This window comes from Physella acuta, unplaced genomic scaffold (assembly GCF_028476545.2).
Source record: "Physella acuta isolate Inbredline_101_S28 unplaced genomic scaffold, ASM2847654v3 ptg000193l, whole genome shotgun sequence".
In the NCBI taxonomy this organism is placed as follows: Eukaryota; Metazoa; Mollusca; class Gastropoda; family Physidae; genus Physella; species Physella acuta.
This window is the reverse complement of record NW_026731712.1, coordinates 6,783-67,730: the sequence shown is the minus strand read 5'-3', so window position 1 is coordinate 67,730 and position 60,948 is coordinate 6,783. Positions and strand designations below refer to the sequence as shown.

Sequence of the window (60,948 nt, the reverse complement as noted above, 5' to 3'; positions counted from 1 at the left end):
GATTAACCGTTTAGATCCTACACGACACGGAAACTCAGTAAACAGAGAAATTACCCTTTGAAGATGGCCACAAAAAAGATTGTAAACCACAGCTAAGTGGGACAAAATCTACTTAGACAACTAACTTGCAACTATCCTTACCTCAGAAAGAAAAAAAAAGAATAAATTTTAAACAAGTTAAAACTGACTGATTTTACATTAATTAAACAAAAAAAAAAATCTCGCTATGACTAGAAATACAAAACCTGAGTCCATCAATGTTTATTAGTCTGTTGGGGTATAAGAATGGTAAGTCAGGCACTCAAGGGTTGTGAAATTATTCTGATCAATCATTCAACACCTACTTACAAGGAACTCTAGCAGAGGATGCATAGGTTCTTGATATTATATAGGCCTATTTATTTGAACAGAAAAATAATTTACTGATGTTGCTATGGTAGAAAGCATCAGAAATCAGTGAGGTTAATTTCAAATAAGACAAAGAATTTGCTGCATTAAACATGAAATGTACTGCTTTGTTTCATAAATTTTTATTCCTTTTAAAATTGACAAAATTTCACTTGGATTGTCACACATTTCCACACAAAACATTGATTTCTTTCATTTCCATCATCTTCCCTATCAATTCATCAAAACTAAATTATTATTTTTTACAATTCATCAAAAATATTTCTTTGAACAGAAATGTGTACGCATCAGACCCACTGAGATCTCACAATAGACGAAAGCACATCTACAATCTCATGTAAACATAATCTAACGTTGTGCATACAATCATATACAGAATCTAAACACCGAGTTGGAAAAACAGATTTTTTAAAATTCTTTCAATTATGCTGTAACTTTTTTTTACTTGCAATATTCAATTTTGTACAGTATGTGTCAAAACAATAACAGAAAGGTGCAGAGAATGAAACATTGAAATTACTGACAAGGACATTAACCCTTTTCTGTTTTACAGGTAGGAAATTAAGATATGAACAATTGCAATGAAGCAATTATTGTAAAAATTAACTGGTCCAAATATTAAAAAAATAAATTGCATAGTAGTTTTTAAATTTACATGGTACTTAAATATTTTCAAGAATTCTGCTATGTTTTCAATAAATAAAAACATACAGTGTTGATAAATTGGTAAAATAGTTAGGGTGAGACTTGGCATCAAATGCATAAAAATGAAGCATAATCTAGTTGTTAGTATATTGTACAGCCTTACATCTTAGTGCTGTAAGACAAAAGATCAATGTTTTAATAAATAAAAAAACTACTTTGTTATTAAACTTCTTAAAAGAGTGCATCGGTACCTATAGGTATTTGTATTTAAATTGATTTGCATTTGCTTATATATGCATCTATTTTGCCAATCTTTTCTCTAAATGTTCAAATCAATACTTAGAACACAATGGTATTTTAGGGAGTGAAGACAGCTTTTTGTAGGGGTAAAAAACAATGGCATGTATAATTTTAGACCAGAGTTAGTGCAGTCCTTGTCGCTTGACAAAGTTTCATTAAAAAAAAATAATTTTAAAATTGCCAACTTTAAAATGGTTGTCTTGATTATCGGTAACATCATCAAAAAAAGTATCATTGGTATGTACACAAACAATAAGGCAAATTGTATTTCCACAGCAGAAAAATTTCAAGCAGTTTGGTCATGTATTCATCAGTCAGTCGTCTCCCACAGACAAGCCATCCTAATACTGACATTACCTTTTATTAACATTCATTTTATCTTCTGCTTAAGTAAATGTGAAATTACAAAATTTCCTCAAATTTTATTATATCATTAGTGAATAGGTGATTTTAATTTTTGAGTACCTGTATTTATTATACATTTTTTTATATACAAATATACATATCAGTATAATTGTTTACATTTAATAATCAACTTGACGCATTGGTTAAATTACATTTCCTGCATAATTTTCTTTTATTCCATTATAAGCAAATTAAATTTCATCCTTTCTAAAAAGAAAATATTAAAAAAAAAATATATTAAAAGAGAAAATTGATTGACCCAATCAAGTTAAAATGTATGATTAAAGAATCCATTCATCACTGCCTACACTGCTATCATTCAACCCAGGCATACAGGGTTAACACAGCTTTTTGGTTTCAAATAATTAAAAACAGCAAAACTAATGACAATCACCGCACCACAAATAAATACGCCAGCTCTCTATGCTACAGTAGTTATCTATACAAAGATTGGAAGACAAACCTGCAGAACAAAGAAGATTTTGATGGAGAGAACCTCAGCTAAAATTTGATGAGCACATAGCTATTAGTGAAAGAAATATCTTCAGTGATGAAAATGGCGGAGTGGCATAATAAAACAATGAATCATTTAGTGACAAAAAATTCTACCTCTAACCAACATATATATTGTAAAATTCTAAACCTACAATTAAACATTAAAATGCAATGGAAGATCTTGAATGGTTTAGACTAGCCAATATCATAAGCTTTGTAAGCAATGAAAAAAAAATGTTGAGAAAAGAAAAAGAACTGTAAAAAAAGATTTAAAGAAAAAAAGGCAATGCAAGACCTGTGATAAAATACCCCCAGGGATATTTACACAAAAACAACTAAAATAAATTTCAATAGCTAGATGATGCATAGCATCTCTGTAATGACTATGTTACAACTAGTAACAATATTCAAGCTACTGTATCTTTCAAGATAAATGAAATCATTTTCTGAAAAGATGTTGATTCTGAGTTTAAAATTTTTTTTTCCTCCAAAAACAATAACTGATATTGTGTTCTTAAATAATTTTACAATGTCTGCATGAAGAAAGGTTGAGTGATTATGGCTTACAGGAATTTTTGTTTTCAAAACTGGACAGAAGAGCTTCATGTTTTGTTATCTCTCCATAGGAAGGAATGTGGGATAAAACAAACGGACATTTTGAAGACAATAACTAAAAGCAAGGGGACATGTCTGACCAATAAAGGATTTTTTTTCTCTTGTAATTTAAAAAAAAAGGTGGAAGAAAAAAAAAAATGTATCATCGTTGTTATTTAATTTTGAGCAGTGTAAAAAATTAAGGTGAAAAGACAATTTTTGTTTTACATGATGATGTAAGAAGTAAAACAAGTAGGTGTAGTTAGAACTAATCCATCTGAGGTTACATATGTTGCCCTTGGTTTTAAATTTCAGTAATCATTTAATTATCTTTCTGGGAGAAACCAACAAAGTCTTCACATGTATGAATCATTAAAACAGAAAACATATTCTTAGAAACTTTGATGATAAAAATTAGTCATGTTTGGGTAACCCCAGTGAACGAGAAAAGAAAACATGGTATATTGGAATAAACAACAGAATATATCTGTACACAAAAACATCAGTATAGTTAACAGCATCTCAGCATGTTTTTAAAGAATACATGATAAATCTTTTGGGAAAAAGAAACCTTTAAGAAACCACAATTCATTACTAAATACCCAAAGTAAACCACAACAATAAAAGAAGTCTCACAACAAGGAACACTCAAATCTAAATGAAGAAAATAAAATTCAGAAACCCCAAATGGTAATTGGGATAGAACAGGGACAGATGTTTTAAGAAAACGTAAGCTAAACTGTAAAATAAAGGGGTTTTAAATATGGATACAAAAATAAGCATAAGCTTTGTGTATAAGGGATGATATGAAACAAATTAAATAGCCTTTCTTATTCAAGATAGCTATAAGTGAGATGACTGGTACTTGGATATGGTACGACTGACTCTGGATTAGTGTATAGCTCAGACAACATGTGTACACAATCAGGCTGCATCACCTGCACAAGGAGGAGGATACATGTCCTTGCCTGACATAAACAAGCAGCAGTGACCTCAAAAACCAGACAAAATGGAATGACCAAGCAGTCTATGAGGTCACACTTGTTAATTAATTTTGACTGTTAACCCTTTACAGTCCTATGCACAGCAAATGCCTGTTCTGTCTAGGCCATTATTTTTCACTATTAAGTTTGATGCTGCTTTTTAAATTAAAATATGTATTGCATGGTAATTAAAAGTGATGCTCAATAATCTACATTCATTTTCCTCTGTGAACTGTATGTTTTAATTTTTAAATAATTTTTTCTGAGAAAACAATTTTAAAAGGGAGTTATTCCCCTTTGCTTAGCATATTGCAAAGAAAATCATTTACTACAAGGACTGTAAAGGGTTAAAATAATGCTATATACATTTTATGTATCACATCTGGTGCTCTAGCTCAAATTAGAATGAAGAAATAAAACTAAAAATAAACGAGTACACGAGTAATCAAAAGCTGGTAGTAAATACACATTCCAGTGGGTATAATTTAAATCTAATATTAATTATTGGCGTTTTGTAAACTGCTAATCCACTTGAGATCCAGAGATCTGATAAGATTAAAAACTAAATAAATACAAATTTTAGATGGTTATGTAACAGGCAGCAGCATATTTTTTTTTAAAAACTGATCAATGTAAAATGAACATTACATTTCCAAATATCACTCAATAGATAATTTTAGTCCGACACTTCCTGATTACTAGCAGATGGAGTGAGATTCTTTAGTAACCATGACATGCAGAGGATAAAGAAAATACAATTACCTAATCCCAATGAGATTCTAAAAGCAGCCAATGCAATATAATCATGGACAGCTTAAAATCAGCTCTAGAGTATAAATAAATCTCAGGAAATTTTATACTTTCAACATGCTGCAAAACTGCTAGAGAAAGATAATACCTTAAGCATCAACAACTTCACCATAACTGTTATTTAAAAAAAAAACTGTAATGATAATTTTGGTTTTGAAAACTGAAGCCAAGCTTTGTAAGATAAACGTTACCAAAAAAAAATTTAAAAAAAGAATCACATACCACAAAATTGCATTGCATTGTTAAACTACAAGTCAATTTGACTCAATTGAAGACAGTGTATTGGACACCATCAACTTTAAATGGTGTTGCGATCAAACACCTGATCAAAACAGTATAATACACTATCAATTCAACAATTATTTCTTTTAGCTCGAAGCTGCTAAATAAAGTATAATAATAAAAATGTATTTTTACTTTAGCCTAAAAAAATTCTTGAGATAATATTTTACTTACAAGATTTTAAACAATTTTTGACCTTTTTTAAATACATACATAAAAAAAGATTCAAAGAAGTAAATAAGGAAAATAGAACCCTGAGCTATCTGAATGACAAAGGAATCTTAAAAAAAAAAAAATATTTTACTCTTCCAGCTAATGCTGACTTTGGCAATGGCAAATAAAAGGAAAAAAAAAAACCTACCAATAAAAGAGCCAAACAGAAACAGCGTAGTTGCTCTGATTAAATAATCGATGAATAAACACACGAACATTTGCTTTGGTTAAAAACAACTGTTTGGTTCTAAAACTTAAAACAAATGCTAAAATTAAAATCCACTAAACTACACATAGTGGTCACTTCCAGGTTTTAAGAATTTCTTTTATGCTAGTGTAATTGTTTCACACTCCTACATGTAAAAAAAAACCAACGGTAAGTGAATTAAATCCGTGTTTCATTGCCTGAAGATGTAGAAAATCCTGGATTTGTAACTATTTTTGGATGTTCAGGAATTATATCATTTTTTGGAATATTTCCAGCAGGCCCCCACTTTGGAGTGGGATGAATCATACGTCTTAATTTCTGAAACAGAATAAATTTGTAGGATAGAGAAATTAAATCATATTGAAAGCACACAATATTTTTTACTATAAACAAGACAACCCCGGAAAGCTGGGCACTGAAATGACATGCTTGTACTAAGTTAAAAACTAAAAACTATAATCAATTTAATCAGCATGTCAAATCTAAAAGAGGTCTTTTATTATAACATAAGAAGAAAAAAAAACTGTACCTCTCGGAAAGAAGTTTCCTTGCGTGATCTGTAAAATCTCCATGCTCCCATAGCAACAATGATGATCATAGGAATGCAGGCCATGAACCATCCAATTAGTTCAGCCCACATAGGATAGATCTTGCCATCATATTCCATACGGTTGTAATCAACCCAGTTGAAAAGAAGAAGGAACTGGAATAAAAAAAATGAACATTCATTAGTATGTTGTAGTAAACCATGCTATTCAAGCCTTGAGTAAGAAACTTGTTTTTATTAATATAGTCATCTTATTTAACATTATGCAGGTCAATAAAAAATTTTTATAATTTAAAAAATAAATTAACTTTGAGAACATCTAATATATATTTATATTTTTACAAATTTTCTTCGTAATAGGGTAGTTTTAATTTCTATATTTAAGTATACCAAATTATGAAAAGTATTTAAATGAGTCTAAGTTTTAAAAACATTCTTCAGCACACCATACATGAATTCCAAGCTAACAATTAGCTAAGAGTATGATATAAGTGATTTTATATAGGCTTATAAACTTAAAAAAACCTTATCAAGCCTAGATCCATGAACAACTATAAGTGTTATGATGCATGTTCCAATTATAAATCGCACAAGTGAATGTTGGTGCAAAAGGTATGTTGAACGCCAGTGGCGTAGCCAAGAATTGGTCATGGGAGGGGTTAAAAAATGTTTCCATACGTATATAATCCTCTATGTGTGTATATATATATATATATGGGTCAGGGTCCATGGGAGGGGTTATAACCCCCCCTTGCCTACGCCACTGTTGACTGTTGAACGCATGGAATGATGAAGGGTATATTGCGACAGTGACGTTCTAGTGTAAAGACTGGTTGCTGGGTATTGTGTGTGAGTGTGTATGATTTTCTTCACCTTGGTGAAAGGGAGTACGTGAGTAGAGTATGAGAATAAAGATAAGAACAAGAAGTCTGCTTTCATCTTATTTATCAGTTGTCGCCTATGTTGTCTTGATGAACAATTGCATGAAATTATATTGTAGTGGAAATTAAAATGGTATTGAATCAAACAAACCCAAACCACACACTCAGCTTAACAATAAGTATAACTCCTCTACTTTAAAAAATACATGGTGTGGAAATTTCAACACCAATAAAAATGTGCCTAATTGGTAAGCTGTAATATTTTTAATCACTTGAATAGTGAGAAAGAAATTGGTCTGGTAGAAAAGGGTGCAAAATCTATTGCATGCTTTTGACCAGATATAGGAATTAAGAATTAATAATAGGTCTATTTCTAGTCGTTAATTAAGCATTAGAGCAAAGCGAACTTACTATAAGTGTTGCTGGAGTCAGAAATTTCCAGAAAAAGGTGAAAAATAAATGAAAAGGTCGGCTGCGACGACCAATCATTAATTCTATATTTTCCAGGAACCTGTCAGCGCCTATTAGAAATAAAAGTAAAATAAGTCACTGCTCCAGAACTGAATAATAAAGTAAAAAAATTCATAAAATGGTTAAAATAGTAAAAGTAAAGTTTCCCTTTCAAACCTGACGGCCTATGGGGCAAGTGAAGTAGAGTTCACTTGTGTCTGTGACCTCGGCATATGAAGAGATAGTGTGGTCAGCACTATGCCCAGCCGCCTTTACTTTCCCTAACGTGAGTTAGGTACCCATTAGAGTTGGGTGGACCCAGGGACGGTCTACTGACTTGAACCGGGATTCGAACTCGAGATTTACGGATTAGCAATCCAGCTCTCTACCGCTAGACCACTCCATCCCCCTTATCTAAATAGGACCTACCATAAATCCAAGCAAGAATAAAGCACTCGAGTATAGCCATGATGAAAACAGCCCAACTGGCAGAGTATGTGTCCATTAACTGCAGTACATACATTCCTCCCTAGAGATTAAAAGCAAAGTCTGAATTATCTATTGAAATTACAAATATTAAAGTAGAATTGATTTATGGTTCTGAGACCTGGAGGGCTACTAAAACAAATACAGACAGGCTGCATTCATTCACTAACAGATCCTCATGATAGATGGTCAGACAAAATATCCAATGAACACTTGCGGCTAAACACCAAAACAACAGCCAATAAATTAATCAATATTGGGCCACAAAATTTTTTTAAGTGTTTACCTCAGTACATACAACAAGACCTCCCAGAAAGCCAAGGATGCTGACACCGAGCACAACAAAGACCTTCTTCTGTCTCAGAGGGGGGTAGGTATCCTGGACAGCAGTCATAACTGTTTCCAACAAAGCAAACTGGAAGAACAAATTTAATGTGTTTACTTCAATAATACATTTTAAAATCTCCATCAACCATATTCCATGGTTATAAAACACATTTAAATGTATTGCTTTGAAAATACATTTTAAAATTTCTGTCTACTATACAATATATCTAAATGTAACACTAGATAATACATCTAAAAAAAACTCTTATCAATTGTCTGTCAAGGTAATACATCAAAGTATTACTTCAACAACACAATTTAAAATCTCTATCAGCAATATTCCATTGTTATACAATACATTTAAACATTTTACTTTGATAATACATTTTAAATATCTATTAATTATGTTCCTTGGTCATACATCTAAATGTATTACTTTAATAATTATAAATCTATCTCAACTATCTTTCATGGTAATACAATACATAAGACATTTATTTAGACCATTTTAGTGCCAAAACATATAATTTATTTGTAAGACTTACCTCACTCCCCATTCCCAGAGTAATCAACATGAAGAAAAACAAAAAGGACCAAAGTGGTGGAATTGGTAGACGGGTAACCACATCAGGAAACACAATAAAAGCAAGTCCAGGACCTTAAAAACAAAATAGTAACATTCATAATAAAACAGCTAATTAAATAAAGGTAAAAGGTAATAAAGACTTAAATACACTTTCATTATCAAACACCTAATTAAATAAATGTAAAAGAAAACAAAGATTTAAATACACTTTTATTATTACAATAATTCCAATAATGGAGACATTTGTGTTCTGAAAAATGCAAATATAAAAACATTTGTAACAGTCCTAAGGGCAGGTGAAATAGTTAACCTGTATCGAAGAGCTCTTTACAAGAAGGGATTGTGCTATTATAATGCATTGAAGTAAAGCCTTTACTTTTCTCAACTCATTTATGAATGTATTACAGAAGACAAGTTTTGCTACCTCTTTAATTTATATAAATGGAAGATTATAATTTATGACTATTCCAACTGATGGGAAGAAGTCTGAAGTAAACATACCTTGTGCAACCACTTTATCAACAGGCATATCCAACTCTTTAGCTAAATATCCCACAATGCTGAATATAACAAATCCAGCATATATACTTGTGCAGATATTGCCAACTCCAACAATGAGAGAGTCCCTAGATAAAAAAAAATAACTTCCAATAAAAAGTTGAAAAAAATTTAATTAGATAACATTAGTACATGCTAATAAGTCTGGCAAAATTTATTTTTAAAATATTTTTAAATACAAGGAAAAGAGAAAGAAGAACTGTGTGTGTGAAATACATTTATTTTGTTATTTCATGTTTCACATTACTTTTAAAAAAAGTCTTTGATTCTGCTTTTATTTACAACTTGTTTTTTTCTTGTTACAATTATATTAACTTTTAAATGACGAATGATGTCCTGCAATTAGAAAGCAAAAAAAAAACCTTACTTAAAGCAGTTGTTGTTAAACTTGTTGTAACTGGACAGTGTAATGAGGCCTCCCCAGGCTGGACTGAGAGCAAAGAATATCTGTACAGCTGCGGCTACCCAAGTCTGGAAATAAATTTTCAAAAAGTTTAATTTATTTTTTCTTAAAAGGTATATATTTCCTGGGACACATTTGTATCTTCTTAATTCATTAACACCAGTAAATCATTCTGTGTGTGGTTTGGTTAGATACAGTGATTACTGCTTAACAAAAAGTGGCCATAAGATTTACTTGCCCCAAGTTAATTTGTCAGGAGTCATTTAATTGGGGCTACTTTTGTTCGGTTATTTTGTCGGGGTTTAATTTGTCAAAATTCGGACTAGAAAAAATTGCGTTCTGAAAAAATTTGGAAATCCGCTGAAATTCTGAATCTTGACCTACATTTAATCTTAATCTAGCACCGTCCGACCTCACCTCGCGCAATAATCCAATAGAAAAGAAATGCGCGTATTTGATTGTCAGCTTGATCTCATAACTGTTATACTCTATTTAAATAGGAATATGTAGAATACGCGTGTGGGCTGTTTCCGTAGAAGTCATTGCCGTTTATTCCTAAAATTTTTAAAACTTCGGATTTGCGCAAAGACATTCCTGAAAATAATAAATTTATATTTTAAAACCCTTGTACTGTGATGAGAATACATGACCGTATCCAGGTTACCGGAGAATTTAAAAATTGACTATCGTCATCTGATAATTAAAAAAAAAATTACTCTTATAATAGCCCAAACCAATAATACCAACCTGTGCCTCAATTAGCTTGTCAAACTTTGGAGTCAGGTAATAAATAATCCCATCCTTAGCTCCATCCAAGGTGACGCCACGAAAAAACAGTATAGTCAGAACAACATAGGGGAACAATGCAGTAAAGTAAACAACCTGTGGGGAGAAATGATGTTCATTTCAGGTCTTCATAAACATCAAATTTACTACACTACAGAAATATCTAACACTGATAAAAACATGATTATATGTAACACATGAGTGGCCTACCTTCCCCACACTTTTCACTCCTCTGCTGAGAGCCAGAAATGTAAGAAACCATGTAAGTAGTAAACACAACACAATTTGCCACCGAAGAGAACCAATGTCTTCAATGCCTTCTGACATTCCAAGTATACCACGCCTGAAAACAGAAGCAATACAAATTAATTCTTCACATAGACAAACCCTTCTCTTTCTCAATCAGGCTTAACCCAACAACTGTAGTGTAAGGGACTTTGTGATGAGTAAATTCTTAAAGAGTTTTGGCCAGTCTAAGATAATGTAAAAAAAGCAAATAGCACATATTTTACATATTCTATAAAGGTAATGATTGCTCTATAATTGGTAGTTTTATTGCTGGTGATTACATCCACCTTTCAATGCTATAGAAATAATAAAAAATTTATAGGTGCATTTAATTTCCATCATTTTTAGACATTTCCATGAAATATTATAACTATTAAATTAGTATACTAGTCCTTAATTTAAAAAAAAAAAAATAGGCGGTCTCTATTTGATACATTTTTCAAAAACCATTAATCAGAAGAAAATAAGTACAACACTGTGTGGTTTGTTGCATAGCAATGAGCTAGTAAGGTGTAAGCAAGACATTTTTTTTTTGTTGACCACAGAACATGGGCCAAGTCAAGACAGAGTGCAACAGGGTTAGGGATTGAGAAACTCAAGCCTTGCAACTAGACCTGTGTGTTTCCACCAGGCTTTTACTTTCTCGTTCATTTTTAATAGGTTTAATATGGGAGACTCCATACAACGTACATGGTTTTACATAGGATCTGGTTCACAACCTACATTCTCAAAGTCTGAGTACCAAACACTAGACTGGTTAGCAAGCCTTACACAAAAGAATATAATAGTATTTGTTTATAGCTATAAAGTCAGTCTTTTATACTATAAACAAAAAATTAAACTTAAAAATAAATTTAATTTTGGCAAATACTCACTCAAAGTAGTCTTCAGCTGGGGGCGCACGGTTAGATTTATTGTGAGCCAGCTCACTGATGTTGTAAAAATGCACTTCTGTTTCGTTGTAACAACGATGTTTGTAATAAAGAGATCCATTTGTGACTGTACATTCCTGGGCATCAATATGAGAGTAGCATCCTGACAAGAAGAAAACAACAAGGACAACTTTAAAAAACTTTTATACACAACAGGACACACTTATTCTGACAAAAAAGAACAACTTACAAACTTTTATACACGACATATTCTGACAATGAAAATAAAATCTAGAGTGTAAATAGTATGATTGATAGCAAAATAAATGTGCACTTACTGTCTGTAGCCCATTCTTTATCACATCTCTGCCATGGTAGTTCAGAAGTGAATGATTTGAACATGTATAAAAATGCCCATCCAATAATCACAGTGTAGTAGAATGCAACCATACAAGAAACTGCTACCATTGCATGCCCAATACCTGAGAAAAACAATGCAATGCTTTCAACAAGAGTATAAACCAACAGTTTATACAGGCTTTTAAAAATAAAATTAGTATCCACCCTTTTGCCTAATATAGTAACAATAACAGACCTAATGAGCGTATTAAGTATTAATGTTTGAAATACATTTAAAAATAAAAATTTATGACAGTAATGATAGTATGTATATTAATTTTGGTAAACACAGAATTGCATTAACAAGTTTTTCGATCATACACTTTAATTTTAGCAGACTTGGATCTATGCAAAAATGGCAAAGCTAGTTTTACATTTGCATCTAGTACATTTTATAGAGAGTACACATGATAGATACAACTAGTAAACCCTGCAGTGACTTTCATGACGTTTAATTTAAAATTCCAACCACATTTCAGACTATTTATAGACTTAACTTCATCTGACCTTAATAAATACTATTCTCACCATTCAGTAATGGGCAGATTCTGTCAAATATTGCAGCAGGACCAAGGGCAGCATATTGACCAAAGCTCAACTCCAAGAACATGAGCGGAAATCCAAGTAGAACAAACATGAGAATAAAAGGAAAGAGAAAAGCTCCTGAAATAGAATATTAAACATTTTATTAAACATAATATTAAATCAGGACTTCTATATATCATACACAGAATTTTAAAAAGTAAAAAAAAAACAATATTTTCCATTACTTATCCACAGTACGTATACAAATCTAAGAATTACAGATATATAACAACAGATCCTCACCATTTTAATAAGCTAAGTAAGGAAATTTCAAATAAAATATTAAACATTTAATTAAACCAAAATTTCAATATTACATATGCAGAATTTTAAAAAAATATGTTTAATTCCTATGCGCAGGGCACGTACATATAAAAAAATTACAAATAAATAGCCACTTTACCTCCACCATTTTTATAAGCTAAGTAAGGAAATCTCCAAACGTTCCCCAGTCCAACAGAGTAGCCGAGGAGTGACATGAGGAAATCAAAACGACCTGACCAGTTCCCACGGTCATCGGGAGCGGGAGGCTGTAACTCATCTTCATCAAGAGGTGTGAGGACAGCTGTACTTGAAACATCTTGAACCAGTTGTTCTTGGGCACTCTACAAAAAAAAAGTGATTCACAACATTAATTAAATACAGAAAGAAGAATTTAAATATAAAACTTACACTAGAACCTGTGACTTTATAACAGCAACACCAACTAACTAACAACTGCAGTGCTTTTGATAATCAGTTACAAAAGGTAATTAATTAAACTAATTAACCATGTTGTCAGGTGTCTTGAATGTTAAAGAATCAATCTGGGATATGTCCCAAATTTAAATATGTTGTAAATAAGATAACAAGCTTTAGTCACTATATTATAAATAACTATGCATGTAACAAAAATAATAGTGCAAATGAAGAATATTCTAAAGGTTCTTAAATAGGTTAGTTAGTGTTTGTATAAAATGTAAAAATTGTCATAATATACAAGTTAAGGAATGTTAACGGCCAGATGAATATGCAATGTCTGCCTGCTTAGGTGAGACCATACTATTAGTAGTGGTCAATTTAGAGCGAGGGGTTCAGATAACCAGAAGATAAGCTTATAATGACAGGATTAGGAATTAAATATATGGGAGTTCGCAATTAGTTTTATGTTACTTAAACTGCAGCGACATCATGTGAAAGAATTATTACTTTCAGTGATAATACCACAAGATGTGTAGCCCTGGTTAAAAGACTATAAGTTGAAGCTACCAAAGGCAAAAATATATACATTAAAAAAATGAAAACATGTAAAGAAAAACAATTCTAAAAAGAAAAAAAGCTAAACAAAAAAAAACTAACACAAAATTTGATATAACACCATCACCAATGATGAACCGAAACCCCCAAAACGAAGAAAACTCAATACAAAAATTACATCTTCTTCTAGAGCCGACTCAGCAAAATCTTGGCGATACCAGGCCACCCCAACAGGATTTTCGCCTTTAGTTTTGCCCTCACCCTCTCCTCTTTCACCATCACTTCCTCCAAAATGCCGACCTTTCCCAAGAGTAATTATGGGATCATGATGCTGATGATCAACTAGAACACCCCTCTGGAATCAAATGGAACACAGTGATGGCCCAGGTTAATATCAAACAGTTGCCTTGTCAAATTCTCTTCAGTAATGTAGCAGTAGAACAACAAAAGAGGGAAAGGTTAAAAAAAATAGACACAGTAATTTAAATAAAACCTTTATTTCAATCACACGTCATTTAAAACAAATTCATGCATAACAATACAAATGTTATTCCTCTACATAAGGTAACAAAAAAAAAACATAGAAGGGTCTAAAATGAGTCAGAAATTTGTTAACTAAGTCAATCAGGAAAAAAACCTCATACATGCAGTATAGTTACAAATTTATATTAAGTTAAAAAATTAACTTTTAAAGTGAATAAACATTCAGATGATACCAGCTAGATACAAGCTCCTAAAATGTAAATGCTCTCACACATTTAACTTAAATGAATAAATGAATTTATTGAAAAGAACATACAATCAATATTTAGGACTGCCATCTGTTTCAAAAAGTATGTTATTATGTCTGTAATCTAATTATAGAAACTATTATTCCCTCCCCCATGTTTTGTGTAATTGTAGAGACATTTTTAGAACTCTAACTTCATCAACCAACTTCCTCTATTTAGGACAATGTATACAAGAAGATACAGAATGAAAAGAGATAAGAATTTATTAGGTACTTCACACCAAAATACTTCAAACACACACTAAAAAAAAGATGATAAAAAAAACCCCATTGGCTCAGAACAAAAACAGCATTTGACACAAGATTTAAGGTAAACTATGCCTTATTCAAGCAACATGAACCATCTGTTGAGTTGTAGGCTGGCTACATTATTAAAAAAAACAGCTAGCATCTGGTCTGCTCTAACACTACAGCTAGGTTTAGATAGATTAATTACACCACAATAACTCTACAACAGACTTAACTGAAGTCTTATGCCTACTGACCTTATTTAATTATTTATCATAATTTTTTTCTTTCTCATGATATGGATCCCACACCTATATTCTCTGAGGCATGGATGGCATGTTTACACACAATCCCTCCCCACCACAAATTTCCCAATGCCAATCCCAAATTGAAATGGTTATCGGGTACCTGTACCTCCAAAAGCTTTTAGTTATTTAGCATAACTTTTAAGAACGATAACTAACATTATTAAACAAGAACGTAAATACTGTACTAATATTCCTGGTATATTAGACTTTTTACATGTTAAGTGTAGTGTGAGTTTAAGTATAAATCAAATAAATCAGAATCTGGACTATTTGAAATATCCAGGCTTCAGTAGTTATGGATAAGTCAAAAAAAAAAAAAAACACTGGGGTACCAAGAGACAGAAGGCTGAATCATCCCCGCACTCCCTAAACCATTACGGCAATTACAGAGGGGAAATGTTTAGCTTCTCTTCCATTTTAACAAATTTGCATAAGCCCTGGTCCAACTGTTTCATTGAAAATTGACAACAAACATTCTAGACTCTACATGTTGCAAGCACCTCGTTATACGGGAGCATGGGCAGACTGCTTGCGTAGTAATTTTAACACCGAATTTTTTTTTTATGTAGGCGCAAGGAAACACGTTGTTTGGCTGTAGTTGGCGTGCACGCTAGTCACGCGTGTGCCTTGCAGTACACGCTAGTGGACATCTTAAAAATACGAGAGCTGACAACAAAGATAGCACACAAGACAGTAAACCAAACTGTGTATGTGCTGTAACGGAAGACGGGGCCTCAAGGTCAACACGTCGCGGCCACGGTGGTTTATCGCACACAAATCTCTCCCAATTCAAAATCGATGGTGCAGAGAGAGCCTGCCCCAAAGGAAAGCTTTAAGTATCCAGACGAGTCGTATCCGAACCTTAAAAAACTGTTCAATATTGCATGCTGCATTAAATGTGTGCACTGGTGTCTTATCAATAATCTCGAGATAAAACGTTTCTCTTGCTATAATTAGATTCTAGATTTAAAAAATTAACTTAATCAGGTGCACTATTGTAAACAGTCTGCTTGGCATTTGCAATGTGTACAAACTACGATTTCAGTCGTGTAAAAAAATATTGTTAAAGAATATAAAGATATATCAGCGGTTCATCTTGAAAAATTGATCCGTTGAGACAGGCTACATCGGTCGATTCAATCTTTAACCAAAATCTATAAAATGTATTTAAAAGCACAGGGTCATGACCTTTTTGTGGGTCACTTTTGTGTGTGTGGTGGTGTGTCGATGAGGCTGGCCGGCCCGCCCGCATTAAATGAAAATCCGCGTTTCTTAAATAGGGCGAGTCGGCCATGCAGTACATACAAGTGGCACGGGACCAAACCGTGTTACTTGATACCGCGCCTTTTACTGGAGATGACACAGTTCACATCCCAAGGCAGCTGTCTTCTGCGCTGTGCTAGCACACTTCCAGAACATAGTGTTATCATACACAGAGGCAACTGCGAACTCATCATAAAAAAAAGTAGACCTCATTGTCTTTCTGACCAAAATCAAGGGTTCTTTTTGTTGAAGTGTATATTTTAATTTGAATTTACTTCCATTTAAAATGGGGAAGTGAGCGTGCACGGGCAACTTTCCTGGAGTGATACCCGAAATAACCACCGGACCAAACTGACAAGTGAAGTAGTGTCCGTCTGTTTTAATGGACCAGCCATTACACGTGAAAGGGCTGTCAGACCAGTACACTAACCAGCCGCTCAATATAATTACACTACCGGCTGTACAGACACCACTTTACAACTCACCTTGCCATTGGGTAGGTCTTCACGAACACTCAGACCCAACTGCTCAACTACCGAAAGATTCTGTGCTTGGACAGCGCCGTTCGTATTGTGGGCCATTTTTAAATCCATCTCTAGCTAATTACTTATCGATCAAGCATCCACTTTATCAAAATTTGGATAGTTTGAATTCAACTATCCAAAAAGACCAATCAAACGATTTTTTACCAGTATTTACTCATAACTACGTCACAACCTAATTACTTCAAGTAGAATAGTTGCAAATGTAAAAACTGGGTTCTGAAAAGTATCGCTCGTGAAACTATTATGTGGCACCACACTTTACTTGCTGCCGTAGTCAAACGTGTCACTCAGTTCTTGGGAGCCGTAGATCGTTCTTACTGCATGCGATCAGCTTTGTTACATTACATGTCAATTACAACCTCGCTAACAAGCCAACATGAGGTGTTGATTAAGGAACTTGGTTAATTACGAAAAGAGAATGGAAAAACAACAACGACACGATGAAAACAATAATCCCAAGATCGAACTCTGTCCATGGCGAAATCCCCGATAATTCCTAGAGTAAACAACGTGGCACCATCAGACAAGAGATAAGACATTATTCCAATAATATTGGGTTACCAGAGTTTAACCCCCCCCCCCCTCCTCCATGATGGTCAATAGCAACACTAATAGTGAGAGGGTCAGGAGATAGCCTTTATGTTCATCTAGCTGTTGGCTGACAACAGGCCTTGAGTACCACGACAAAGAAGAAAAAATACAGTACATTTAATGGGTGCTACTTTTGCCACACAAGAATACATTTGCATTCCAATACTCCCTAACCACACACAGCAGTGAGGAGATCCAAACTAAGTAGATTGTTGTCTTTTTTTCCCCTCTAAGCTTTGGAAAAATGTATGCAGTGACCAAAATTCTTTTTTTTTTATATAAATAGTGACCAAGATAAAAAAAAAAAATACATTTGAAGTAGATTGTAGTCAACTTCATAAGCTCTTGTATAGAGTACCCAGTAGCTGAAATTCTTTTCTTTTTGGAATATCCAATTTTTTCCTGTATTCCCAACCGCCTCCCCACTCATCCACACACTCCAGCCACTGGTTCAAGATCTGCATATTTATGAAGCATTACAAGCTTACATCCCTGGTCTGCAATCACTTGTATTTTTTTAAGACATGAAAGATGGTGCACTTGGGTATGACTCTTAAGGATTCTGCACAAATCATATTACACAAAAGGAGAAGGGGTGGTTTATTATTTTGTTATGCCGTGGGGGGGGGGGGGGGGAGAGAGAGAGAAAAGGTGTGTTATGTTTACTTTATTCAATTAGTTGTGTAATTTATGCTGTTGAAAATGGCAGGAGAACAAAATTAACATGACAACTTACATATTTTTCTTTAAAAAAAATGTAAAACTTTTCAGGTATCCCTAATAAGGGTAAAACAGTCAAATTAGAAACAATGTTCCCCATAAGCTGCAAGGTAGTGTAGTCTGTCATTTTGTAAAATACTTATATCATCGTATAAGACTTTTAGAACATAGCGCAAACAAAGTACATGTTGCTTACATTTCCCACTTAATCTAGGGAATGTTGCTAAGAAATATCACTTTTTTTCCCCAAATAAAATTTAAATGCACAGCTTTAGTATTTATTATCACACTGTGTTGTGGTTTGGATCTGGTTAGTTCCCTATCATATTATAATATGAGGGATGGTCAATTTAGTTTATATGGAGGAGGTGGGGGTGTTGGTCATGTGATTATGTGCAATGTTTATTGACATATAATATGTGCACAATCTCTTATATATTAGGTGTCAAAAAAATAATGTGGAAATCTTCTACTTAGATTAGACACTATAAACAAGCATAACTCTATAGGCCTAATATAATAATAATAATAATATAATGCCAGTGTTTTGATACAAACACAAATCATTCATACATTTTTCACAAGCATGGTATTACATTCTTTCTAAGGTACTAGAAGTAAAATAGATTGTAGAATTCACTACAACAATTACTTCACAATTCAGAAGTGTAGGTTTTAAATATATTCACGTTTATGCATGTGTGTAAATCACGTTTACATAAAATACACTAAGCTACTAAACTAGAGCATACAATATCCTATTTTAAAAAGTTTAATATTCTAAACAACAAATTTTTATTGCTTTACTTTTGTTTAACACAAGACTTAAACAAGTAACCTTTTTAGCTTTTCAAATGGCTTATGGAACTGTTTTCATATTGAACCAATTATGCAGAGTAGTGGAGAGATAAAATTGCAGTACATCAGAAATTAAAGGTACATCACTAGGTCTAAATTCTTCTAATAGGATTTAATATATCAGTTAAGTGCCTGCAGGCCTACAAAAATAATTAGACACAGTTAAAGTCTTTGTTTTACTAGTTACTGGCCTATAGGCCTAATATTCCTATCCAGTCAACTATATATATATAATTATTAGCGTCCATCTCATGAAAATAGGTATGAAAATTCAACTACTCAGTTTCTGCTATTACCTACAACCAGGTGGCATAGAGGTGGGTAGAGCTTTATAGTGTTAAAATTTCTAGGCAAGCTACTTTGCTAGTAATGTATTCAACTTTAAATAAGTCCATATAACTGTCTAGAGTCTAGCTAGATCTACTTAATACACTGCATTTTTAAGAGGAACTTAAAAATAGGGGCCTATAGGTAGTGTGTTCTTTCATGTAGGCCTACATTAGTACATATTACTACAACTACAATAAATACTATTAGGCCGACTAAACTAAGAGTAAGACTGACTAGATCTAACTCTGGCCTTAAATAATTAAAATTAGGCTACGTTTTATGTTTTAACTTCAGTTTTAAGTAAAGAAGATCTAGAAATTCTAGATTCTAGTAAAAGTGCTATGACTATGTCAATATGATCATCTTTACTTCAACTTCAAGTTTAAAATTAATATAGGGCATTATATAGGGGGCCTAGATCTAGATTCTAGTACTACTAGAGTCTAATTCTCATACAAATATGCTCAAAACTAAATTGTTGAAAAAGGATGAGAGAAAGGGGGCTATTTTAGATTAGCAGCATGAATTGCTCACGATTTAACTGCATGACAATACTGACTCACAAGGACACTGAGAATAGATCTGTGATTACAATAGACAGTGGTAAAAAAAAAGCCTCAACGCAACTAAGTCTGCAAACAAAACCTGAAAACTATAGAATATTTTGTAAAATAAAGAAAGATAATTTGCTGTTGTCGTTTTCCAAATGTTTCCTTTTAAAAAATCAACAAATATTGAAACAAAACCACGTGTATATTACTGAGTTGTTTGTAATCAAAAGTTGTAAACACGACCCAGACGGGTTGGCGGATTGATTCTTATGATTTCATCATCACTTCAAGCTATAGCACGACGGAACTGTTATGGCCTCGCTTAGAGACATGAGGGGGATTTAGAGCAACACCATGTGCTGGGCGTTGTTTAAGTTATTTACACCTACATAAATGATGTATATCACTTTTTACAACTACTCACCAAAAGATCAACCCTAGCTTCGTTGTCATTTTCACCATTAACAGTTTTAGTCCCATTTTCTCTAGTTACTACGTGAGGATAAAGAGTAGACTTTCCCGAAGACGCAGCCATTTTCTCCTACTGACACCATACTATCCGGTGTAGGGTTTACAAGATCTAGAATCTAGTCCGCGTGTAAGGATAGCCCCGATAGGCCAAAGCGCGCTCAGGGGCGGAACTACCACACCGCCAGACCCCCGCAACGAAAAAAAAAAAAAAACCATTTTATTCCAATTTTTTTTCAAGCAACTTGATAACGGTTTTGTAAATAATAAAACAATCTACAACATGGGTAATCTTTCTACAGTCACTAACCAACGCTATTGCGTAGAATTAAAAAAACAAAAACATCACGAACTATACTGTGTAAGATGGGCAAACGTTCAAACTACTTCCATGATTTATTGCTCTTCTTCAAAGTGTTTAATGCGGGGGCATTATATTCCTGTGCTAAGAAAAAAAAAATTAATGCTGCATAGCACAATTAGTAGAACAGTAAAATCAGTATACCAACAGTGGACAAAAATATAGAAAAATGACCTACTGCTTTTCTTTCACGACGGCTTCGGAAATTTTTTGGTCAGCGTCCACATTTAATCTATTCGCTTCATTTGACAGAATTTTCGAAATGTTTTATCGGCCATGTTAAGTAGTCTACAGTAATGACAGTACGAAATACACATCGTGAAGTACAACTGATCATTTCTTTGCAACTTTTTTCGAGCCCCATTCATAGCGTATGATACACCGCGCTTTACTTAATGACAAGACAACTGAAAACGTTTGATACCTACTACTTTCAAAACTAAAGTAACATCCTATTTATCATTCGCGCGTACAAAGCTATGGGCTATCCCTTGTTTTGGAGATTACTGACGAAAACAACAACACAAAGTCTTTATATTTCCTTGTTCAGTTTTCGCATCATGCATGATTTTGCAGTGCGTAGTAGAGCTGTACATTCTGGATACTCTGTTATATCCTATTTTAACATGTAAAGCGGGTAATTTTGTACTTAAATAGGGCGTGCTTGTGTCCCCAACAAGGAGAAGGATTGGACACACTGTGTTTTAAACTTTATAATTTATATTTTCAGTAAGGGCTAAACGGGTTACCCCTCTCCCTTCCTCGGCGTAAATAATAATTGAGCAGGGTCAACGTTCAGTTAATTTTAATTACAATTTTAAAAAGGATTTTTAAAATTAAAAATAGGGTCAAAATTCAGCTTCAAAGGCTACTTTTTAAAATACATAAACACAACGTCATATTTACTGGGCGGGCCCAACCCCTTAACACGTACACATCGTCACAAAAGTCACCCCCCTCCCCCCAACTGTGACGTCTGTTATGGACGACACATAAAGAATAAAAATCTAGCTTAGTTAAGGGAAAAGAACAAAGAATAAAACACTGAAGCGTATTAAAGCATAAGAATCTTAACAACATAACATCTAAAAAATAAAATAATCATAAGCATTTTAGGAAAATACTTTAACTTACGAATTATTTTGTTTTTAGTCACATTTAGAAGTTTATTATTTATAAATTACCTGAATTAATCGGTATCAATTTATTTTTCATAAAAGATCACCGGAAAAATATTTGGGAGCAAAATTTAAGTTAACACCGACCAATGCACGTTGCTAATAAAACGCGCATTTGTAATAAGCAAAACATACCAATATGCATCATATTTGTTTTACACATCTGCACTTTTTATATAACTTATAAAGTTTTAAAACAAATGTATATTTAATATTATTTATAGCTAATATAAACATAATTTGGAGAACATTTTCCATTGATAATTTTCGACCAATAAGAAGAGTTTTTAAATAGCAATCCTAAGTCGGTCAGTAGGCCATGATCATTATGAACAGTTTTTTTATTGGCTGGCTCACTTCGTTCTCTCCCCTCCCCCCTCTCTTCTATCCTTGACTTCGGGAGATAAGTTAGCAAATCGTGGTATTGAAAAGGAGAAAAAAAAAAGGCTTAGAACATACAATATGTAAAATTGTTGGACGACCAATCTGAAAATTCTGTATAAGTTAAAAACAAAAAACAAATTACAATAAAATTAGGACATATTCTACCCGTTTAATGTTAGTAACCGCAACGCAACGACAGCACAGAATGCAGTCGAATTCATTTAATAGAAATTAATTGTTCTATAGCATTTCTTATAATTCATTGTAGCTATCACACGTAATTAATAAAACATTCAGTGTGTATTTTATTTTTAAGGGGCCGTCAATAAATGGCACGATTTTTTTTTTTGCACACTTTTAAAGATCCATCCCCTATTATCATAAAAGGCCAAACACTTACTAAATGAAAATCCACCCACAACACATCATTGAATCTTTAAAAAAATCGAATTATTCACGTTTTTTAAAGAATTTTCGTTTCTTTTAAGAAATACAGGCATGAAAAGTCTATGTACTATGTAATCATGCTATATTTTTGAAAAAAATCTTTTTAAAAATATGGCGAGCGATAAAATTATAGTTGCACTTTAAAAAAATTAAAGCTGTTGGAACCAGTGGCGTAGCGACCCTTCCCGGCGCCCGGGGACAAACTTTTCGATTTGGATCCCCCCCCCCAAGATTTTGATTTGCACCACCCCCTAAAACTTTCGATTTGCACCCCCCCCCCCCTTTAGATTTCCATTTGCACCCCCCTCAAACTTTCGATTTGCACCCCCCTCAACCTTTCAATTTATTTTTCCAACCCATTTTGGCGCCCCCTAAGGTCGGCGCCCGGGGACATATGTTCCCCCCCCCCCCGCCCCCCTCGCTACGCTACTGGTTGGAAATACCAATTACACTCATTTATGTATGAATATAAGCGATTAAAAAGCCGTTAAGAATTATTTTAGCAATTCAAATATTTTAAAAAAAAACTGCCCTCAACCTCTCCTTGAAGTCAACCGGAATGGCCAGGGAGAGTAAAACAATAAAAGTCAGAACAATTGTTTTCCATGATAAAAATTCATACTAGTGATCTCTGGTGTATAGCGTAGTATTGTATTTATATTGAATAATAAAACATCCCCAATCACCACAAAACCATGACTCTACTAATCCAAGTTGAAAATAAAAGTGTTAGCTAAATTACTATTATATTACTAGTAATTATTTCTTTGACTATTTCTAGCCTTAATAAAACCGGAAGTAATTTTGTACTTATTACACAAATGGTATAAATTAATTTTGATTGAAAAATATGCTTTCTGGCAACACAAATTGGAACCATTTGGAACCAGCTTTTCAAGTCTTATGTCTATAACGTCGCATTTTCTTAATCCCATCTCTTCACCCAAGCTTCGCATAATTCACAATACCCTTCTACTTGCGTGACGTCATTTACAGACTTTTAGGCCTACATACTTTTCTGCAAAATATTGGCTATATTTATTTTATTTACACGTTTAATCAACATGGATTAATAGTCAATCGTAATATTTTAAATAAAACACAATTTGGTTGATTTCTACAAGTTTGAGTATTTAAAAAAACCATAATAAAATATAAGGTTACAATCGAGCCAAACCATTACCACAGACGTCTACAGTGGCTAGGCCTATATTAACGATGTCTGCGTTTGGGTGTTGGAGGGGGGGGGGGGGATGGATGCAGTTTTTTTTGGGGAGGATGAATGGCCTCCATCTAGTTTTGCCCTGTCAACCACAACGAGACACCAGCTTTCTCTCATCAACCACACCTACAACTTATCACAACTTTCTATCTCACAATCTGCCCATCACTCGATTTTGACCCCCGGCAATTTTGGCGCATTTCATCAGCATTTACATAAAATCTACATTTGTAAAAATGTATATATATATATATATATATATATATATATATATATATATATATATATATATATATATATATATATATCTAGATCTAGTATTTACCAAAATGATACCTTTACCGGAGCCAAGACCTAAACGCTAACCATTCAATAAGCAATTGCCTAAGCCTATTTAGTAATGTCGTTATTTCTTTAGGACCAATATTTGGGCTCGATACTTTATTTTTTTTATTTTAAAGGAAGGGGGGTGAATAACAAACATCACACAAAGTTGGCCAGTGCACTTGTGAAGGGTGACCTTCGTCCTTGTGTAAATTTCAACCAATGACACGCCGCTAAACGAACACACCTCCAGCTGACAACAATAGACACCTTCTAAAGGAAAATTTTTGTTACCTAACAAACCGCATGGAAAATTACAACACGAAACTTACCTCACCACCCCCTTCCCCCTTTTTTTTGTTTTTGTTTATTTTAACCAACAGACTCACGTCTATAAATACTTGCATGAAATTCTTAGAAAACTATAGATCTAGATCTAATTCAAGAAAACAAAATATTTATTTAGTATATGATTTTTGAGAAAAAAAATGTCATTTTAATCCGGACAAAAACTTGATATATATATATATATATATATATATATATATATATATATATATATATATATATATATATATATATATATATATATATATATATATATATATATATATATATATATATATATATATATATATATATATATATATATATATATATATATATATATATATATATATATATATGTTTTAAAGGGACATAGTTTTAAAATATAAACAAAAAAATTCACCTGAGAAAGAGGTGTGAAACTATAGTGGATGATAATTTCAATGTGCTTGATGGTGAGATTGTGTGAGTGTGTGTGTGTGTGTGTGTGCGCGCATGTTCGCGTGTGGGCGGGGGGCGGGCGGATGTTGCTCGCTTCATCTGTAATTCAGATGTAAACATTTGTTTAAGAAACCGTGATTTTGATTATATAGGGCCCCCCAAAACATCTTGCTTCGCTGCCAAAATTTTAATTCGGTCACCTGGGAAGAAAGGGGCGGGGGGGGGGGGGGGGGGAAGATACCTCAGGAGGAAGGTGGAGGGGCGATAAAAAAAGGTATCCGCGCCATCTGACGTCACACAAGGTAACGTGAAATGACCTTGCATGAACTGGATACCACCCCAATGACAAAACTGAATAACAGACAGCTCTGGAGCTGTTGGTGCATACAATGCGGCAGTTACCGTAAACACGGCGTCCCTGTTTGGGCCAGCAGACATTAAAGGTGTGCAGGGTGGGGGGGAGGGTGGGGGGGGGGGGGGGGAAATCAAGGTCATTTAAATCTAAACCCCCGTTAAAAATAAAAACAACACAGACGACACTGGAACTCAGCAAAACATGAACGGCACGCTAATGTGAACAGTCTGGAACTGTTCATTTGTTCAGGTAGGGTTAAGGCAGATCTACAGGTGCCATTGTAACGCCATTACTTCCGGGTTTTACAATTTTTTATTTTGTTCATTTGGAGCCATTTAAACATCAAAATAATCAGATTGATGTGGTGAGGCAAGCCCTTTTTATTAACATAATAGTAGTTAGCCTGTCGATGTACTAGAGGGTATAGGCAAACAAGAGCCTTGCAGACAATTCGGCCCTGGGCAAGTTCCGCCAACTTACCCCAGTGGTTACACATACACATCTCCCTTGTAGTTTCTCTTGTAGACACATCCCCATTCTAACACGTCCATGTTGATATTAGATATTGCACATTTACTTCATAGCTAGTCTATGTTGATATTAGATATTCCACATTTACTTCATAGCTAGTCTATGTTGATATTAGATATTATACATTTACTTTATAGCTAGTCTATGTTGATATTAGATATTCCACATTGACTTCATAGCTAGTCTATGTTGATATTAGATATTCTACATTTACTTAATAGGTAGTCTTTGTTGATATTAGATATTCCACATCACCTATAACTAGTCAGTAGTTGATATTACATATTCCACATTTACTTCATAGCTAGTCTATGTTGATATTAGATATTCTATATTGACTAGTCAAGCTACTCCTTGTGATATTACACATTTACTTATAGTTAGTCCATGCTGATATTAGATATTCCATATTTACTTATAGTTAATCCTTGTTGATATTAGATATTCCACATTTACTTAAAGCTAGTCTATGTTGATAACGGTACTACTCTCATTCTAGTCCCAAGTCTAACTCTGTGTTTTATTAAATCGTAAATAGCACAATCAATTAAATGCGAGTTGAATATCATATCAGTATAGTAATGGAGATTTCTATAACAAAGACATCATTTATGCGGACGCCAGTTAATACAAGAAAGAAAGGGCGACACAACACTATATTGCTTTGAATAGAAAAGACGGAAATGAAGACAGTAGAATTCTTCGTTTTTAAATGTATTATTGAAGTTTTATCCAAATACAATGAAATGAGAGTTACACAACTTTGTTACAAGAGAGAGTTATAAAATTTGTTACAACAAGAGAGATAACTTTGTTACAACAAGAAAGAGTTATAGAACTTTGTTACAACAAGAACTTTGTTACAACAACAGAGAGTTATAGAACTTTGTTACAACAAGATAGAGTTACAAAACTATGGACGCAACTATCCAAATAAATGTATAACACACATGCACACAAATATGCCTATCTTAACACTTTACAATGCATCTATGGTGATCTATTCCACGTTAATAACCATACTTTCTGATAACATTTCGCTTTATGCCGCCCAGTAATTATAACAGCAGTTTCAGTAAAAGTGCACCAGATAATGTTAGCAATAAATTAATTCACGGTATTTCATCACGTTTTACAATGAGGGCCAAATACGTCATTCTGACTTTAATTGCGTAGGTTTGAAATTGTTGTATCGAGCTGGGTAAAGGTTGCCATTGGTAATGTTTTTATTAGAAGAAAACGTAATTCGAATTAATTCAAACTGGGGTAGTTCAAAACACTCTTTAAAATATAGACACATATCTTGACGTATTTGTCAAAGTAACTTTGACTTATGTCTACTTGAGACAGTATTATGCTTTTGAGTGTCACATACTTTAACATCAGCAGGCCAGATTATAATGTCACATAAGTCACATACGTTATAAGACCATAGGTCCTTCAAATGTCACACACGCTATAAGACCATAGGTCCCATCAAATGTCACTTTCGATATAAGACCATAGGTCCCATCAAATACTGCATACGTCATAAGACCATATGTCCTAACTTATAATCATACAACATTTGTCGTTAAATTACAAGGCCCTATGTGAACGGCGTGGCCTAGCGGTTGAGAGCTAGACGGCTAACTCGATAATCTCAAGTTCGAGTCCGGGTTCAAATGAGTGGAACGTCCCAGCTCTGACATAGTGCTGACAGCACTATCCCTTCATATGCCGAGGTCAGTGAATCAGATGAACTCTACTTCATCTGACCCATGTGTCTTGGGCACAAACGGGATTAAGAAGAGAAGAATATTTAATGTCATATACGTTATAAAACCAGCTCCTATCTAATAGGCCTATACCTTACAACAAAATTCAACGCCCTTTCAAATACCATATACTCTTCAAGTATATTCCACAGCGGGCCTTCGTTTTAAACGTGTTGAACAAATCCCAATCGTCTCATTAGAGTACCTGACACCTTACCTCATTACCCGGTCATTAGAGCTAACACCGTGTCACTTCACACCGGTAATTAGACTATTGTGATCGGCGTTTAATGTCGGGTGATCATGCGTTGTGGTGGTGCTTGTCTGAGGAGTGGAACCCGGGGGGGGGGGGGGGGGGGGGGACAGTTTTTTTTTTTTAGTTTTGAAATTATTCAATCTAGGTTGTATAAGATGAGGCGTAGCGAGGGCGGTGTGGTAGGGTACTCCGCCCCTTGAAAATTTTAGGGGCGCCGAAATATATTTACCTACCAATTTCTGAGAAGCGAAAACAACGTGGTAAAGCTCGTAGTTGCTAAACCGAAAAGTCCCGAGTTCGAACCTCAGGATAGTTGGGGACAGCAGCTATTCTAGGAGAGACACCTCCAAAATCAAACGACTGCTGCCTTGTAGTTTATTCTTGGTGGAACAAAGGCTTCAAAAGCAAATCCAAAAAGAAAAGCAGTCTGAAAGGCCTATATTGAGTAAAGGGAATCCCTTTCAACATAAAAATTCAAGACCCCCCCCCCCCCCCCATTCCCTCAACAACCCATTAGAGCTGAGTAGGCTCGGTTGGGCTCTGCGGACATGATCCTGGGACTTTCGAGTTAGCAAGTGTGTGTTCTACCACTCGACCACGCAGCTGTGAATGACAAAATACCCGTACAAAGAAACGTACATTAAAAATACCCATAAAACAAATATACACGTTATACACTTTAATAGGCTTGGTCTTTTCTTTTTCTATAATGGAGAATCTGAAATCCTACTCATCTATCTGGGTTTTAATATCTGATTCAAACTTCAAAGCCGGGTTTTATTTCACCGGCCGGATTGTCATTGAAACGGGGTAAAAGATTTAACCCCCAACAGTTAAATTTTTATAACAGAATTAACACTTAAACACGGGCGTATAATCGTGACACCAGGTGGATTAAACTCCCGTATTGCTATATAATATGGAGTATATATTTCATTACATTTAACTCTACATCCTTTTAATACACACTCCTATTAACATATATTTTTTATTTGTTACATTTTTTCACCTTCCTATATTTTATATTTCCGAGCTTAAATTACCCCCCTCCCCCACTCCCATATAACCTTTCATAGGGCAACCCCGTATTTACATCGATGCCCTTAGTCTTACATTACATAACACCACAACAGATCGTGGTGCGGTGGTGGGCTGGTGATGGGTAGGCTATCACGCCCGCTGACGGTGTCACCCACATTCCGCCCATACAGCCGCGTCGTTGACACGTGGTTCCGGCGGTAATCAACACGCAATAACATAAAAACATGCGCAATACACCTGCGCACAGGGTGACGAAAATAAACATTCATTCATTGCTGTAAATCTAAAGATATTTTTGCTTTGAGTCGCAATAGATTTTTTTTTAAATGTCAACTCATAACTTCGAATAAAAAAAAAAATCTAGTTTATAATTTTTTTTGAACTGTCTCTCTTTCTAGAGTTAAAAATATTAAAGGATTTAATAAAAGGAAAAACACTTTAAAAAAAAAAACTTGACGCTCCATGGGCAGGTGAAGTAGAGTACACTTGTTTCAGTGACCTCTACGTATAAAGGGACAGTGTGGTCACCACTATGCCCAGCCGCCTTATCTTACCGTAGACGTTCTATGGATTTGAACCCTGGATTCGAACCAGAGTTTCTTCCAGTCATCTCTTCGGAGGAGTGAGGGAGCCTCCCTGAAGAAAGTCTACCCCCCCCGGAACAAAATGGAATTTATTTAGAAAACATACTTTTACCAGTGTCTCGCCCCCCCCCCCCCCCCCGAAAAAAATGAAACACTGATTCGAATTCGAAACAGTATAGCTCTATTAACTTAACAATAGGCGTTTAACAGTTGATATAAAAGTACCTAGCCATAACTAATCGAACAATAAACAAATATTGTAAACTGATGGCTGTTTTAGCAAGCAGTCTTTAAAATGTGTAGCTTTTATAATCGGATTGTGAAAAACAGTACACAACATCTGTCTATGGTAAAGTAATTTGATAGGCCCACAGTAACACTTCTCAGTGACACTTGGGTTTCTATCTCTAAGTAATTATATATATATATATATATATATATATATATATATATATATATATATATATATATATATATATATATATATATATATATATATATATATATATATATTACAGTTTTATATTCTAACATTCAAATAACAGAGGAGACAGCACAAAATGCCATATTATTGATCCACTTAGCAAGCACTATAAGCGTCGATAACAATGATTAAGGATGAAGGGGTCAAGAAAAGCGACAGGTCATTGAAATAGTGAGAGTGCTAGAATTCCTAGCGACGTCAGTCTTGCAAATACAAAGAACGGACAAAGACATGTAGAAATATGGTGCTTTCTTCTGGATCAACCACAAGGTCAATGATAGAATAATCGACAGGATCACCCAGTACATCCACAGGGTCACTAACTGAATCACCCAGTGGCGTAGCGAGGTAGGGTGTCACACGGTGCGGCACTTAATGGTGTCACCCCCCCCCCCCTCCCAGAGGCGTAGCGACCCTTACCGGGGACAAACTTTCAAATTTTCGATTTGCACCTCCCCTCAAACTTTCGATTTGCACCCCCCCCTCTCAAGTTTTCGATTAGCACCCCCCTCAAACTTTCGATTTGCACCCCCCCCCCCCTCTCAAGTTTTCGATTAGCACCCCCCCCCTCAAACTTTCTATTTGCACCCCCCCCCTCAAGTTTTTCTCTATATATTTTGCTATTTTTTGCCTTGGTGTCACCCCCCTAAATGGTGTCACCCGGTGCGGTCCGCACCCCCCCCCCCTCGCTACGCCTCTGGAATCACCCACAGGGGCAGAACATATTTTCTCTAGAACTAGTTTGTAAACAGGCACATCCTGCTAGAAAACATATAAGTACCAACACATTTTGTTTCTAGAACTAGTTGGTACATAGCCTTAAACCAAAACCATATTCGGTGTAGATTTTATCAAATAACTAAAACATCCCTCGACTCTCTAAAACAAACAACAAAACAGATTATGTACAACGTGTTGTTTGACAATATAAATGTGGCCTACTTTTTAACCTTTGATAAATCTTTGCCTTCACAACAACACCATATGGGTGGACGGTGGGCGAACTAGTTGGCAACGTCTCTAATCACATCAAGATGGAATGACGTCATTTTAGATATGAAAATTTACTCTTTGGATTTGATGCTGAGTATATGGCTTAATAAATTAGAACCAGAAAAAAAACATTATGTTAATTAATTACGGCGTGGTACAAAGAATGCAAATTAATAAATACGTTTATTTTGTTTTTACGTAGTAATGAGAAAACGGAATAATTAAAAACAGATAAGCAACAAGATTAATTAATTAAGGAGCGGTGCAACGTATGCAGCTAAATGTAAACAGTTACAGTACATTAAAAATATTATGTTTTCAATGCTATAGTCTACTTATCTGATTCTTAGAAACATTTTTAGATAAAAGATAAGCATTGTTTTTATTTTATATTCATTGAGACAAAGAAGTTTTGTTTTTTTGTTTAGATTGTTTATTGTTTTGAATATGTTTGTTAAGCTACAACATGTGCATTTATCCATGTACTTTATTAGCATGACATAACATGATGGGATGATTGAGCATTGGACTGATAACCCAAAAGTCTCGAGTTCGAATCCGGGTGCAAGTCTAATGGTGTACCTCACTCAAGTTGAAGAAAGTAAATAGTACGGCTGACCACACTATCCCTTCATCTTCAGAGGTCACAGAAACAGGTGAACTCTACTTCACTTGCCACATGTACCGTCATGTTCGAAAGAGAAATGAACTTTTATTGTAATTCCAAGTGTGTGGTACTTGCCAGTACCACTACTTCTCAGAATGGTTCACGAGTAGCCAGTATCGTGTAAATTTAAAATAATAATCATTAAAAAAGTTTTAAAAAACCCACGTTTTCTATTTGAACTAAAAAGTAGAAAATAAATACTATACATCACAATAATGCAAGCGATCACTCTACTATAAGCGATCAAAAACGTGGGGCGCCGAAGTAAAAGTTATATTACTATTGATTAGATAATACTATTGACTTTTATTAGGGAGCTTGTAGAGAGTCAACAGTATTAGAAACTGTAAGAAAATCACGGCGCCCCACGTTTTTGATCGCTTATAGTAGAGTGATCGCTTGCATTATTGTGATGTATAGTATTTATTTTCTACTTTTTAGTTCAATCAGAAAACGTGGGTTTTTTAAAACTTTTTTAATGATTATTATTTTCTACTTTTTAGTCTTTGTCTGTTTGTTTGCATTAAAATCTTGCTATCGATTTTATCTTTTCACTTTTTTTTGGGTAAACGAAGACAACTCGTAAAAAGACAACTCGTAAAAAGACAACTCGAAAAAAAATCGTTGTGTGAATACGTTACTGACTAGAACACATAGATTTGAACCCGTGTCGAGTGGGATAGCAATCGTGTGCCCAACCACTCGACCATATCGTCTCCCCCAAACTGGCCTACATCCTGTAACTTTAAACTCGGTTTAAAGTAAATTATCTGCCCCTAAGCCTGTGGCAACGTGGGATCGTTCGCTTCACTGCGCGCGAGGTACGCGTCGCTGGTTTTTTTTCTAATGGCTCGCAGAGGAGAATTATATATATAGATTATATAGCGGTCTAAAATGCTCAATAAAATGTTTCCATTGATCAATTTAGTAATAATAACAATTGCATATTCTATGGTCATCCAAAAGAAAGCTTCCCTGAAAATTTCAGCGCGCTAGCTAACTGGGAAGTGCCAGAAATTTCGATCGCAAGATTTGATTGGAAAGACAAACAAACACAGAAACACAGACACAGAGAAAGCAAGTTAAAGAAAACGTGGGAAAAAAAAGATAACTCTCTACCAACTAAATCCCTTCGTTCGCATTGATACCTCATTCCCTCCCCTTCCATCCCATTTAGATTGAAAAATTTTCCTCTGCGCTTTATTTAGGTTGATCAACTTTCCGGTGCGCATTATTTTATCAGCTCAATGTTCAAAGTATAGAAATAAGAAGTAGATTATGCTTGATTTATTAACATGGAAATCATGGAAATGATTGCTTTCTAGATGATTAGTTTGAATGTGGCAAATTAAATATCTATGTTCCTCAATAACTATAATAATTGCAGTATTATTACTTGTGTAATATCAAAAGACACGACCAATGATTATAGTGGAAAAGAATCAATACCATCCCCTTTACATAAAGGCCATATTTTTGAAATTTTATATGTTAATTATTCATCACGACTTCAATACTTCCTATCTACGAGAAAGTAAAAAAAAAAAAATACTTTATTAATCTAATGCGTGTTTAAATTAAAAATACGTATTCAAGTTTGCCTTGTCAAGCTCACTCATAAAGTTTAATCACTTTTTGAGATTATCACAAATGTTAACATGTGTAGCACATATAATATCACATAAAAGGCCAAACATATTAAACCTGTGTGCGTCATTTGTTGGATTTATTGCTCATAACAGTAGTACGAGCGATGACAAGACAGGGATATTGACGTTTACTGGGTCCTTTTATGGGTTATACATAATACAAGCCCCGGAACTTTTACCTAGACAAAACAGGCAGCCGTTTAGTGACCTCAAAGTCTGAAAGGGGTGGGGCTGGGGAAGTGGGAGGGGGGGGGGGGGTAAATGAATTTTTTTTTTGGAACAGTCTCAATCTCCGGCAAAAGAAATTATTTCATTTCTATTTTAGGAGCAATCCTAATTAAAATAAAATAAGGGGTGGGGGTAGGGGGGTAAGAGGAATGGGGGGGGGGGGTAGATGGCCTGAAATGGTACCCCTAACATTGAATAGATCTCCAAGCCCGGCGCCGCTCGTATACACGAATACAAAGGAACCTTTTAGTTGTATAAATAACGTGCGGAGGGAGTGGTCTAATAATAGCCTTGAAATATCACGTGATTGGATTGTACTTGAGCTGACTGGGGGGTGATATCACCAAAACACATCTGGAATCAATAATAACACGGGATATAAGTGGTGTTTTGAGTACTGGAATCAATAAGAACACATTATATAAATGGTGTTTTAAGTAATGGAATCAATAATAACACGAACTATTAGTTATGATTTGAGCACTGGAATCAATAGTAACACAAGATATGAATGGTGTTTTGGGTAATTGAATAAAAAATAACAAGTACTATTAGTTTTGTTTTGAGCACTGGAAATCAATAATAACACAAGATATAAAGGTGTTCTAAGTGATGGAATCAATAATAACACGAATTATTAGTTGTGTTTTGAGTATTTGAATCAATAATAACACAGTATATAAATGGTATTTTGAGTATTGGAATCAATAATAACACCATATAAAAATGGTATTTTGAGTATTGGAATCAATAATACCACGAGATATAAATGGTTTTTTGAGTATTGGAATCAATAATAACACAGTATATACATGGTATTTTGAGTACTGGAATGATTAATACCACGAGATATAAATGGTGTTTTGAGTATTGGAATCAATAATATCACAAGATATAAATGGTGTTTTGAGTATTGGAATCAATAATATCACAAGATATAAATGGTGTTTTGAGTACTGGAATAATTAATAACACGAGATATAAATGGTGTTTTGAGTAGACGTCGTGGAAAGGATAAAAGTAGTGTATGTTAATAAAGGGAGACTACTCAATCATCGTTTGTACAGAGTTAAGTTTGAGATGACGAAAAAAAAAAGCGTCAAGTAATTGAATGGTGATAAACGGACGGAAAATAATGTCATAGTGGAATTCGGTTCAACATATGTCACAATGACATTCAGGTTAACGTAAGGGAAAAAAGCTTGCTGTTTCACGATGACATCAAATTAAACATTGCGATTATCATCTGACAAAATAAGTTTCAATTGAAAACCGTCACCGTGAACACCATAATCCGAAAAGACAGTCAGTGGGGTAGTTAGAACTGGCGAACGAAAAAAGTCATAAGAAAAAAACTTACAGAAAGAAGTTACAGTTTTTGCTAGGGGAAAAAGTCACACAAAAAAAACTCACAAAGAAAAAGTTTTATCGGAATAAAGTCACAGAAATAAAGTCACAGAAAAAAAGTCACAAATGTGTATTAAGAAAATATTTTGCTTTATTTGTTGAAAATTGTAAAATTTTAAGTGTGTATAAAATAATTTAGGTAGTGTTTTAGCAGCATTTATAATGTGTAAAGGCATGGTTTTTAATAATAATCCGATTTTGATTATCACTATAAGTAAAAGTACCGAAAAAAAATTACACGGCAAACTCAAATTTTGTTTCATATTTATTTAAATACTGGGTACAAAGATTAATTACTAAAGAAATGTAGGCACAACATTGTGTTTTGTGTTTTTTTTTTTTTTCGTAGGGCTTTTGTTTGTCGGCCTAGTCCGTCCACGCTGTGCATTTTTTTTACGTTTAGCTTAAATGACATCCTTTGTATCATGTCGGCTTTTTGTTTTGATCCTATGCGTTGTGATGTAATGAGGGCGATAAATGTGGACAGTAAAGATTGCTGAACTATCGTTGCGACGAGTTGTAGACGACTAATCGTATTAGCTATGTCTTCTTCCCATTTCACGCGGATTCAAGATTTATGTTGTAAACACGATGAAAACTGAGTAGGTTTGAACATTCTACTTAATTCATTTCTGTAACGGAATTAAAACCTAAATACTTCAGACTAGATATTTTTACGTGTTACCTACGCACATATCTGTAAAATATTTACATTAATTTCTAATAATTTTTTTTTTTTACTTTTTTTTCCCGTGACTTTTTTCCTGCGACTTCTTGTGTGTTTCTTTACTTGTGTTTTTTTTTCTGTGACCACCCCCCTACAATCGTCAAAATGATCACCCCCCCCACCCTCACGGACATACTTTATAATAACCATGCCATACACACACACACACACATATATATGTATGTATATATATATATATATATATATATATATATATATATATATATATATATATATATATATATATATATATATATATATATATATATATATATATATATATGAATCAAATAAAGAATTAAAGTTTGAATTCACCCCTGCCCACCATTACAAAATTCTGGCTACGCCTCTGCACATCGTGCTGGCGAGGGCGTTTGTCAGCCCACTCAGACGTCTCGATTACAACTTACTTGATCAATACGTCTGTACTGTTTACAAACCATACTTTTTCTAGAACTGTCACATCACGAACCGATGAGAATCACATACATTATTGACATCGGCCAATGAAAATTTGATATCCAGCATTATATTTATGGAATATGTTTTATTATTTTATTTTTAAACTTATTAATAAATCATGTTTTTTTAAACCTAAAACTTTCTTAAAGAATAAAATCGATAAACGTTTTGTGAAACATATGCTTGGAATGTGATATATGCAGAGTTTCTTCCAGGCATCTCTTCGGGGGGGGGGGGGGCGAAGCGCCCCCGAAATTTTTTTACCGCCCCCCCCCCCAAACGAAATGAAATTTATATAATTTATATAGAAAATATATACTTTTAACAGTGTCCGCCCCCCCCCCCCCGAAGAAAGTCTACCCCCCCCCTCCGAAAATTTCAAGTGCCCCCCCCCCCCCCCCCCCCCCCCGGAGAAAAAAGTCTGGAAGAAACACTGGATTTATGTATATTACGGTCGTTTCTGGTGTGTTTCGAAATTTAGACCAGTAATACCACGTTTGGACTGCGTCATCGAGAAGACTTGAAAAGTAAAAAAAAAATCAATTAGTCACGGTGACTACTTCAGTGTATTTCCATGAACTAAAAATACTCAATGTCATAGATATACAATCATGACATGAGGATTTTTTTTTCTACTTGACGAGAATGTTTCCGTCCGCCGTCTTCCATGACTACTACTTGTTTGGTTAACTTCAGGGCGATACGGTATCGTATCGAGTATATTTTCTACTGGTATCGATGTTGAGGCTTAAGATGTAGAATTAAAGACCGAATAAGAGTTGTGATTTAGGTTAGTGTAAACTGTTAGCGTTAGAGGATATGGCTGGAAAATCACACTTCGTACCACACCCCACCCTAAACAACAACCCTATTCAGTTTTTAGCGCAATTTCCATTCTGGAGAATTGCGTTTATTAACTCGTCATTTCTGGGAATGGATGGATGAATGAATGGATGAATGAATGTATGGATGAATGTGTGTCCGGGCTTTAAGTTGTATCTCCTCCTCAACGAAGCAATATCGATGACTAGTTCCAAAAGCAATTATGTTAAGCAAGTTACGAGAATGAGCATAGGCCATAAAAATTGCGGATTTCTTTCATGTATTTCCCGGAAAAGCCAAAAAACCTCGAAAAAAAAGCAGTTTTTGGCCCATATCTCGGCAACCAGACCACTTAGCGACTTGAAACATGTACCAATCGATTCCTGCCATAATTTAGAACAATATTGCCGAAGAAAGTTTTCAAAAATATCCTTTCGTTCGGTCACACAATTTTTTTTGAATTAATTAAAATTTTGACCGAATTAGTAGGCATTTTTTCCAACCACACCACACGCGTCATCACGTTCAATAGCTGCACCATCACGTTCTATGGCTTCGTCATCATGTTCAGTAGCTAGGCGCGCAATGGTTTTTAGTCATGTAACTCTATTGTAAATAAAACATGTAAAATACTGAATTTTTTAAAAATAAAAAACGTTTTAATAACTAACCAATGGTTTTACTAACCCTGCTCTTGATTTACGCTACGACAGAGCTATTTTTAGATAACATAAGGAAATTGCGCTAAAATTGTCACTAGACTTTTTAATTAACTTGTTTTGAATACTTGAAAAAAAAATAGCTAAAAAGCTTCATACAACTTTAACGATAAACGACACAATTAAAATAAATATCTGTCAACACATTTGTAACTGAACCCCAATGTCTTCGACCCACATCGCATTACCCCACATTTAGCAACCCACACCTTACCCCACTAACCCTACAATAAATACTCAATCATTAAGAACCCGTAGTAGGGATACGATACCAGTGAACATAGCTTCAATACCGCCCTGTAGGTGTCTATAGAATTATCGCTATACGACACTATACGTGTAGAAAAGTTTATGAAGATTAGTGCTGTTGTTATATTAGAGATTAAGGCTTGGTTAAGGATCAGTGATAGGGTAACGATACCAGTAAATCTATCATCGATACCGCCCGTCGGTGATTACTGAAGTACTGTAATAAGTGCAAAAACGTTATTTATAATTTGGGTAAGTGCTTTTGCTAAGTTAATGATTAGGGCTGGTTTAAGAATAAGTTCTAGTGTTAAGGTAACGATGCCAGTAAACTTAACTTCGATACCGCCCGGTCAGTGGTTAACGTAGAACTGCCATGAGTGTAGAAAAGTTATTTAGGTCAGTGCTGTTGCTTGGTTAAGGATTCGGGCTGGGTCAAGATTAAGTGTAAAGGTATTGATACCAGTAAATTTAACTTCGATACCGCCCAGTCAGTAGTAACGCCATCCGTGTAGAAAAGCTAATTAAGTTAGTGCTATTATAAAGTTAGGGATTAGGGCTGGGTCAAGATTAAGTGTTACGATATCGATACCATTAAACATAACTTCGATACCGTCTGGTCGGTAGTACCGCCATAAGTGTAGAAAAGAAAAGGCGGGCGGGAACCTAACAGGTTGTTACCTATGTACACAATGGTGAAAATGTCAACGCGTCTCCGTTCAAGCTTGACACGTCAACACACGGTGATGCAATCCGTAGACATACGGAGTTCAATAATATTTGTCATGAGGATTGGTCGCGGCGGTATGTGTTGGGGTAGGTGGGGCGGTGTTTTACGGTGTTTGGGTGGGTGGATGGGCGGGTGAATTAGAGCAAGATAATAAAAACAAGTGGTGCCCGTGACGTCACCGTGTTTTTTTTTTAAATTAGGTCAATGTTTGGTGACACGTGATTCAAACACGTTCTGATTCGTTTGTTTTGAACTAATAGAGTTGAGGAACGAGGATATTTTTGTGCGTGTGGTAACTTCAGTGTGTGGTTAACGTGTGTGTACATGTGTGTGTATGTGGGGGGGGGGGGCAGACAAGGAGTATTGCTATTTACATTTCAAGGGGTTGTAGATAAACAGGGACCGTTGCTATTTACTTTTTAAAAAAAAAATCAATTTCTGTCTAACACTCGTGCTAAGGAATGTTGATTGTTTTGAAATTGAAGTTCATTCGTTGTGTAATATGTAAATATGTCTGGCGAAGGTATTGGGGGAAGAGGGGTGGAGGGGTTGAGGTGAGGATATATATCCCCCCCCCCCCCCCCACCAACACACCGGTTGTTGTGTCTGGCAGCTTGTATGACTAAGACATACAATAATATTTGTCTGACCAAAACAGTCCCTTTTCCCACACTTTTTTCCACTTCATTCTTTACCCTAAGCTTAACCACACAAATTGAGTAAAAAAAAAGTAAACTTCCCTTTCAAACTTGACAGGGCAATTGAAGTAGAGTTCACCTGTTTCTGTGACCTCGCATATGAAGGGATAGTGTGACCAGAACTATTCCCAGCCGCCTTTACTTACCCTAACGTGAGTTAGGTACCCATATGAGCTGGGTGGACTCAGGGACGGTCTTGAACTCGGATTCGAACTCGAGACTTACTGGTTAGCAACACCATTTAAATATACCTCAAGATCTAGTAACTTCTTTCAGTTTGAATTTTCAAAATACTATTAACACTACGTAACTTATTTTACATGTACATAATTAACACTAATATTTATATATGTTCATTATCATCTTTCCCGTTTGTGCCTAAGACATACGGGGCAGATGAAGTAGAGTTCATCTGCTTCAGCGGATTAACATGCGTACGCTCTATTACCCCGCTAATTCAGGGCCCCTATTAATTTTTTAAATTTATTTAAGACCGGTAGCCAATCAAATAACCCATCTTTCTAAAACTTAAGTAAAATATAATATACATTATTAATATAAAAATATGTGGGCGGCATATGTAAAAAAAAATAAAACCTTGTGATACATATCAAGTTATGTTTTGACCCGTGCGCACAAACACATCGGACGCGTGAGATCGTATCTAAGGCTTCACCCTAGGGCGGGGGTGTCATTCATACCTGACTCCACGGAGACACTCGTAGGGTCTCTTTTTTTCCCGTTTTCATTGCAAACAAGTCCACGTCTAACTGAAAACCTGTTCACATTGCCCCCCCCCCCCCTCCACAACCCCTCCCCCACCTTCTTCTAAGAGGATATGAACCCGCCCTAGAAAACTATGGCCCTGATTTTTTTATTTTTTTATTTCTTCAGTAGTCGCTCCTTTATTGATAGTTGCCAACCTGGCCTCGCTGCCTTAGGTTGACAAGAAAAACAAAAATCAATTATCTTATCTGGCAAGCCTGAACGCTCGGCGCAAAACGTTCAAACGTATCTGGCGGGGTCAATCCTAGTTTAAGACCAGCCTAACAAAGGTGAATAGCCACGTTTATTTTTATGTTTCCCTTCATTAACTTGCCATTATTTATTCTTTATTTAACCGAATGCTTGATTTATCTAAATTGAAAAACAAATTGAAAAAATAAAGTTCAACAAAAATAAAACTCCACGTATAGAAGTCACGTGAGGAGCTGATTTTAATTCTATTTATAGATTACAACAACATTCTCCGATTTAAAAAAAAATGTTGGACAATTAATTTGCTCACTCCTACACTGTATCATGAACTTTTTACGTGATGTGTTTATATCTTAATCATCCAGTATTTCGTATCGATTAAAGTATAGTGTTGCCCTGTGTTAATATTCTCCCTATACGCAGACGTCAAAACGGAAAAACGCACGTCATTCGTGACCTAGATCCATCGATTTTTTTGTTTTGGTTGGGGCAGGTAGTGATAAAAATACGCGCGAGGGTTAGAAATAGTCGAGTTGGTGGCTGAATTGATTTGAGCTGGGGTGCAGCTCGGCGCCAGGGGACAAAGTACAAAGCTTCACCTCCAACACACGTGGGGATTATCGGATCTGTGTGATGTGTTAATCGGGGGATTGTGATTTGTATGTGGGCGGGGACGGGACACATATTGTGATATACCGGAGCTTAGAATTATATATATATATATATATATATATATATATATATATATATATATATATATATATAGGTACAATATATATATATATATATATAGGTACAATATATATATATATATATATATATATATATATATATATATATATATATATATATATATATATATATGTGTGTGTGTGTGTGTTAAAATCACTCTTTAAATAAATAAATATTTACACACACACACACACACACACATACATATATATATATATATATATATATATATATATATATATATATATATATATATATATATATATATATATATATATATATATATATATATAGGCCTACCCTAAATATATATATATATATAGAGAGAGAAAACCTTATCCTTCCCCACGTAGCTTATAGTAAAAAACAACAACCGACAATCACCCATCCCCACGACGTAGGTACGATACTGCACTCAATGTAACTTTCGCCGTAATAAAATCCTGCACAGATATCGAGTTTACTTAAATCTACATCCGTCTCCAAAAAGGTAAACAAAGATTTCCTCGAAGCAACAATGCGGCAGGGGCGGAACTACAGTGCCGCCAGACCCCGCAATGCGGGGTGGCCCACGCCATTTAGGGGCCCACAGCCGACCATAATCAATTTTTTTATAGTTAAAAAAAATAATTATCTTGCACATTTGACTTGATGGTTGTTTTGTAAAAAGATTAGCGTAGCTGCGGTTGGATTATCTTTATTTTATAGACACCACCCCTCCCTCTTGTATATTCTATTCCCTTTATTTTTAAACCACTGTGAAAGCCGAGTTCTCTTTCTCCTACAATTAAACTTAGAAAAGATAAGCAAACGTTCCATGACTTATTTCCCTTTTTAAATAGTCAAATATGGGTGCTCATCATAAGCTCCTTTTAATAGATTTGTACTAAACAAATCAAAAAGCAATTACTTCTCTTAATTATTATTTTTTTAAAAATAAAATAATTACTAAAGAATGACATTGTATAAAAAGTAAATGTATTTAAAATTAATAATATAAATACAAAAAAAAATATTCATAACACGAGACACAATTACTTCTACAAAGCTTTCATGTTTTATATTCTTTTGGCCGACTAGATTTTCACAGGTGATAAAGCAGTGATAACATTGATTTTCAAAAAACGCACTAATGCACTAACTAAAAAAAAATGCACTAACTTACACACATGACATGATATGATGAAGTAATTTTTTTTAAGTGAAAAAAAAAACATTATTTTTTTCAAAGCCCGAACAGGCCGGTGATGAGTATCCTACGTTCGAATTTTGTGTTTGTGTATATATATATATATATATATATATATATATATATATATATATATATATATATATATATATATATATATATATATATATATATATATATATATATATATATATATATATATATATATAGGGGGGCCTAAATAAAAAATTTGCGGGGTGGCCCTTTTTTTCTAGTTCCGCCACTGCAATGCGGATCATTTAAACTTCCTTGAGGTGTTTCCTGCCCTTAAGATAATGCTTTATCCCTGTTGTAGATCTATTTTGTTTTTCCGTAACGGTTGTCTTGCATTCTTTCTTACAATAATTATGTGGATGACTGGATACTATAATATCCAGTCATCCACTTCGTTGATACCAGAGCATACCCACAGTGTTCTATGTCATAGTGACCCTGTTACCCGCTTGTTTTGTAGTGCAGTGTAGGTTAAACCGTTGAATGTTTGTTTTACAGTTTAGGTTAAACCGTTGAATGATTATATGTTACAATTTAGGTGAAACCGTTGAATGATTGTTTTACTATATATTTGCATGACATATGTGAACGAATGTGTTTTATTACAGTTTAGCTTACAATTATTGAATGATTGTGTCTTGGATTATAGTTTAGGTTAAAATCACTTAACGACTGCTTAAACTCACAATGAAAGAAATATCAATGCATGACTCAAAACGCACAGGGTGACACCAAATAAAAAAATCGTAAAATTTTACTAACAACAAAAAAATGTTTTATCCATTAAGTATTATAAAATAGTAGGAGGAGAGGGGTTGACACCAAACCGAAAATGCATCATTGTTGGAGGGGGAGTGGAGGGTGGGGGGGGGGGGGGGGAAGGGAGGTGACACCTAGAGACAATACTGGGTAGTGGGCCTTGGCTTAAATAATTGTATGCTGGTCCTGCGACTATGCTTTTCGACTATGCCGAGCAAGCATGTGAACTCTAGCTTACCTGCAGTATGAACTGTTGTTGCTGAAATTGGGTACTTTTGTTTCTATTTATTTTATTATTTTTGCTCACTTTATCATTATGTGTCTGTATATTGGGCCATGATTCAAATGAGCAAAATGTTTTTTTTTAAATACTTAATTAAAAGTCTTTAAAAAGTAAAACTACAATTATTTGAGCACCGAATGAGTCGAGGCTCTCAAAAGAAAATAACACTTCAACAACAAAAGATTCAACTTTTAACCTTTGAACACATCCGGTTTACACAGTAATATGAATGGCTATGAAAGCTACGACAAAGTATCCGCCAATCATTGACAGTTCTGATTTCGGAATTTCCCGATTGAATATTTACCCCCAAAATAATGTGTGTGTGTGTGTGTGTGTGTTGTGGAGGATTGGGTGCGTGAAAAGAAAGGTCGTTAATTCACATGTTTTTATTGGCGCGAATCTCGACAAACCAGCCTTCAAAACACTGCGCAAAATAATTCACCGGAAAACATGGGCATTTCTTCACTCCACGAAGTTCACTTAACCTTCCCCGTAGTAAAGATCACAGTCGCTACTTAAAATATTTCACGACCCCCCAGGACAATAAAAGCTAAACGACATTTGTAAAAGTACTCCCCACTCCTCCTCCCCCTTTAATCTTTTACTATTAGAAATCAAATAGAGCGAGAGAAATACATTCTAACTCATTGAGACGTACCGGCGTCCACGTCTTTTCAAATGTAAATGTTGGTCAGGAATTTCAAGGAGGGTTGGTCGTTAGTGAGGCTTCGTATAGCACAACACACAGGTTTCAAGGTGTAAAACCACAGCCTTTACACGCATACCTCACATATCCTCAGCATACCTACACATCACCCCCACATACCCCCACACGTTTTGACCACACACCTTCATATTTCTGAACACACTTTTCACATTTCCTCCTCAGCATACTCCCACACCAACACATACCCCCCACACTTTTTTGTCCACACATCTTCATATTTCCCAACACTCACTTCACATTTCTTCCGCAACTCTTCAACATACCCACACATTTCTTGCACATTTCTTGCACATTTACTCCACACACCCACACCATTCCTTCAAATACCCACAACTTACTACCACACACCTATTTCATTCATACACACATCGCTACATTTATTTTTAACCAACACGAACTATTTCTTTCTTCCATATTCCACAGTCCCATCCCTGATTCTTATACTCCGTTCTTTATATTTTTCTTCCACGTCTTACTCTCGTTAAAAACTCACACCTATCCAACATAAACACACTTTACATATGTACACATTCTGTACAAACTCACATTTCACAGATATACACAAACACATACACACATCGTTTACACACCACAACTGTATGTGCTGACTAAAGAAGGGGGGAGGTACATAGCGGATCACCGTGTTTCTGGTGGATATTTGTACTTGTCTGGTGGATCTTTGTACTAATCTGGTGGATCTCTGTACTTGTACTAGTCTAGTGGATCTTTGTACTTGTAATCTTTGTACTTGTCTGGTGGATCTTTGTACTTGGTGGATCTTTGTACTTGTCTGGTGGATCTTTGTACTTGTCTGGTGGATCTTTGTACTTGTCTGGTGGATCTTTGTACTTGTCTGGTGGATCTTTGTACTTGTCTGGTGGATCTTTGTACTTGTCTGATGGATCTTTGTACTTGTCTGGTGGATCTTTGTACTTTGTGGATCTTTGTACTAGTCTAGTAGATCTTTGTACTTGTCTGGTGGATCTTTGTACTTGTCTGATGGATCTTTGTACTTGTCTGGTGGATCTTTGTACTTTGTGGATCTTTGTACTAGTCTAGTAGATCTTTGTACTTGTCTGGTGGATCTTTGTACTTGTCTGATGGATCTTTGTACTTGTCTGGTGGATCTTTGTACTTGCCTGGTGGATCGTTGTACTTGTCTGGTGGATCTTTGTACTTGCCTCGAAGATCTTTGTACTAGTCTGGTGGATCTTTATACTTGCCTAGTACTTGTCTAATAGCAATTATTATGGTGGGCTGTCTGCTTCAGTTTCTTGTTAATTAGAGTTCGGATCCCGGCTCGAATCTGGAGGACACAACTGAGTCCACCCAGCTCTGATGGGTTCCTAACTCACGTTAGGAAACAAAAACGGCTGGGCATAGCGCTGACCACACTATCCTCTCGTATTCTGAGGTCATTGAAACAGGTGAACTCTACTTTATCTGCCCTAGATGTCATGAGCACGAACGGTAAAAGATGATGATAATCGTTAGGGTCAAACGACAGTATAGGCTGGTTATTGAGTTCGTTTGATCAATATCATGAGGTTGGCCTGATCGATGTTTGTTCTTGTATAATCAATAATTTTCTTTTTCTGATCAATAGTTTTCACTCTATGATTAATAGTTTTCATGCTTGATCAATATTTGTTCTAACATGAATGATATTCGTTTCTGTGGATTCATTAAAAGGCTTCGAAGGGTCCATGTAATGAATTGGTGGGTCAATGTAAGAATTTAGTGGGTTAGTCTAAGTGACTGGGGCGTCAATGTAAAGGTTCGATGGATCAAGATAAAGATTTGGTGGATCAATGTAAGAATTTAGTGGATCAGTCTAAATGACTGGGGCGTCAATGTAAAGGTTTGGTGGATCAATTTACACAGTTTTGTATGATTGATACATGTTTTAAAAGTAAAAGTAAAGTAAAGATTCTTCTATAGCACGGGTTCCCAACCTGGGGGTCGCGACCCCCCTGGGGGTCGCGAAGGTCTTTTTGGGGGGTCGCCAACTGGTATACTAAACCTTAGTAGTTTGAAACAAAACATAAATATTTAGAAAAAATTTTGAAATTCGGCTTTATTAACATCACTGGAAATGTAATAGAGAAGAAACAAAGCGCATTGTACAAAGTTGTTCTCAGTCACGCATGTATACAATCTTCAAAACTAAAACGTCATTTGAGACGAGTCATTCGGAACACACACAAAAATATATGGAGTTCTTTCGTCGGTAAGAAGCTAGTTGCAAACGCCAGAGACTTGATCGAACAGGAAGTTTTCACCAGCATTAGTGCAAGCATCAAATGAAATCGCGATAGAAAATGCCAAGCAAAAAAAAAAAAAAAAAAATAGGAGAAAATCTCATCAAACGCTGCATGTACGTTAATGTTAAATAACACATTTTTATTGAAATTAAGCTTTCACCATTGTTTGCTTTTCAAGTTGATAAATCAACAGACGTGAGTTCGTGTTGGCAGTTGCTAGTCTGTGTCTATATTCATGCGGATAATAGCAAAGAAGAGTTGCTATTTTGTGAAGATAGCATGGAAAAAATAAATACTATTTTTTTTTAAACGGGATGATTAAAATGGGTTAGAACGGCTGTGGGGGTTTGTACGGATGGTGCGCCATCTATGTTTAGCTCAAAATCGGGCTTTCAGAAAACAGAAAAGATTTAGCTCCCTAACCATTACCCTAACCAATCGACATCAAGAGTCCATTGCTAGTATAAGTCGTAAATTATATGAAATCTGGAGCCTTCAAAGAACTGAGCAAAAACATTAATATAGATCACGAGGTTCTGCTCTTTTACACTACAGTACGCTGGCTGTCAAACGAAATGTTGTAAATTGTGTTTTTGAATTGAAATCTGAAATCAAATTGTTCTTGAAAGTGCAAAGGAAACAAGACTTTTTGGTATACTTAAAACGACATAGAGTGGTTTAAGAGAGTATCATACCTAGCAGATGTGTTCGAACATCAAGGTAAGCTTAACCTGAAGATTCAGGGAAAATTAACGAATATTACAACTTTCCATGATAATCTCGGGGCATTTTTATCAAAGCTGCAAAATCGGTAAAGAAAATAAATCTTGGAAATATTGTTAATTTGAGAAACTCTGCGGTGTGGTAGATGAATCTGATTGGGAGATAATTAAAATTTTGAAAGAAGCGATTTATGGGCATTTTGAATCTCTTGAAAACGAACTGCATCGCTATTTCTCTGAGCTGAAAAAAGAGGAATCTGCATTTACGTATTATCCATGCTCTTCTTCCATTGATGTTGCCAGCATTCCCGATGAATTACAAGATGAATTCTTTGATTTGCAGAATGATTCCGAGTAAGATGAAAAACTGCAGACACAATTTTGGTGTAGTATTCACCATTCATACCCAAACGTAAAATTTATTGACTTTTCGAGAATATATTTTCAACACTATTCTTTGATTAAAAACAAAATTAAGATACTTATAATGACATAGGTTGGCGTTAAAAATTTTTTTTTAAATTAAAAACTTAACCACGAAGGTTTAGTGAATAGTATGCAATTTTACTCATGCTATTAAAACAGTTATCAAGAGTAGTTCATATTGAAAGTCTACTAGCAAATCTTATTATAGTGCTTATTACTTTCCATACTAATTTCGGCTTTTTAATTCTATGGGGGTCGCGGGTCACTTACTTTTTATAAAAGGGGGTCGCCACTCGAAAAAGGTTGGGAACCACTGTTCTATAGACTTATAGATCCATTGGGCAGATGAAGTAGAGTTCATATATTTCTTGACCTCGGCATATGAAGGGAAGGTGTGGTCAACGGCTTTACTTTCCCTAACATGAGTCAGGTACCCATCAAAGCTGGGTGGACTCATGGACATTCTACTTACTAGAACCCCGATTTGAACTCGAGACTTACGAATTAGCAGCCTAGCGCTCTACCGCTTAGGCCACGCCGTTAGGTTCTAAATGAAAAAAAAAGGATAATTTCATGGAGTAGAACGGACATTTTTTATGCACCAAAGGACTTAAGAATAGTTGAGCCGGATGAATAGTTTCAGCCATTGTAGGTTCAATTGTTTTCATCCTACCTGTATTGGCTGTGATGAATATTTATTGATGTATTTGTAGACTGAAAAAAATAATTTTTTACCATTTGGAGTAATGCGCTTTTTGGATTAGTGGGCTTTTCGTAATACGGGGGTTTAAAGTATTGAGCTTTTTGAATATTGGGCTTTTGGAAAAGTGGTATTTGGTAAAAGTGGTTTTCGAAGAGTGGGTTTATCGAAAAGTGGGTTTATCAAAACAGTGGGTTTTAGAGCTGTAAGGAGATGTAGAGATGTAAGGGAAAATGGGCTTGATGTTGTAATCGGTTGGGCTGTAAGGGCTAGTGGACTTGCAACTGTAGGGGCGGGTGGGCTTGATGCTGTAAGGACAAGTAGGCTTGATGCCGTAAGGACAAGTGGGCTTGATGCCGTAAGGACAAGTGGGCTTGATGCTGTAAGGACAAGTGGGCTTGATGCTGTAAGGGCTAATGATTCGCGTGTTGTAAGGGCTAGTGGGCTTGATGCCCTAAGGACAAGTGGGCTTAATGCCCTAAGGACAAGTGTGCTTGATGCTGTAAGGGCTAATGGTTTGCGATATGTAAGGGCTAGTGGGCTTGACGCTGCAAAGACAAATGGGCTTGATGCTGTAAAGGCAAGACAGCTTGCTTAAAGCTGTAAGCATTAAAAAATAAGCAAATTCTAAGTAAGCTTATAAAGATAATTAATCAGTAAACAGTTATAAAAACTGTAGAAAGTATGCGTTTTTCATTTCATCACATTCCGAACATAATATGTTGTTTTCTACGTGTTTTAATTACCTACAGTACTGTAGTTAAAAAAACAACAACACCTTTTTACCTGTTCGCCTCATTGGTAACAGCCAATTTACATTACATGCTAATGATGTACACAAAATGTCACATGTTGCAAAGTTACAAGCCTAATCTAGACCCAATGGTAAAAAAAAAGACTAGAGAGAGGAGATGCCTAAAACATAATAACATGCATAGGCTACATACTATATACACTAATTATATACAGAGGCGTAGCGAGGGCGGGGGGTGCGAACGGCACCGGGTGACACCATTTATGGGGGTGACACCAAGGCAAAAATTGCAAAATGATTAATTAATGTTAGTCTTTTAAGTACACATTGACAATTATTATAAGAGGGTGGGGGTGACACCATGACGTAAACGTGCTAACTATAGAGAAAACAATGCTACATCCAACTGTATTATTAACAGACTATAGATAAACAACGTTGTTATTAAGTCTGCAGTAATTAAAGCTTATACACGTACATGTACCCGCATGTGGCATATATTTAAATTATAGACCTCTTTAGGCCGACACACACACATACAGACACACACAGACAGATATATGTATATACAATTTGCTTTATTTGGGGGGGGGGGGGGAAGGGGGGCGTGACACCATGAAGTGCCGCACCAGATGACACCAGACCCAGCGACTCCAATATATATATATATATATATATATATATATATATATATATATATATATATATATATATATATATATATATATATATATATATATATATATATATATATACATATATGTATTATATCTAGGAAAAATTGAGTGTCATGGCCTTAGTATAAAGCTATAATGTGCGGTCAGTTCTAAAATCTATTCCTATTTCATGTTATTTCAGCTGAAATGCTCTTTTCAGCCCTAAAAATATTAAAAAGCCTGTTACCGAATCATTTAAAAAAAAAAAAACTACTTCAGTTGTATTTTTTATGCGTGTATATATGTATATGTGAGTGTTTATGGATGTATATAAATGTTTGTGTATGTGATTGGATGTATGTATATGCCGGTAAACATATCAACACATTTATATGTCGATGGAACAGTCATATATTTTACTATCTCTAACAAAGATCTATATAGCATAAGGGGGATGAAAAATCTCCACACAACACAGCAGTAATCGCCCCCTCCTAAATCCCCCCCCCCCCCCCCCCCCATATATCCTTTCTACAGAAGAAAATACGACACCAACTCATAAGTCATGTATAACTACCCTCTGTCAAACAGCCCCCAACAAATTACCAACGTATGACGTAACTCGCACCGACCACCTTGAGGTTAGTTTTCAGCTGACCTTTAAGACTGAGCCTCCCCCCCCTCCCTCCCCCCACGTCAAGACAAAGACAGGGCAGAACACCTGACCCTGCCGTAAAGCATTCCTTAAGTAAAGGTCACACGAAACGCTAGCCGAATTGTTGCATCATTGCGGCCCATACCAAACTGTCAACACTTGCCTTTGTCAACACTAACCCCCCCCTCCCCACCTCCCTCTTTAATGGGACTGTTGGAGTAATGAGGACAGTTAGGTTTAATGGCCGATGACAGTTATTGCCCCAGGCGTTCCATTTAACGATACATATCTTGTGAGGATATATATATATATATATATATATATATATATATATATATATATATATATATATATATATACATATATATGTATATATATGTATATGTATATGTATATGTATATGTATATATATACATAGATATTATATAAATACATACACACACACAAACACGCATGCATATATATATATATATATATATATATATATATATATATATATATATATATATATATATATATATATATATATATATATATATATATATATATATATATATATATATATATATATATATATATATATATATATATACATATAGTTATTGACATTTGTGTCCAGAGAAGCCTAAAAGGAACAAAGGGCTAAGGTACATAATTCTATGTAAATAAAAGTTCATATTCGAGAGTGTTTTTGTCTAGTTTTAAATCTTCCTTTTATATGTGTGATTTCAATATATTGTTGCTGGGATAAATAAAAAATCAAAAACAATAACACAAACAACTAGTTCAACCAGTTTATTCGAGCACAGAATTATCTGCTACAATCTTTAAGAGGCCTCACAAGCGAATACCGTTGGAAATTTTCAGAAAATCATAAAAAGAAAATTATAACCATTGTGACAGTGTATTTCACAGATCTTCGTCCAAAATATTAGTTAGGTTGAAAGTATATTAAAACCGTGACACGGTCGCTAGAATAAGCTGGTTCCAGAATGTATAACATTCATGTGAGTCACCCTTGTAATGTAATACATTCTAAACGTTAAGGAACTATTTTGTTTTTCGGCAAATCCTAATTAAACCATTCAAAACGTTTCGTGATCGAAATTTTATGAAATGCCTTCACGTAAGGTAGACTACTGATGTTATTATTATTGATTTCTAAATCTATCTGAGTAGCCTCCCTGGAAATTGAATTCACGAGTTTCCATAACGGTATACACACACACACACACAAGAAAAGGCCCGTCTAGAATTTTGATTATTCTCATCAAACACATGTTAAACCGAGTCATCTTTGAGCGCACGTTCGAATCACGTCAGAGACAGGGCCTAGAGCCGCCAAAAACAAGTGGTATGGCGACGTATGACGTCACCACATAAAAGTTACATCAACTAATCTGCGTCATAAGAACTCTGACAAACACATCTCTTCTCGATAAATCACTGGCTGGCATCCAAAAACACGACCTTGAACTTTAGCCTATACGCACGCGTAAAGGACTTGGTACCATATTATTTTCAGAAACAGAATTGCGTTGTGTTAGCCATATTTACTTGGTACTAGAAAAGTCTTCTTTCTGTTGATTTTAAATGCCTTCACTGCTGATATAAGAAGTGTTATACATGGGGAAAGAAGCAGGGGTTTCAAGAATGTTCACGCATATGGTTTAGGCACTTTTCTGTAAAATGGGTAACGGCGGAGTTAGAAATTTCGGTACACTGGGGAATCTATTAATTTGTGTAACAAATTATCGTTTTGTGTTTGTATAGGCATACGCGGCACCTATATACATACAACTCACATACACATAACCGACATACACCACGCTGACAACCACCACTCACAAACAATTCCACACCAAACCCAGATACAACACACGGCTCATGAAACACATACTACACATACTAATCACACAAAAACTACACACACCAGTTACACACATAACATTCTCACCACACACTCAATTAGCACCCTCACACATAACACACACCATATATACACACCACACACATCACTCACACACAAAACACACACACATAACACAAACCACTCACACACAGAACAAACACACCCTTTACACAAACCACACACTACGCACACACATAAAACACACATCTTTTACACACCACATATACACAAACCACAAACACCACACACAAATACCATCCAAACACCACACCCATTTCTTACAAACTAAACACAACACATGTTTAAACTAAACGCGACACTTGTTAAATTTATCTCAACTCTCCTGTTTAAATACGAACAAAATGTTTTTAATTATGCGGCTAATTACTTTGTTTAGCTAACACTTTGCCTGCCTCGTTTGCATTGCTTAATTAACAAAGTGATCAATTATTTAAAACTTGACAGAAGATTAGGACTAATGACTGTACTTGTTTTATCATTGAACGGGTTAAAAACCCCTCTGAGGGTAAGATCTGCCTCTTTATTTAAAAACAGAGCTGGGTAAGATCAGTGTTTCTTTCAGACTTTTTTCTCCGGGGCAGGATAGGGGGGTTCCTTGAAATTTTCGGGGTAGGCGGACGCTGATCAAAGTATACATTCTCTATGTACGTTCTATTTCGTCCGAGGGGGGGGGGGGGGTAGAGAGAGAGAAGGAGTGGGGTGGGGGGGGGGGCGAAGGGAGGGAGGTAGACGTTCTTCTGAGAGATGCCGGAAAGATACTCTGAGTGGAATCAGTGACATGTGTTTAAATACATGAACATATAATATATACATATACAATAAACTCTTAGTACATACATAAGCTTGAAAACTCTAGTGTTAGGGTTAAAAAATTAGCTTCATGTATGAAAACTTAAACAAAGAATTGATGTGGATCAGAGGCGTAGCGACCCCGGGGACAAAGTTTTCGAATTGCACCCCCCCCCCTCGAAATTTTGATTTGCACCCCCCCCCCCCTCAAACTTTCGATTTGCACCCCCCCCCCTCGAGATTCTAATTTGCACCCCCCTCAAACTTTCGATTTGCACCCCCCTCAGCCTTTCAATTTATTTTTCCAACCCATTTTGGCGCCCCCTAAGGTCGGCGCCCGGGACATATGTCCCCCCCCGCCCCCCCCCCCTCGCTACGATACTGATGTGGATAAAGTTCTCTGTTTGTATACCGTGGAGTAAAGTTCCCTTATCGAACCTGAAGTTCCATTGGGGCAAGTGAAGTAGAGTTCACCTGTTTCTGTGATCTCGACATATGAAGGGACAGTGTGTTCAGCACTATGCGCAGCCGCCTTTACTTTCCCCAACTTGAGTTAGGTACCCATCAGAGCTGAGTTAACTCAGGGATGTTCTAGGCCACGCAGTCCCCATACCGTGGAATGCCTGGTATGTTATTAGCCCTCGTTAACGAGCTGGCCCCATTCCGGTAATTATTTCAAGAACAGCTCATTACTTCACGAGTCTAAGTCTCTACCTCTCCTCGTTTGCTACCGTTGTTGTTGTTGTTTTTGTTATTGTTGTTGATGGTGTTGTTATTGTTGTTGTTGATGGTGTTGTTGTTGATGGTGTTGTTGTTGTTGTTACGAGTACGATCATCAGCGTAGCGAGGGGGGGGGGGGGACGACACACATATGTCCCTGGGCGCCGACCTTAGAGGGCGCCAAAATGGGTTGGAAAAATAAATTGAAAGGTTGAGGGGGTGCAAATTGAAAGTTTGAGGGGGGGGGGGGGGGTGGTGCAAATCAAAATCTCGAGGGGGTGGGGGGTGCAAATCGAAAAAGTTTGTCCCCGGGCGCCGGGAAGGGTCGCTACGCCTCTGAGTACGATCAGCCGCGAGGCAGTGAAGTTATTCGTTTTTCACTGACCCTACCTTGACTTAATAGAACGACGTGGCCGGCCTAATCAGTAGAGTGCTATGCTGCTACCCCGTAAGTTCGAATCCGGGTCCGTCAGTAGAACGTCAGTGAGTCCACTCAGCTGTGTTGGGTACCTGACTCATGTTAGGGAAGGTAAAGGCGGCTGGGCATAGTGATGACCACAGCTTCCCTTCATATCCCGAGGTCAAGAAACATGAACTCCACTTCATCTGCACAATGGATCGCTAGGTCTAAAAAAAATTCTTTACTATTTTTGACCGAGATTTTTCTGATCCCTAATGATAACCTTTCGTTATAACTAAAACATTTAACCTTGCCTAAAACCTAACAGCAAACCCGACAAAAGAAAACGCTAAATTACACTCAAGATCACGAGTAGGCCTAAGCGTAAGAGCGAGACTCGTGAAAACTTGCCGTTAAATTGGTCGCCGTTGTCACGTCTATCAAGACCACTCTACTGCCCCACCTAGAAAGTAAAGTTTCACCTTCCATTCGTCAGGTGAAGTAGAGTTCACTTGTTTCTGTTCAACCGCCTTTACTTTACCTAAAGTGAGTCAGGATCTCTTCACTGTCCTGCCTACTATCATAAGCATATGAAGGGATGGTGGGGTCAGCACTATGATTCGACCGACTCTACTTTCCATAACGCGAGTCAGGTAGTTTCTTTGAGGCATTTCTTCTGTTCCCCACCCCATCCCGAAGCATTTCTACCGCCCCCCCCCTCCCCGGAACGAAATAGAATTTATATAGATAATATATACTTCTACTAGTGTGCCCCCCCCCCCCCTCTGCCTCAAAATGTAATTCTCCCACTCCCCGAAAATAAATTTAAGTGCCCCCCCCCCCTCCTCCCCCGAGAAACAAGTCTGAAAGAAACAGTGCCCATCACTTTCCTGCTTGCTATAATACGCATATGAACGGATGGTGTAGTCAGCACTATGCTCAGCCGCCTTTACTTTCACTAACGTCAGTATCCATCATTTTCGTGCTGCTATCACTTTATATACTGGTATGTGTAACGTGTTTAAAATTCATGAAATATAGATCAACAGTTTGTATGACATAATGTACAAAGCATCCGGCTTTTGTTACAAAGCACGACTCCCAAAACAAAGGGCAACCACAATATTGATGCCAACAGTGCACAGATGTGCAGCAGACGACTGCACGGTGTGCGTCACGTGTTGGTGCAAAAGATAACTCTATTTTTAGACCAAATACCTACACGTGAGCAATGTTGTAAATTCAATTCAAAGGATTAAAAAAATCATTCATATCTCAGTCATAGCGGATGTGATTCATACTAATCTCTGTGTACTTAACTATTGGGTTTAATGCTAATATAAGTTGTGTTCCGTTAAAGATAAAAGTTTAGAATTTTTATTACCCAGACCAGTAGTGCATGACGTCAGAGGTTCACAAATGGCATGCAGTGCTGTTTTTCCACAAGATTTTCTGGCTCTTCCTGACCCTTGACCTTTGGTAAGGTGATCAATGCCAAATATCTCTACCCTGGTATCCTTTTTCCAACACACAATAACACGTAGACCTTACACACACATGCAGGCATGTTTACAAATCCATATGCGCATATATATATATATATATATATATATATATATATATATATATATATATATATATATATATATATATATATATATATATATATACTAGCCGTCCCGGCCAGCCCTGCACTGGCCTCTGTGAAAAGCCTATCTCTAAAGGACCATGACGTGTGTTTAGTAATCAGCATTGCCCACCCTAACCACAACTAACAAAAAAATCATAATACAAAACAAAAGACAAAAAACGAACATAACACAAACACAACTACAAACCCAAAACCAACCACAACCACACAAAAAAGAAAACAAAAACAAACCAAATCCAAGCACAAACCCAACCACAAACGCAAACCCAACCCCAACCCAAACACAAATAAAACACAAACGCAAAGTGATCACAGTCTACCCCATGGCGCCAAATCGCACCATGCTGGGGCGCCTGCGATACCGCCTGTTTCAGCTTAGTAAACGACTACCTCAACGTATCCATATGCTATTGCACTCACTTAAACGAACGTAAGCGCCATGGCGAACACGGGAAGGCCCGGGGCGCCAAATAGCACCCTGTCGGGGTGCAGGAGGACGCCTGGATTTGATTCACTTAAAGACTATAGTAACCTTTCTTATCCATAGTCTATCGCATTGTTTTAAAGCGAAATTTTGCACAGAAGCGCCCACAGGATATAAGACATTTAGGAGCTGGCTTATTAACTGTCATAGATTAAAAAAGAAAAAATTAGTAAAAAGTATGTTCAGTGTATAGAATAAATAAAAGGCAGTATTAAAAATACATACAACATTGCAGTTGATCAATCCCCGCTAATTATGTAATTATTTTTTTCCCAGCACCAAAACAAAGTAATAAAAAGTAAATTCTTCCTCCCCCCCCCCCCCCCGAAGTAATGACTTTTTTAAAGGGAAGTAATTGTGTTTTCCTAATTTATCAAGGGAAATCATACGTGCTAAAGGACTAAACGTAAATAATTTTCAAATATATTTAGAATTTTTGTAAAAAATGATTTTTAAAAAAAATTGTTTAAAGAACACGCAGACAATTATTATTATAAGTTTGAAAAATGAAAGTTGTTTTTACAATACTTTCAGTATTAATTTTTTAAAAATTATGAATTTAAACGATGACTACTTTAGACATGTAACACTTGACGGGCCATTCTACCCCTTGAGAAAGAGGCTGCGATTCCGTTTCGAAGCCAACTCCATTTTCCTATAACACTAACGTTATTCACCCCCTATTTAACTGATTTTTTAAACCTTATTTTTACAACAATCAACAGATTAACGACACAATTAACATAGCCAGTTTTTTATTTTTCATTTCGTTTTCACCAACATTACAGAGATCTAAAAACAATAACTAAAATATCCCTGTCTACAGTGCGATGATGTGATATTCAGCACGACTTGGTCTAGGTGGAGTAGAGTACCCGTTTGATGATACACACGTGCATTCACGGTCCAGTGGTTCACCCTTGAGGTCAGAGGTCATTGGAGCTAGTGGTTGATGTCTGCTGGTGCTGGACCTTCCTGTGGATGGACAGTTAGGTCATGTGATTCAGACAGGTCATTTGATTCAGATAGTTAGGTCATGTGATTCAGATGGTTAGGTCATGTGATTCAAATAGCTAGGTCATATGATTCAGACAGTTATGTTATGTGATTCAGATAAGTAGGTCATATGATTCAGATAGTTAGATCGTGTGATTTAGACAATTAGGTAATGTCCTTCATATAATTAGGTCATATGAATAAGATAAAGGTCGTGTGATTAGGATAATTAAGTCATGTGATTCAGATAGTTAGGTATGTGATCCCGACAGTTAGGTCATGTGATTAAGACACTTAGATCATGTGACTAGTTGGATTCGATATAATTTGTTTAATTTAGTTTGATATGTTGTAAATTAGGGATTTGAAATAGTGTGCTGATTTGATATGATGTGAATATAGTGGATTAATATTATGTAAATAAAGAGAGGTAGGCGGGTGGGGTGAGGGGAAGGGGAGATGGGGCTCAGTTTGGCGGGGGGGGGGGGAGGTGAACAGTTATAAGAATGGGTAATTACACTTTAAAAAAAATTCGTCAGCGGAGGGGGGGGGGGAGGGCTGGTGCTCTATTAGTGGGGAGGGGGAGTTTGGGCTGTATTTGTGTGTGTGTGGGGGGGGGGGGGAGTTAACCTATATGCTGATTGCGGAATTGTTTAAAATTGCCCAAGCAAGTCCTTTCATTATAGATATCTGACCAATCAACGAATTCGTTTCACTAATCAACACGCAAACTTAATTTCCTGCCAGCAGATTTGATCTTCAGCCCATCGACTCGACCCCCGCGGTGAGTCGTGGGTTCTAGACCTAGCGGCGCATATGACGCAGGTGGGGAACGGACGTGTTTTTGTGACGTAATCAATCGCCTGCTGGTATAGACATGTCTGGTCATGTTCATCTTCATTACTCACGGTCTGTTTATTAGATATGCAAGGTAATTTGGAGGTCATTGTGTTTATAAATATCCCTTTATGTCCCCTGTGCGATGCCGTGGTTATAATTGTAGAGTATACGACTGCTGAAAAGAAAGTCTGGAGTTCGAATCTCCCGAGTTCACTCGGCTCTGTTGGGTATCTGACTCACGTTAGGGAAAGTAAAAGTTGCTGGGCATAGTGCTGACTACACTTTTCCTTCATATGCCGAGGTTACAGAAACAGGTGAACTCTACTTCACCATGCAAATGGGCCGCATGGTTTCAAAAGGTACTTTAAAAAAAAAAAAAGAAGCGTCCCTTAGTTAAAAGGATTAGGTTTTTAGTTAGGGTGAACGTTTGGTTAAGGGCTAAAATTAGGTTACCAGGAGTAAGAAACAAGATATAGTTTAGAAATAAATAAAATACTATGTGTAGCTAGGTATTCTTTAAAATTTATATGTGCGTCTTCATTACGTTATCAAGAGTAATAATGAGTTTAATGAGATTATACAGAACGCACTACAGTAATAAAAACGCAGCTCCTAATATTTGAATCATTTCATCTCTATTTTTATATTCTATTTCCCAATTCTTAATTTTTTATTTTATTCTTCAAACATATTACATTACACCCCCATCCCTTGTCTCAACACACATTCACCGCGTCATTATTATCGTAATTAACACAAAGCATAATTACACCCTCCGTCTTTCCCAGGAGAAATTAAATACGGATCAAACCTGCTTACCTCCCCTGGTGAACTTTACCACGGCTATAATTAGTAACGAAAATACGGCGCGGTTTCCCAAGCAATCAATTTCCGATAACTCTGTTTTTTCTTGCGCTATTCCTAACACAGCAGAGTTACTTCCCCTTTTCTGAAGACCGCATACACTCTGCCTAGGAAAAGTTTCGCGTTGTTCACTAGCTCAAGAATGTCGAAGGCCTTGACCTCTAATTTAAATAGATCATAGGTTACGAAATGTTATTGGCCTAGGACTTTTGTCGTAAGAACCCCGCAACCCCATCGCCTGTCCCCCCCCCTCCCACACACACCTCCACACATTCTCTTAAATGTTTGCGCTCAATCGATTCGTCTTCGCCCCAGGCTACACTTGTTTTTCTTATAAATAGGTGTGGGAACATCGAGAGCCCGAATATATATATATATATATATATATATATATATATATATATATATATATATATATATATATATATATATATATATATATATATATATATATATATATATATATATACATATATATATATATATATATATATATATATATATATATATATATATATACATATATATATATATACATATATATATATATATATATATATATATATATATATATATATATATATATATATATATATATATATATAAAATGGTACAAACATTATTATATTCTAGTTTATTATTTTCTTTTAGTTTAAAAAGGAAAGCCATCTTTCATTGTTTTCTTTTTAAAATCTATGAGATTGAGAAATTTGATAACTTGGAAAAAGAAAAAATCAGGCAAAAACAATAATTGAAATTAAAGACTAAAGGTGTTTATTCTCTTGAATATAAAAAGCGCAGTGGCGTAGGCAAGGGAGGTTAGGGGGGGGGGAAGGGATGGTTATAACCCCTCCCATGGACCCCGACCCCTATATATATAGTCGTATATATATATATATATATATATATATATATATATATATACATATATATACATATATATATATATATTTACCGGTAGTCATATATATATTTACCGGTAGTCATATATATATATATATATATATATATATATATATATATATATATATATATATATATATATATATAAATTAAAAGGACAAATATCCCTGACAAAATATCTCTGGACAAATGATCTCTCGGACAAAAGATATCAAGACACCTCAGAGACAAATATGTATAGTATTTAGGAGGTTTTTAGTCTATGTTAACGTTCTTTTTTAAATAGTCCGATGGATTATATTTACTTCATATATATATTTACAATCATAACTGTTTTTCTTTATGGATGCATTATGCTTAAGTTTTATGATTTATAGGAACACAACTCTCCCTATTTCTGAATAAAATATACAAAAGAAATGATCGACGTATTATTTTTATTGTCGCCGAACAAGTTAACACCTTTTTTCGTTTCATCTACTTTATAAGAGGGGGAGAGGTGATGAAGACATGATGAAGAGAGGTGATGCTTTTTGTCTGTAGTGTTGTGTCTGTTTTAAATGACCACGAATGACATAATTGATCAACTTAATTTTTGACACGTTTTTGCATATAGACCTACTTTTTTTTTTTTGCAAAAAAAAAAAAAAAAAAAAAAAAGTAGGTAAAAAAAAAAGAAAAAAAAAAAAAAGGTTTTATACATTTGGCCTTATATACCCATTAAAGTATTTGTTATGCTGAACCATTGTCAATACTTTTCAAAAAGTTGTCACGGCGATGAAAAAAAATTCAACCAAGGATAAGTTTAATGACCTTAGTCAGCGATATTAGTTCGTACCACTTCGGTGGTCTATGAGATTACCACTCAGACTCTCAAGGCAGAGTCATTCGTTCAAATCCAAATTGGAATGGCAGTCATATTGTATAATCACGTGCAGAATAAAACACTCTAGCAAATCTTGTGTCTTCCCATTTTGTTTTAATTTTTTCTTGTTAGAAAATAACTAGGTGACAATTACATTTTATTTTTTTACTTTTCACACAAGAT

At 35.4% G+C, this 60,948-nt stretch overlaps 2 protein-coding genes across 3 annotated transcripts; both read right to left on the bottom strand.

Moving 5' to 3' along the window:
- Nucleotides 1-208: 208 nt before the first annotated feature.
- LOC131936870 (sodium- and chloride-dependent glycine transporter 1) lies at nt 209-20,500 on the bottom strand. 2 transcript variants are annotated; one of them, XM_059293969.1, is made up of 16 exons: nt 20,356-20,500; nt 13,926-14,102; nt 12,915-13,116; nt 12,455-12,589; nt 11,866-12,009; nt 11,531-11,690; nt 10,578-10,710; nt 10,329-10,463; nt 9,546-9,649; nt 9,122-9,246; nt 8,580-8,692; nt 7,994-8,122; nt 7,651-7,750; nt 7,183-7,292; nt 5,873-6,046; nt 209-5,661 (listed from the first exon to the last, which is right to left on the bottom strand). In XM_059293969.1, the coding sequence occupies exons 1-16, from the start codon at nt 20,464-20,466 to the stop codon at nt 5,521-5,523; spliced, it is 2,193 nt and encodes a 730-aa protein (XP_059149952.1). In that variant the 5' UTR covers nt 20,467-20,500; the 3' UTR covers nt 209-5,520. The 2 variants fall into 2 exon arrangements, with proteins under 2 accessions (XP_059149952.1, XP_059149953.1); XM_059293970.1 differs by lacking the exon at nt 13,926-14,102.
- A 24,359-nt stretch (nt 20,501-44,859) lies between these two features.
- Nucleotides 44,860-45,340, bottom strand: LOC131936869 (uncharacterized; the record flags this gene model as incomplete). Its single annotated transcript, XM_059293968.1, has 2 exons — nt 44,860-45,118; nt 45,216-45,340. Coding segments are annotated over 2 exons (384 nt in total), but the record flags the coding sequence as incomplete, so codon positions are not given.
- Nucleotides 45,341-60,948: the final 15,608 nt, after the last annotated feature.

Excerpts from the sequence above, each read along its gene's own strand:
- LOC131936870 (XM_059293969.1), bottom strand. The coding sequence starts at position 20,466 with ATGGCTGCGTCTTCGGGAAAGTCTACTCTTTATCCTCACGTAGTAACT. Across the intron at positions 14,103-20,355 it reads AAGCTAGGGTTGATCTTTTG|AGGGGTGTTCTAGTTGATCA; the intron begins GTGAGTAGTTGT and ends ATTTGATTCCAG. Across the intron at positions 13,117-13,925 it reads AGTCGGCTCTAGAAGAAGAT|AGTGCCCAAGAACAACTGGT; the intron begins GTAATTTTTGTA and ends TTTTTTTTGTAG.